This window comes from Mytilus californianus, unplaced genomic scaffold (assembly GCF_021869535.1).
Source record: "Mytilus californianus isolate M0D057914Y unplaced genomic scaffold, xbMytCali1.0.p SCAF_5, whole genome shotgun sequence".
NCBI lineage: Eukaryota > Metazoa > Mollusca > Bivalvia > Mytilida > Mytilidae > Mytilus > Mytilus californianus.
Genome location: NW_026262701.1, coordinates 83,499,504 through 83,560,815, shown reverse-complemented (window position 1 = coordinate 83,560,815; position 61,312 = coordinate 83,499,504). Strand labels below are relative to the sequence as shown.

The 61,312-nt window shown below is 33.2% G+C and overlaps 2 protein-coding genes and 2 long non-coding RNA genes across 10 annotated transcripts in view; 3 read left to right on the top strand and 1 right to left on the bottom strand.

Moving 5' to 3' along the window:
• Positions 1–568: 568 nt before the first annotated feature.
• LOC127702347 (uncharacterized) lies at positions 569–5,887 on the top strand. Its single transcript, XM_052206487.1, has 4 exons — positions 569–648; positions 1,282–1,308; positions 3,780–4,205; positions 5,338–5,887. Exons 1-4 carry the CDS (start codon positions 582–584, stop codon positions 5,805–5,807), a joined length of 990 nt encoding a protein of 329 aa, XP_052062447.1. The 5' UTR covers positions 569–581; the 3' UTR covers positions 5,808–5,887.
• A 21,308-nt stretch (positions 5,888–27,195) lies between these two features.
• On the bottom strand, positions 27,196–30,571 carry LOC127703208 (uncharacterized). Of its 6 annotated transcripts, none has more exons than XR_007982815.1 (6): positions 30,282–30,419; positions 29,749–30,104; positions 29,038–29,393; positions 27,974–28,328; positions 27,442–27,796; positions 27,196–27,263 (listed from the first exon to the last, which is right to left on the bottom strand). It is a non-coding gene; the product is annotated as an uncharacterized LOC127703208 (long non-coding RNA). The 6 variants fall into 6 exon arrangements; XR_007982816.1 differs by having other exon boundaries at positions 27,619–27,796; XR_007982818.1 differs by lacking the exon at positions 27,442–27,796.
• On the top strand, positions 27,270–30,535 carry LOC127703209 (uncharacterized). Of its 2 annotated transcripts, XR_007982820.1 has the most exons (4): positions 27,270–27,391; positions 27,747–27,923; positions 29,344–30,231; positions 30,408–30,535. It is a non-coding gene; the product is annotated as an uncharacterized LOC127703209 (long non-coding RNA). The 2 variants fall into 2 exon arrangements; XR_007982821.1 differs by lacking the exon at positions 27,747–27,923 and having other exon boundaries at positions 29,521–30,231.
• A 30,368-nt stretch (positions 30,572–60,939) lies between the features above and the next one.
• Positions 60,940–61,312, top strand: part of LOC127702790 (uncharacterized) — a 1,420-nt gene continuing 1,047 nt past the window's right edge. Inside the window, exon 1 of the mRNA XM_052207094.1 lies at positions 60,940–61,252. Coding sequence (XP_052063054.1) covers positions 60,940–61,252 — 313 coding nt within the window. The remainder of the gene's footprint in view (positions 61,253–61,312) is intronic.

Sequence of the window (61,312 nt, the reverse complement as noted above, 5' to 3'; positions counted from 1 at the left end):
ATTTCATTTGAAAAATAAAGATTGACATTTGTTTCTCGAGAAAAAAAATGTAATTTTTGCAATTTTCTTTATAAAAAAACAAGCACACTGAAATATCAATTACTTTTTCAATGGTCTTGGTGTATTATATATAGAAAACGACGTCATTGATGACAAACTTGCCATTTGAATTTCTCATCACAAATTATTATAAACAACATAACAAATACATTTGGAATTATTTTCCAAAAAACCAACATTCACAAATTTCCCTTACTTCATAATTAGTCCGGTCATGAAATAAACATTTCTGAACTGTTAAAGAAAACATGGCTAATCACTTAGAAGTGTTTTAAGAGGTCAAGGTCTCTCATTCCACATCCATTAAACTGACAACAGTAAATAGGATCCTAATTTATTTACTTGATTCTTTTTAAATCCGGAAAGGAAACATGAAATAAATACATTTCCTTAACGTGCATGTTTTTTAAGACCTCTGACACATGGTACGTAAAAGGTAACGTCAGGAAATAATATATAAGTGGAAGTCTGAGAATCTTGTTCTAAGCTTTGCATTTGCTTTATACGGACAATACGTGAAAATGAACACATGTATTTTAATATTTTACCTTTTACATTTAGTTTCATCTGATGTACCGAAAAGTAAAGGTAAGTGTATTAGATATTTCATAATTCTAGATTCTTAGGAATTATTGCATACAATGCATGACAAAAAAGATAAATGATTTAGTCATAAAATGAATGAGACATTAAAAACAAGAGTATTTATGTTTCCTAAATAACATTTTTATAATTGTGTTCCGCTCTATCCTTTTATCCTTTTCTTATCATCAGAGCATTCAGTTGAAACATAATAAATTTTCCTTGCCAAAAAATCAAAGTCTTACCTTCCGTTATTACTGCTTCAATGTTAATTACTGGTGATATGACCCCTCACAACCAGTACTGTAGATACACTGAGATACATGCCTTAGATACACTGAGATACGTGCCTTAGATACACTGAGATACATGCCTTACTATAATAGATACACTGAGATACATGCCTTAGTTGTTTTGGTTATTTGTGTCGTTGTGTTGCTGTCTGTGTGACATATAAGTCATATTCTTTTATTCATACTTGCATTTGCTAAAACATATGCATCTTACAAATGGTACGTTAAAGGAAATTGTAGCAAATGATACATACGTGGAAGTCCGATAAATTTGTTCTCATCTTTGTAATTGCTTTATAATACACACAATACATTTTTAATTTAATATTTTACCTTTTACATTTAGTTTCATCTGATGTATTGAGAAGAAAAGGTAAGTATAGTAACACAATGTTTTACAATTTTTAATTTTAAGGAAGGCATGTCAAAATAGATAAATTAATCAATCATTTAATGAATATCAGAGACATTTACAATTGGGTTATATAGAAATAAGAAGATGTGGTATGAGTGCCAATGAGACAACTCTCCATCCAAGTCACAATGTGTATAAAGTAAACAATTATAGGTCAAAGTACCTATGTTTTCTAAATTAAACTTTTTATTTTTATTTTTGCGCTCAGTCGTTTTATCCTTTTTCTTATCATCAGAGCATTCATTCGAAAAGGTTTATATGTTTCATGCTAAAACAATCGAAGTTAATCTTTCCGTTAATACTGTTAATAAAATTGTTGTGTGAAATTACCTTCCAGACCCAAAGCTGTAGAAATACACAGAGATACGGACCTTGCTTGGTCGTTTCGGTTATTTGCATCGTTGGGTTGCTGTCTCATTGACGTATGATTCATACTATTTTATTCATACTTGCATTAGCTAAAAAAAAACATGCAGCTTAGGTCAGCTTGCAGGAGACATTAATAGGCGATTGGGTATACAAATATGATCATCATGATCTTCTTCCGACCTGTAGTATATATAAACCTTGCCAAAGTGGGGCGTTCGTTTGGGTGTGCGGGATGTGTATATTCGTAGCAATGTTCGGTCAGAACGTTAAATCCAATGCCTCTTGCAGGGAGGGTGCCAAATTATCTGCACGTTAAGGATGTTCGTTACTCTTGTTTTTGACTTTCTGTCAGATATTCGGAATCCTCTAGTTTTATCCATGTTAGTGCCATTAAAAAATTTTGCCCGCTAACCCTCACTTTTCTTTTCATAATTTTATTATATATTGTTTAAAAAGCCATTTTTGAAAATCTTATATAATCCTTGTTATTTTTTCTTAGTATTTGAAAAAAAAAGATGCCAATGTTATATACATGAAAAATCTAAAGAGAAACATTTCCCGCCAAATTTTTAATGTCTTATATCTCGAAAACAAGCACACGGACCTTTTTTTTCTGCTATTTTAGTTCCTTTGTGTATATACTATCAATTTATATAACTCTTATAAAAAAGCTTGTTGTTTTGAAACAGAGCAGCGAACATCCTTAAATATCTTTTTGAATGGTCAGTAAGTGGCGTATTGCACGGCTAACGTTTTGTCCTCGTTAAACATACTAGAAGTGGCAGTCCAGATTTCGCGCCCTTCGCCCGTGCCGTCGAAACCTTTCAGAACCTACCTATTGTAAGAACTGTTAAAAGTTTCGTATCCTGAATATACATGAAATAATTGCCACAGGTGGTTAAGCAAGCAGCAAGTCGGCAATCAACTTACAAGGGGAATTTACAACCGTACTTTAAAACAATGATAGTTCCTATAGTTAATTTAAAATAAAATTAAAACAACAAGGAATAATTTTCAGTCATGTGACATTTTTCATACCGCAAATCAATATGCATATATTTAACACAAACGTTTCATTATACAGAGATGTTCAAAAATATAGTCGACAAATGCAAAAGCAAATTAAAAACCCATTTGTTAGAACATAGTCAAAAGGCCCCGCCACACACACACACAGACACACACATTGTCAAATGGACGATGGCGCTGAAAACAGTCCAGGCAGTGCTCCCACGATGTCACAAAAGCATGGACTCAAATTCCAAAGAGGAAAAACAAAAATTTGTTGATCTAAGTCATTATATATATATATTGATATCATGTAAATTGATCATTTATCCTCTGTACAGATTATAAGCGAATTTTAGTCGAATTGCAAACTTTATTCTGTACATTCACTTTTTGAACAAAGTATAATTTATAAAAATTCAAAATTCAAATTATAATGTGTGTAATTGTTTGGTTCAAAACTGATCATAGTTTGTGCAAACTGATAACTTATACACAACATAAACATATATATACAAAGACGCAATACTATGATAATACCAAATATCAAATACAAACTAGATTTGCCATTGCAAGCAATAGCGGATGTCACCCTTCCCCCATTGCCTCGACAGCCATTTCGATAATTTTATACATTGAATGTTCATATATGCATGGCTATACATCTTTCTGTAAATTTTCAGAACATTTGGAGCATTTTGAAATTTTTACACATTTTTGCTGTTTCCATGGCAACAGCGGCCATTTTTTAAATTTGAAAGTCAGAAGTCTCATTAATACTTGCCTGATATAATAATAATAATAATAATAATAATAATAATAATAATAATAATAATAATAATAGGGAAAAAGAAACAGAGGAAAAGCAATATGTCACCCGACATTGTCGATCGGGTGACATAATAAACCACTCAAAAAATGAAATTTGTCATTACAAAAATTTATTTTGCGTGAACTAATCGTGCTAAATTTAATACCCAATGACAAATGAATATTAATAATTATGGCAAATTTAGAATTCTATAAAAAATATCCAACTTAACAATTTACAGTTTCAGGTTTGAAAATATCCGGTGCCATAGGAGTTTCGAAGAAGTATTATATAAAGGGACTCCCAGATCACATCACACCCACTATAATAGTGGCAGAGCTCTCAAATATATTATGTAAAGGCTGTTCCGTAATTACTGACAAGGCAAAACAGCTGGAATGTAAAAAGAAACATTGTCTGCAACAAACTTCGCCATCTAAACTGTCAACTGCTGACAAAACGTTGATAGATCAACAAATAAAGAAATACATAATTGAGAATAAAGGGGATCCGAAAGTACCACCATCAATCGTGCCTATACTAACAGATGTGTTGTGTAAAACGTGTTATGAAATGAAGGATGGGAACAAACGAAAAGATTGTATTAAGAAATTTTGTGTGAAGACATTGGCGCTGAGTGGACCAACTCCACTTATGACAAAACAAGGTAAAATAGATATTTATGTTATGACTGTAATTTTACAGACAACAGGTATAACTCACTAAGCTTTCCTATTTACCAAATAAGCAATGGACTATTAAGTCAATATTTCCCACTTTCTTTCCTGTCGCCTTTCAGACATTGAACTTATTATAGTAAATCAGTAATATCCTGAATGATTCTGCTATATAATTGTTTCTATTGAAAAAATCATAGATATAGAATAACCATACATTGTCTCGAACTATAAATTTTATTTGTACAAGGCTTAGAAACAGATAGAAACCGAGGCTTTGCCGAGCATTTTTATCCTGTTTTGAGCCGAGTACAAACAAAATTTATAGTTCGAGACAATGTATGGTTATTTTTTACATACTGCAACTTAAAACTGTTCCAAATGAAATATTTAGGGTAAAAACCCTAATTTTTCAATTTGGAGCAAACGACGTCAAAATTACGCGAACCTCTACGGAAACGCATTGTCAACGTCATACAAAAGGCGATATACTGGTCAGTGACTATATATCACAAATGATTATACGGTCAATGAAATTTGACTGCGCAAATAGCACAGCTGCAGTATATTAGCCTTTAACGTGTAACCAAATTAGGATTTATCCGGTATGTGACATGTAATCGGTATCCATGATAGTGTCATATATAGGCGGAAATACCCGTTTGAAGCACATGGTGTTTTTTCTGAAAATTTTGTTGAAAGTATGTATTTAACTTAAAGATATGTCGACTTTCAGTGAAACAAATTATTAACTGCTTTATATCAGGTATTACATGACACACTAACACACATTGTTTGGTCGGTCAGATCTTTGGTATTCCGAGTTTATCTCCAACAACACATGTACGACACATGTTCTAGAAGGGCAAACGTTGGTGAGAACGTTATAATGAAATCCTTCATGTACTTTCTGAAACCATCTCATTATGTGCCTGATCTGGAGCATGTGTTGCTAGTTGTTGTTTGAATTTGTGTGTTGAAAGTTGTTGTCGGTATTTGTTTTTACGACTTAAAAATCTTTTTTGGAGTCACGTGTTAATGGTTTGTGTGGTCAGTTGTTTCTGAAATCCTTCTTTTGAACTATTTTTTCATGTTTTATAATAATTGATTTAACTATTTCAGGTTTAAATATTCCAGGTGCAAGAGTTTTAACCACTAAAAATATCAAGGATTTCCATATATACTTCCCAGGCATAGTTGTTGTGGCAGAACTTACAAATATTTTGTGTCAAACATGTTCAAAATTATCGGACGCTAAGAAAAAATTTAAATGTGAGGAGAAATTCTGCCTGCAAAAGTCTCTACCGACTGGACTACCAAGTGCCGACAAAGCTAAAATTGATGCAAATGTTAAGAAATACCTCATGGACAGAAAGGTTGATTTAGATAATGCGGGTCAAGTCATTCCTATACTGACAGATGCATTGTGTAAGGTATGCACAGAGTTACCGGAACCGAAAAAACGAAAAGAATGTGTTAACAAACACTGTTTGAGAACCTCAAAACTTAGTGTTCAGACACAAAAATTGCAAAAGGTAGACAAACCTGCTTCTCATACAGATAGTTTAAAGTCGACACACAATGAGATCTGATTGAGACCATAGATGCCATAGGTTTGACATTGACTACATAAGGATTAGTGTAAAGCCATAAAACAGAGTGAAATTATGTAATTGCGTTAAAAGAATTAAAATTTCGATTCATCTTTTGTTTTGCTTTTCTTTCTCTCCTTCCTGGGAAAGGAGGTGATGGAGTTGCAAAAAGTGTTTGAAAATTGGACTATCCGCTTTTGTTGACTGCTAGTCCAAGGGGGAAATGCGTATCATCAGCTCTGTAGTCAGTGCTTCGGTACTGACAAAATTTATATCATACCTTTCTTATTTTTTTTAGTTTTTCGGGTTTGAGTGTTCCGTATGAAGATTTATCCAGAAAAGCTCTTCGGACGTACTCAATCTTGAGTCATTTTATATATGTCAAATTCCCTTGAAATATGTACAGAAGATAAAGGATAAATCAATCAGGGTCGGTTTAGGACAAAACTTCACGACAAAAGAGATGATTTCAGCTTCCCAATTGTGAATTATCCATTTCCATGTAGTAACATTCCAGCAGCGCCTGCATATGGAGTTTATATCTCCTAGATACGATATTCCAGGGCTTGCGTTTCCTATCACGATTTCCTTAATAGAGGGTTGCTGCTGCTTACAAGGAAGCTATTAATCCAAGGGTTCCAGCTGGTGAAGTTAAAACCACCCCTTCGAACTTCACACGAGTTGGTGTACCGTTATGGAACATATGTTTCACAGATGACGACGGATATGTTCTAATCGCCGTTACCACAAAAATGTCCTCCTTTTCCCCGAATGTGATCTATCGAATTAGACTTATCACCAGGTTTGTACTAATATGAGCAGCACAAAGGGTGCCACATGTGGAGCAGGATCTGCTTACCCTTTCGGAGCACCCGAAATCACCCCCGGTCTTTATTTTTCTATGTTGTGTTGTGTATACTGTTGTTTGTCTTTCGGTCTTTTTCTCTTTATGCCATGGGGTTGTCAGTTTATTGTCGAATAATGAGTTTGGATGTCCCTGTGGTATCGTTCGCCTCTCTTTTTTAGCACTGTGTCGATAAATCTGGTGGTTGACTGGCAGATCCCGAGTGTATCATCAGCTCAGTATTCAGTGCTTTGGAACTAACATGATTAATAACATATTCTTCTTAAATTCTTTGTTGATAAATTTAGAAATAACTAAGATCTTGTTAAGTATTTATACATTCTTATGGTGAGCGCTCGCGTTAGCGTTCTCAATGAAGATAAATTCAGGAAAGTGCTTCAGACGCAACACATTTATAAAACGTTAATTTCATTGATTTATTTCATAGTAGGAAAAGTAAAATACGTATCGGGGGTGGTGTAGGTACTTTCTTTGGAGATTATAAAAAAAAAATAAGCGTTGTAACGTTGAATAACTGTCAACTGTTTTAAGATCTTTGGTTATAAATTGTTTTTGGAATTTGGTTTGTAATAACTTGAATAAAAATACGGTTTTTCATCGGGAACTTTTATGTTTTTTAGTTTATAACGATTTTATTTGCTCATAGATACAAAAAGGATCGGACACAAGTTTAACCAACTTATGAAGTCTTCTCCTTTACATAATATTACAATAACAATTATACAGAGCATGCACAGTTCAGTATATATATATATTAAAGGTAATAGTAAAATTAGGCATTTGCACAGTCAGAGAAGAAAAAGAAAGAAAGAAAAAAAAAAAAAAAAGCCTAACGCAATTAACAAGGAAAAGGATAGAGAATTGAGAAAAAGAAAAGAAAAGAAAAAATATAAATAAAAGAAAAAAAAAAAAAAAGGAAATAATACAAATATAAAGAAAAAATAAATAAATGAAATTCTGTGGACACGATGTTTTTTGTTCAGTCATATCTTATTTGATTATACTACAAGGAATCTTTTTGATTTTTTATATATCTAAAGACTTCTTTAAAGATTTCACAGTTTTCCTCGTATGTTAAAGTTTGGCTACCCTCAGTGAGCAACTGTAGATTTATTGTCACTTGTAGACGATGAATGTTGGTTAATAGATCGTTCCTTATATCGGCGTATTTATTGCAATTAAAGAAGAAATGAAATGAATCCTCACGCGGAGCGCCACAAGCACAATATGGACTTTGTATTATATTTGATTCAAATAGGTCGTTATTTAGAAATGAGGCTGAACATCGCAGCTGTGGTAAAATTACACTCAATTTCCGCGGACCATACATAAAATGCTTAGGTACAGTCTTTGCTTCGTATGTATTATTCAACAAATAGCGTTTGAACTTAGATAGGGTATCAAGTGTACGGATAGAATTATCAAGTTTGTTCCATTCTCTGATGGACGAGGGAATAAATGCAGAATTTGTTAAGGAGAGTCGACAAAAGGGGACTATTAAGTCATTGCCATTACGCAGTGGATAAACAGTTGTACTTTGTATAGTTGGGGGAATTAAATCACATAAATATTGTGGAGCGAGACCATTGTACATATTATAAAATAATTGGAGTTTTCTTCTGTGCCTCCTACTGTGAAGGGGTTCCCAGCCAGTCTCTAAATATAAATATTCGGTTTAAGTAAATATTGGCAGTCCTGTTACAATCCTCGCAGCTTGCAGTTGAAGTTTTTCTAATTTGTTTGAATAGCAAATACCACAATTGTCCCACACTTCGCAAGCATACTCAAATATAGGACGAATATATACCAGATACATTTTTTCTAAGTTCTGTCTTTTCATCTTAAATTTTAATTTTCTTAAGACTCCTAAATGCTTTGTTATATTTTTGGAAATATTTTCTACGTGCTCATTCCACTTTGCGTCCTGGGAGAGAGTTACACCTAAGTGTTTATGACTTGATGTGTTAGATATTGATCTTCCATTGAAAGAAAAATATAAATTACTTGGAATCTTAGTATTTGAGCAAATCATTATTTCCGTGTTATCTGGGTTAAAGGACATTAACCAATTTTTTGACCAATCATTGAGTTTGTTTAAATCATGATTAACTACTACCTCTAAGTCTGTAATGCTTGCGGTGGAATATCCCAGCGACGTATCATCAGCAAAAAGTCTAGTCAGTGAAATTAAATTTTCGCCAATATCATTTATATACAGCAAAAATAAAAGGGGACCGAGAACAGAGCCTTGGGGGACCCCCGCAGAAACAATGGACAATGACGAAGACGAATCTCTAATAACTACTTTTTGTTTTCTTTGAAAAAGATAATTTTTAGTCCATGCAAGTAAATTTCCCTTTATTCCATAAGAATTCATTTTATATATAAGTCCATTATGCCATACTTTATCGGCCAGCTGAAGGACGCCTCCGGGTGCGGGAATTTCTCGCTGCATTGAAGACCTGTTGGTGGCCTTCTGCTGTTGTCTGTTCTGTGGTCGGGTTGTTGTCTCTTTGACACATTCCCCATTTCCATTCTCAATTTTATTTATCAAATGCTTTGGAAAAATCACAGAAAACGAAGCAACTGAATTCTTTTTTTTCAAGAGAATTTAATATTGTGTTATAAAGTTCAATAAGTTGATGTACAGCTGAATGTTTAGGTAAAAATCCTGACTGATACATATAAATAAGTTTGTTCCTATGTAGATGGTTATAAATATGTTTGTAGACTACCCTCTCCATTACTTTTCCTACACAGCTAATTAGGGATATCGGTCGATAATTAGATGGTAGGGATGCATCTGCTTTCTTAAATATGGCAATTACATTGGCTATTTTCCATGAAGAAGGGTATTTACCTTGGGACAGGGATTTATTAAATATAATTTTAAGGGGTTTTGCAATTTTTTGGGGGAATATTTTAAGCATCCTGTGACTGATTTTGTCTGGCCCAGATGCTTTTTTAGGATCAAGAGTAAGAAGTATATCAACTATTTCACTCTCTGTTATTTGAATATCACTAATTATACTTTCCGTTCTATTCTCAAATGGGGGCATCTCAACATTTTGTTCCTCAAGTTTTGATATTGACGCGAAGTATTTATTCATTAGTTCACATTTGTCAGTATCGTCATATACAATATGGTCAAAATTTGGCTCATTATTTACATTTTGAATTGGTGGAATTGCGTTATTCCCCTTTGTAGATTTTATTAACATCTTCATTATTTTCCAGTAATTTTTAGGACTGGAATTATCCAGTAAAAAATTATCCAAATTTTTTTCAAAATTCTCTTTTATGTATTTGAAATTATGAGAAATAACATTTATGTTAAAGCGGCATAAAGTGTCAAATTCCTACCCCATCGAATTGACTCAACATTGATTGATAAGACACTACTTAAAAACGTTCATCAAAATTCTATAAAAAACAATACAAATGCATGAAATCGTTATAAAACATCACTGTTTGTGTGTCTTTTTTTGGACTTGACGCCATCTAATTCCGAAGATTGCCGATTAGCATGTGTACTCAATATAGATATAAGTAGGCAGACATAGAGGTAAGCACGTACATGCGTAAACTAGTATTATAACAAAATTACTGGTTGTATTTGATTTCATATAAAATTGTTTTTTTGTGGACCTAATTAATACAGGAAATCAGTCTTGTTGCTGTCTTTTTAGTTTCACTTTTCAGCTGACATTCTTTCCATTTACTGAAAATGTTAAGTAATGGCAAAGTCGACTTCCAACTGAGGGCATATATAGGTTACATGCATACTGATCTAAATGAGGTCAATTTAATGCTTTGCAAGACAATATTATATCAGCAAAGGTTTTCAGAAATTTTCAAATGTTGAATTAAAGGAAAATGAAAAAAAATATCTAACTCTTATTAATTATACAGTCAGAGTCGTATCTAATGTAAAAGAAAAAGTCATCATTTGTTTTTGATTTTATGGTTGTTTTTTTCATATATATATATTTTTATCATTTTTTTGTTTTGTTATTTAAATCAAAATGAAAACAATACTCTATACACTGAATGCGTCCGGAGCGCTTTTCTGGGTCAGGAACGCCTAAAGTCGAATTTTTGAAAGTCAAGGATGTATATGAACCGAAACAGATGAAGACCATATGAACAAAAGGACACAAAAATAATAATGAAATCCACCCAAGGTCAACTTTTCCTGAGGTATTTGAAACCTTAGTTTCCTAATAATTTATGAATTAATAAACGGAAAATGTAAAAAAAAAGGTTTGTTTTAAATCATGTCAGTATCAAAAAATTGACTACTGAACAGATAATACTATCGATGACTGATAGTCCATCAGCAGTGGTTTCGATCCAGTGTTGTAAATAATGAAAACAACGCTTTTATAAATTTCATGCGCTTGAAGCGATTTTCTTGATTTACATTCACCAGGAACGCCCAAAGACGAATAAGTGAGAGCCAAGGACGTTTAAAAACCGAAAAGTTGAAGAGCTACATGTATATGACCAAAAGAAAAGAAGACATACAATAGCTAAATCCTTCTCAATTTGCACAAATCATTTTTTTTTTATTGTTTACCCTCTCATTCAAATAAGCATTTCAACTTTGCTAGAATTCTCTCCTCAATATACGTATCAAATTTTGCAAACATGTTCAATCCCACCACATTCGTTATATACTTGTCCGATTTCAGGTGCCTGTAACTTAGTGCTCGTTAGTACTGTCTTTCTTATTGACTTTACGATTGTTGTTTTAGCATAAATCAGTCCTTTTTTACGTAACTTTACGGTATGGTATTTGTTCATTGTTGAAGGCCTTACAGTGGTCTCTTTTGTACTAGTTGTCTCATTGACATTTATACCACAGCTTCTTATTTTATAGCAAATGAAGAGGTAATGCGCTGGCATGATAGCTCATTAAATCCGTTAAAGTTATTCACATTACATCATTACGATCACTCCTTTTAATAGAAAAACAAAGAATATTGGGCATCCATCCATGATGCAAATCAGTACATGCACAGCAACAATCACATAAAGCAAAGGAACAACGCTTTTATTGCTGTTCTTCATCTCAAAGTCACAATGATGCCTTCAACATGAAGCCAAAAAAGAAAAAGAAAAAAGATAAAAAAAACTCCCACCTCACTGCAAGTTTAAGACGGCCCTAGCACCGGTTTGAGCGGAATTCTTTGAAAAATGATTCGGATAGACTTTGTAAGAAGTAACACCATCAAATCGGGCCCTCTCCAAAAAGAACATACTGGAAAGAAGTACATATTTAAAACAAAATAGTTCCTACGCATAGGTGTAAATATCAAACTATGTAGAATATATTTTAGTAATTAAGGTGTCAAATGAAAGGTGAGGTGAAGGATTGGTAACCGGTGATCCTGGCAGAACACATATTGACTGATAATTTTGAATAATACAAAAATGTATGAATGAATTCTAAAATTGAGGGCATTTTAATTTGTATTTGAAAGACAAATTTTCTAGAACTAGAGTTATCTCTCCTTCATTTGACTATGCTTGTACAAGCGAAAACCCATTTGAAATTAAACAAAAGAAATGGAACTCTTTGTTAGAGAAGGGAAAAAAGGCCAAGTTGGTAAATTTGGATTGTTTACATCTGTTTCTATGGGCTTTAAAAGTTTAATGAATACCACAACTTCAGGTGCCTGTAACTTAATAATTTAGGATTTTATGTATGTGTTTGTACCTGAATTATGGTATGGAGCTTCGGGATATTTGTAAACTTTTAAATTATAGACAAATTTTACAAAACAGTCGATTGTGGTAGGTGCAAATACATGTGGATCTTTTTTGTGCATAAGCATAAATTCGTCCGAAAAAAATTTACAAAGAAAGATAATAGATTGATCTTTTTAAAGCATTGATTTGCATATCTGCCCCTGGCGACAATTTTTTGGGAAAAAATCACAAAGAAAGATAATAGATTGATCTTTTTAAAGCATTGATTTGCATCTCTGCCCCTGGCGACAATTTTTTGGGAAAAAATCACAAAGAAAGATAATAGATTGATCTTTTTAAAGCATTGATTTGCATCTCTGCCCCTTGCGACAATTTTTTGGGAAAAAATCCCCAAAATGGGCAATAGTTTCATCGAAAAGAGAAAGTCGAGTACACCTTTTTATGTTCAGGCGTGTTTGAGTTGACTATTCTGTCTTGAAAACGCATATTTAGGCTCTAGATTGATATAATAACATTAAAAATTTACAGTACTAAATAGATATTTTTGAACTTTCGAAAATCCCCCCTGACAACCGATCTGACAATAGTTTTAAGTTGACCAAATGCATAAAAGTACATTAAATGATGCTAAATAGTTAGTAGATTCATTTGTCTTTTTAAATAAATCTGGCATATAAGGATCGTAAACGATGCTATGTGAATAAATTTATCGGTTTTCAAGAGCTAAAATGACAACGCGTCATCACTACAATGGCTTCCATTTATTAGGTGGCGTAATGAGAAGATAATTTTGACGAAGTAGAATCCTGACTGTGTAGATTGATCTCTCTATTGACTTCTTGGTATCGCATTTTATTTTAATATATTAATATTTGACGTCAGAGTGTAAAATTAACATTTATTTTTAACCTTTTTAAACAAAAGTCTAGATATTGAATAAACCAAGTATATGTAATAAAATATGTCAAGTGTTTACAATAGTTAATAGCAAGAAAATTAACCTTAAGCGTTCAGCCCACGTAACCATATTCCTGGTAAAACGGGTTAATGTGAAATGTATATGAACTTTGTCAGTACTGTATTCATCTTCTGGTAGGGGTTTTTAATGTATCACATGTTTCCATCCTCGGCTTGTAAATATTCGGTTTTGATCGTTCCTGATGAAGGTAAATCCAGAAAAGTGCTTCGGACGCATGAACGTGTTGTTTTCCTTTTTTTCTCACAATATGCATGTAAACAACGACATTGCAACAAAACCCGAGGCTGGTCGCGTCCTGTTGTATGCTACTTGTATATTTTCAAGTCTTCTCGATTTTCATCTTGACTGTAACAAAGATGACGATGATGGTTGTTTTGTATATAATCTGTGTGATAGAAAACAAACAAAAAACTACAGGTCGCTAAACGAACACAAGTCATGTATTCAACACAATAATAGATAAAAATATACGGAATCAATTATGCTAAAAGAGGGATCGCAATCCGAAGGACAATTTTGAACGAGGGAAAATCTAAATCGACGATGCATGGTGTTCCTAATACTCAGTTATTCTGGCCTAATGCGTTTTTCCTTCTTACTCAGAGAACAGTTTTATTCATAGAGCTTATAAATGAAGTTATAGTTTTAAATTGTGGGAATGTACACAAATATTTTATACTTGGAATGGTAGAAATATCTTTGCCATTGTAATGGGATATTCACATTAATGGCAATTATCTTAATGGTGTTCATTGTTCACTAAATAAGACTTATAACTGAAATTGTCAAAAGAATTTAATTTTCGAGATTAATACTATCAAGTGTTGTAACAGTTTTACAATTTGATGCACATTTGTCTATATAAAGGCAACAGTAGTATACCGCTGTTCGAAACTCATAAATCGATAGAGATAAAAACAAATCCGGGTTACAAACTAAAACTGAGGGAAACGCATCAAATATAAGAGGAGAACAACGGCACAACAAAAACACAACATTAAAATGTAACACACACAGAAACGAACTATTATAATATAACAATGGCCAGTTTCCTGACTTGGTACAGGACATTTTAAGAAAAAAATGGTGGGTTGAACCTGGTTTTGTGGCATGCCAAACCTCCCGCTTTTATGGCAACGTCAAACACTACACCAAAATGACAATATCACATGACAGGACCACAATACAAATAAATGGGAGAACATATAGGACAAAGAAACACACGAATAATAGCTAACAAAAGGTACTAGGCTTAAAATTCAATACGCCAGACGTGTGCGTCTCGTCCACACAAGACCAACCAGTGACGCTCAGATGAAAAAAGTTTGAAAGTTCTCTATATACCAGAGAAGGTCTTCATCATGTACCAGCACTAATTATTTGAAGGTCATATAGTGTTATACCTCTTGTGTTAGTGAAAGATTGTTAAATAGCACTGAGGAGATGATTGTGACCTATTCTCTTTATCACATGTTGATCTCTATGTATACTGAAGGTTAATATAATTATCACAAACACAATTTTTTTTCGCTAGGTCATTAACATTCTGTTTGTATTCTCACTGATTTTACCTTGATATATTTAATGATTTAACAAAACTGACCCTTTTAGAGTATCTTAACAATAAATGATCTTTTAAATACATGTTCATGTATTATATTGACCTCGTCGTAATGATACCCTATATAGGTGTCCAGCTGGTTACAATAAGTCTGCTATAATTGTGCTAATAAATGCTGTGATAATGTCACACATATTTTGTTTTTGATACAGTCAAATTTGATACAAGCAACAGTCTTTCCTTAAAATGAGATATAGTTTAATACTTTATTAGAAAAAAACACTCAGCCGTGAGCCTTCTTTGAGTAGAGATGTCTAATATTATAGGTACGGAGATATAAACTTAACCCTTAGTCTTCTACTGTAATATATTTAAAAGCTTTAAATTAGTAATTTGTTATGCAGTTCCCGCGAGGAAACCTTTCAAGCCTCACATTGTATTTCAATATAATTTCAATATTTCCAAGAGAGGAACATCCACACGTTATAATCGTTGCAATCATTCGTTTTAGGAAAAGCAGTGTAAATCCTCCTTTAAATACTGGTCTTAGAAACCGATAGACGGATAAGTATGTCAAAATGGTTTCAAAGGGTACACGTGCAAATATAAACATTGTTTTAGGGAGATTAGTTGTAAAGTAGGTTAATGATTTGGGTTTTGTATGTCGCTGCTTACGTGCGAACATTTGAACAATCATCTTCTCAAATCGGACCTTTTGTTTCTCGTATGAATTGTTTCACATTTGGTCATACCGGAGACTTGTATAGCTGACAATACTGTATGGCGTTCATTCATTGTTGAAGGCCGGGTAGTGCCTGTAATTGTTTACATCCTCGTTCTTTGGTATTTGGTGGATAGTTGTCTTATTGGCAATCATACCACATCACCTTAATCTATAAGACCTGCACACAAGACTTAAATGTGACTATCTTGTTAAAGGTGGACATTATCAATAGTATAAGAATTATCACTTTAAAGTAGGTGTGTTGTGATTATCAAAGAGAAATGTATTACTAAATGATTAAAGACCAAATGACAGTTAAACTTTAGAAATGATCCGAAGTAGAACATCATCCTGTTATTGCTGTCATGATTTTAAAAGGTTTTTAACCTTTTAAAATATCAAACCGTTTAAAGTATCGATTTTTTTTGCCATACTCAACATATTTTAACAAAAAGGTTGTTTTGGACAAAATTTAAACACGTGCAACAGTAATACTAACTAAAACTGGCTTAAATCTTAATCCAGAAGAAAAAACTAAGGTATCTATCATGATTCACTTTTGCCCTCAGGCAAAGTTGACTTTAGATGGATTTGGCTATTATTTTTAGGTTCTTTTTGGTCATACAGCTCTTCAACTTTTTCGGTTCTAACCTCCCTTGGCTTTCAAATATTCGTCTTTGATCGTTCCCGATTAAGGTAAATCCAGAAAAGCGATTCGAACGAGTGCAATTTATAAAGTGTTGTAACACAGTTTTCATTTTTTTCACGATGATACCGAAACATACGAAAGCCTATTGGGGTCACAAAAAAGAAATAAGTATTTATCTCGTAAAAAAGGATTATCTCGTAATACACGATAGTTTTCTCGTAATTACGCGATAATTATCTCGTAATTACGCGATAGTTTTCTCGTAATTACGAGATATTTATCTCGTAATTACGCGATAAATAATTTTCTTGTGACCCTAATAGGCTTTCGTAGAAACATATTATGTAAAGTAAAAAACTAAACTGACTGATCATGCTTGACTTATGTGGGTTTGAACGATGAGACATAAGTACTACCATAAATAAAGCTTGAAAACAGTAGCTGGTGTTAAAAGTTTTTTTTTAATTGGTATGCTATTTGCGATTTCTTTGTTGTGTTTTTATTGGGTTTTAGCCTTTTTTTTCGTTTAGTATAATTATTGGAATTTTGGAATGATGATGAAAGTGTTTTGATTGATTCTGATAATGATGTTAAGGGGTTTTTTATGTGTGCTTTAGTTTACAAAATTGAAACATTATAGAACAAAGTCATATAAGTACATGTATCAATGTACCAAAAAAAAAAAGACAAAGCCATCATTCAAACGCATCACCCTCGAATTTGCAGTCAAAAGCAGTGACAATATTTTGAGAATGAATTCCTTCAAAACAGTTTTATATAATTGTACTTTTGAATTAATTGTCGTAGTTTGTTTTTATGTTTAGCAAAATTCGAATTTGCCCTTCACGAAATGTGTAATTGATTTTTATTAAATGTTGTTTGAGCTGTCTAGAACTTACCCCATCCACATATTGTAAAATATTTTCAATGTACAAAAACAACATTAGTTTTGTCTTTCAACATGTTCAAAGCTTTATATGAAGGATAATAATGACAGAAGTATATTTATGCCAGACTTGTTTCCACTTCTACCGTTTTCTAGACTACAAAATATAAATAGGTTATAAGGAATCAACTTTGGTTCAATAAAAGAATACCTTTGTTTTTGACCAAACATGTGGCATTATTAGTTTCGCATTATTACAACTCACAAGAATTGTATACATTGTCGCCGCCACAATGTTGTCATGTCGGGCTCTCACGAAATGTCATTGTCCTAATGTTACTAAAGCCAGATATAATGTCAAACATGTCATATATGACATATTTGACCAAGACATTGTTTTCGTCAGCTACCTAATAACCGAAGCATATTTGAAATTTTTTTATTCACATAGCCAACCACACTGTATTATTCTTCCTATTGTTGTATCGACAAAGACCAGTAATAATATCAGACATATCTACCCAGCAATTGTCGTATGTCAAAATTATATCATATACTTTATTTGGAGAATTAACATTGTTAATGGCATATCTTTCATTGTTTTGTCTCAGTTCAATTACAACTTTTCGAAACTGATTTCATCAGCCCAGTAGCAGGTGTTTTGGTATTGACATGATTTGTAGTATATTTTGTAAAATTCTCCGTTGAAAAATCATGAAATTATTATGAAACTAAGGTTCCTCCTCCTTCAGGCAAAGTTGAATTTGGCTATTACTTGTTGGTCCTTCTAACGTTTCCACATATTCATACATCACGGGCTCTTATATGTTTCGGTCTGAGCGTTCCTGATGATGGTAAATCAAGAAAAGCACTCCAGACAAATAAAATTTGGAAGATTTATTTATGCCCTTTATTATATTATGCTATTTGGTCAGTGGTGTCGTATTCCCAATATTTCATTTCATGACTTTCTGTTCGTCAGCTACAGTGTCGCTAAAACATATTTGAATAGCATTAATAAATTAAGCAATTTTCTGGTAGCAAATTGTTTGTCGACTAAACCAATTATACCTTAGGCTACAAGAGGTAATGTGGCATTAAAAAAAATAAATAGAAAAGCAACACATATTTATTAAACAATCGTATTTATATTAATTGATATTTATATATATCCAACTGAAATTTTCTGTTCTATAGATTGGTAAAACAAAATGTCTGAGACGCTAGTTAAGTTTTTCTATTACTCTAACACCTTTTTGTGTGCAACTTTTATTTTATCTTTTTAAAAATTTTTATTTTGGATGTAACACGTTTTCTGATTGGCTGAAAGTTTTTTGTCTATCAGCTCATAGACAGAATTTTGTCATGTGACCGTGACGTCATCAACGTTTTTTCACGATTTACTCCTTAAAAATGGAATTTAAAATTAAATTATAAGGACTGACTGTAATATTTTTTCTGTCTATTCGAAATAACCTCAAAAATGTGGTGCACATTTTTAAATAACTCGCTACGCGGGTTATTCAGTGTGCACCACATTTTTGATGTTATTTTTTCATAGACTAAAAATATATTACAGTCATTCCTTAAATAACTTGACTCAAGTGATGATTCCCTTCGTCAAAAATATTGCAGACATATAACCAATAAAACTAAAACGTATCCGTCTATTAAAATCTAAGGACAGAAGTAAAAAAAGGGGTGGTTACACGACTTGATATGGGTGATTGAAACATGGATGGATATGTTACGTCAAGCATGCTTTGTTTGTTTGAAAAAAAGGAGAAAAATGGAAGACTGAGATAATCAAGCCTTTTGAACGAAACAAAATCCTGGTTTCAACTCTTCATAAGGAGTCATTTATGATCCACTTTAAAGCTATTAAGGTATTGAATTGAAATATAATAGTTTATTACTTATTTTTGGCATATTTATACATTGTTTATTAACCTTAATATTACAGGAACATAATCATTTGGTAACTACATTTTTTAAAAAATGAAACAATCATTAGTTTTTAACAGACGCAAGTTTAATTGCATGTGTGACCATAGTTTTTGGGTATAAACTCATCGAAGACACTAGACTTATAATTTGGTACACCAAACTCGCGTTTCGTCTACATAAGACTCATCAGTGGCGCTCGATTTAAAAAAAGTTTCAAAGCGATCGACACATTTGTTTATGAAGGGCCATTTGATAGCTTACTATAATGTATATGTTGAAGGTCGTACATTGCCCTATAGATGTTAACATCCTCGTCCTTTGGTCTCTTGTGAATAGTTGTCTCAGTATTTCGAAAAATTCAAAGTTTTATAAACAGATACTATATATGTATTTTTTTTAATTCGTAATATTCAGTGTCAGTTTTTTTTTTTATATCTCATTGAGTTTCTTATCAAAATAAATGTGCCATTTTATGAAAATGGCTTAAACACAGTTTTGACTAGAACAGCTTCCAATGCATTATTACATACACAATAATGTACATGTAATATACTTAGTATAAAGGTTATAACATTAAAGGAGGTGTGGGTTTATTGCCAAAGAAAATTGTAAATGATTAGAGACCAAATGACAGTTGAACTTTATAAATATACCGCAGGAGAAAATATTCCAGTTATTCGGGTCATGGTTACATGTAAGTGTTTCAAATATCACACCAACTAAAGAATCAAACTGATACATAAATTAATTACCACATACATGTGTTAAGATTGTCCTATCTGGATATCAAACTTCTATTTGCTTTACATCTGTTATATTTGTCAAAACATGCCATACTCAACATGTTTTGACAAAAAAAAAAACAACGTTATATTTGATCAAATTAAACACGAGCAAAAGTCATACTTAAAACCCGTTATAAATCTAATTTGAGGCTGAAAACTGAATTATCTAACTTGATTCACATTGCCATGATACTGCAACGTAAGACGTTCGTACGACCACCAATTAAAGCTGCTTATATTCAGGTGATTAGGACACTGTTGGAAAATTGTCTCATTGGCAATCACAACTCTACAATAACAAGTCAAAAACATCGTTCTGGTGCATCCCCTTCAAAGCTCAGTCTAAAACCTTGACAACATATCTTGAAAATGAATTCCTTCAAACATCTTCCAATATTTTTACTTAATTTGTTGTTATTTGTTTCCATATTATGCCTAATTCTAATTTGTCCTTTGTTATTTTTCATCAATTTTTATACGTATAAAAACCAATGTGAGTCCGTCAACACTTCGAGCGATAAGTCAAATTTTAACACCTCTTTACGAATTTTTTTGTTGGTTTTGTCGTTCCAGAGTTACGTACGGGACTCTAACAGTTAGAGTTTAGACAATCCTTCACAAATCTTGCACTAACTCCAGTATTCCTGGATTCAATTCCACCAAACATTACATTGTTGAAATTAATTGATAGATGTAAGCACCCTTTCGATTGTTATCTTTTTATTTTCCCGGTTTGTCGTTCAAGAGTTACGGAACTTTAATTGTATTATTTAAGTAAATAATTCATATATTGTACCATAACTCGAGTTTGCTTGGATTAATTTACTGGAAACTTTACCGAATTATTGAAATCAGTGAATTAACACAACATACCCTGAGATTTATAAAAAAAAAGTGAAAAGATGCCACTCCAGAGTAATAGGACTTGGACCGTCAGATTAATAAAAGTCATTTTTTTTAATATCATGCACTAGCTGATCAAATTACTGCTCACTTGATACTGTTGTTAGCATTTATGAATGTAGATTTGCTTTTGATGTTTAACATTTTCTGGTTTGTCATTCCAGAGTTATGGGACTTTTAACAATCATATTTGAAGCGAGTTTTATACGCCTAAAGGTATCCTGAGTCATATATTTTCTACAGAGCCATTTTATTTGCTTCTAATTAAATGCCTCTTTAATATACAATTTTATTCTTGCAACAATCTCAATATACACAGTAAGGACGTATCATGAGCACTTGGCGCAGCTGTTTATTATGAATATTTTTGAGCTTTCTAAAACATATCCTATCAACAAATTAGATAATAATTTTAAAGTAAAAATGCATCAATGTCTTTCCAACTGCTACTTTAAATTAGGGAATATGATAACAAAAAGTACATTGATGGTAAGCCTGTCCTTTTCTCTACCATTTTCTTGGAACACTTGACACAGTCATTTTTAAATTAGAAATGATTATTTTGTCGTTAACCTTCACTAGCTATAGAATTCACATACATTGTCGCCACTTGCCACCACATGCATTGTCGCCACTTGACATCACATACATTGTCGCCACTTGATATCACATACATTGTCGCCACTTGATATCACATACATTGTCGCCACTTGACATCACACAGGGTATCCCAATTTGAAATCCGCGGAGGGATCCGAATCCCGAGAAGCAATTACACTTTGTGTAGTGCAATTCGTAAGTAAAATCTGGATACGATTCCCACGGAGGATTATGCTCCATAGGAAGTATATCCAGATTTCTAACCCACCGTGTTGTGGGATCGTGTAATTGCTCCTTGGATTCGGATTCCTCCGCGGATTTCGGATCAGGTTAGCCGTTTTTTGCATTATCGCCACTAGACATCACATACATAATCGCCACTAGACATCACTTACATTGTCAGCAATAAAATGTTTGCATTTGTCAGCTACTTTCTTCGTAAAACACCACCGCCTCGGTGTTCTCGTGGTAGCGTCTTCGCCTCGAGTGCAGGAGGTCGTGTGTTCGAACCCCGGCCGGCTTAAACCAAAGACTTTAAAATTGGTATTTGCTGCTTCTCCGCTAAGCACGCGGCATTTAGGGGTAAGAGCAAAAACTGGTCGGCTCCAGGTTCCTGCGGACTGTTACCTTGTGAACTAGCACGTGAAAAATCCGGCTCAGCATGTCGGTCTAGTACTCGCCATGCTCGTCCGAATTTAAAACATTTATTTACTAAAATTCTTGGTATAACAAATAAAACAAAACTCTATGTATAGGTTTAGTTGCTCGCAGTAATTGTCTACTAAAGCTGTTGTATCTATAACTGAGGATGGAACACCTCTATAAGAGGTCATGAAGATGGTAAATGAATTCACAGTAATTGATTATTGAATCTGAGATATTGATAAAGCATTTTTATTTTTAATATAAAGATCTACGCAAACAGAGACACAATTAAGCAAACTTGCATTGAACTGTTGAAGACATTTAAACATATTACAAAGCGATATTGTTTTAAGTCCACACCTGATTTAACGCATAGAATATTTCCAAGGTATGATTTATCAATGGTCTTTTATAAATACTAACGTAGGTCGTTTAACTTATTGATTGACTGTTGCTTGCTTAGTGTAAACATATTTTTATTAAAGAATTCGTTAGATATAGCTACAAGAGTGAACAAATACGAAATATACTAGTAAAACAAAAATTTTGATAAGGAAACAAGAGCATTGCTCTTATATTTATAAATCCATCTCACTGCTTGCTAACGTCAAGTTAGAAATATTGCACGCACGCACGACAATAAATTAACAATTAACATGACCCCTCCGAACTCCTCTGATAGTTGCAATGGTTCTTTAACATACAGAGAGCGGAGCGTAGCAATCACTCTACAAAAGGCTTCGGATATAACATCTCCATCCAGACCGACGTTAATGCGTATTTATACATCCCGAACACCAAAACGACGCCCCACTTAAGCAATGGTTTTACTGAAGACTGGGTGAACATGTAGTCCTGTGATGACCATATTTTGATACCCAAGCCGATCATTGCAATGTGAACCATGATCATATTTAATATACTGGTGAATATATTCAAATCAAGATTACGAAAAAAAATAAAGGATGAATCATGATCGTATATTATTTGTTTTGTCATAATGTGAATGGACATGATTTGTTTTTATTTATAGTTTCACATTTTCTGAAGCAAAGACGTCAATGACTTCAAGTTTGTTTGTATTATTTTTTTCTCGTTTTTTCCCTTAATATTAAAAGGCTATTGTGTTTTTTCATCGTCATTATCATCATTTGTTTTGACAATATTATTATCATTTTGGAAAATGACGTGTTGTTGGTTAACACGTTCATTTTATGTACGATAAATATCTTCTCTTCTTTTAATGCCAAGACTATATTTGTTTTCTTTTGTGTTAATATATTATGACAAAAATAAATAAAAAAATTGAAATAGATAAACAATAATATAACAGTGTTTTAAATAATAGGTTATTTTAGCTCGATACTGGATAAAGGTTGTGATTGAAATATCGCTGAGAAATCACTATGTACTTTTAATTATTGGCAATTTTGGTCTCGTGTCATTTGCGTCAACACGTCATTTACACACCAGCATATACTTTGATACTCAACTGCAGCCTCTAAACCATTTTTTAGAATTTATTTAACCATAAATTTGTGTATCCTTATTTAATATCTTTTTCTGAAGTCTAATCGTCTTCCAATTTAAGATGCAGCCTGTTAACTAAGTTGTTCAACTTAATACCAGTTCATGCATCATTCAGTAGGGTTTTTTTTATCTTTCATTATACAATGTTATATCAAACAGCATACAACTTTTATTTGTTGTTTCTTGGAAAGGAAATTGTTGGAAATAAGTTCTTCAAATGACAATCCTGACAAGTTATAATAGTATATTCAAATGATTTTATAATTAAAACAAGCACACACGACCAACTGCTTTTGCATGTCCTATGTATCTTTAACCACTAGATCTATCATTAACAAAACTTACTTCAGTAACTTCGATTTGTTTAACGATACATAATATTTGAGTTTTTAGTGTATGAACAAATGTTTTTTTTCTTGTAAAATTATTTTGTTCTTATAAGTAGTGCATTAATTTTTCTATAATCCTTCTATAATATGAACAACCCGTGCCTAATATTCACTAAAGAACAAATATAATGTGTTATTAATTAATACCCTTCGCTTTCCAGAAGACAAGGATGACGACATTCATCTCATTAAACATCAGTGGGGAATTTCCACCTGGAATATGCCATTAGATCTGATATTTTCAACATGTATAACAGATAATGCGGATATCCCTCAATTTGTCAGCAACATAACGACAGAAAAACCAAAAGACTGTCACACCTGGAGGTAAACGAACGGCCTTTATTACCAATAGACATGCACGTGTCTACACAGATTGATTGCACGATGTGCGTGTTTATCTAAGCAATTGTAATCAGATTGAATTACAAGCAATACAACATTCATCTTTCTGTTACATAAATGTCAAATATTCTCGATTGTCATTTAGATATATTTTTCATCTATCAAACATGTACCTTGTACGTTTAATTATGAAATTTGCCCTTAATTCTTAAGAATATTAAATTTGAACGAGTGCTCAAATTAAATCAAAAGTCTCGAAAATTCTAATGCCATTACATAGACAAGACAAGACAATATTTTATTTAAGTCTCACCTCTTCATTTTATAAAACATACAAATAGTTAATAAAACAATATTATAAAACATACAAGAGCCACTCTAAAAAGAGTTATGAGAGACTATCTAAAATGTTACAGTATATACATTATTTACACTAAAATTAGCTATATAAAATACATATTCGTTTCAATAAAATGTCATTGCAGATTTTGGCAGTATAAAAGTACATATTTTCATCTCTGAATAAAAATATAAATTTATCGTCATCAGACAAATGCATAAAGTTAACATTAAATAGAGATGCTTGATAAAACAAATAACAACGCAAATCTTCATACACTGGACAATTCATTAATACATGTTTTTCGTCTTCAATTAAAAGATTTTCATTACAAATGCTGTTATAACAAATTCTATTTTCAACTAAAAGACCTTCATACCTTCCAGTCTCAATTTTCAAAGGAGCAGTACCACTTCTAAATTTGGCATAGGCACTCCTATATTTACCAGACCTGTATGTTTTTTAATAAATAATTTTCTTCACCAAATTCTTTTTTGGACAGTCTGTAAGTACGTAGTTTGCTACGCTCGTTTGACATTAAATCATTATACCATTGCTCTTTAAATCTATTAAAACGGATATTCTCAATATTTTTATAACATTTTTATCAATAATTAAATCAGTATTACAAAAATGTTCCATATCAACTTCTTTAAACTTTGTGTGTACTCTGAAATTCCAATTTTTCAGTCTATTATATCTTATATTATTTGCCCATATAAACACCTTTTTGTTTATTCTACTAAGTATTACACATTTTCGTAAATCTACTATATGTTCTAAAAATACATGTCCATTGTTTTACAATACATGGCATCCAACCCATATCACCATATAGGGCTAAATTAGGCGTGTACTTTCCAACACCCATAAAAAACCGCATTGCCCTATTTTTAACAGCATAAATGCAAGAGTATTCTTTACTTCCCTATATTGCAGCACCATATTCAATAACAGACATAACAAGAGTGTCGAAAAGCTTAGTAAAAGTAGAATATTCAAAACCAACATTTGCTTTGCATTTAGCAATTAGTAAACCTAATGATCTGCTGGCTGATTTTGCTACAATTTTCGCCATCTCATTATAATCCAAAAACTCAATTTAATAATAAACCAAGATAACCAGACTCAAGCTAGCGACCAATTCTAGCGACCAATCAAGCTAGCGACCAATTCTAGCGACCACTAAAGAACACAATGAGAATCAACTTGTTTAAGAATCATTATGTGGTATATGAGAAAACCACAAAACCACATTACGAAACAACGTTCTGTTAAAAAGAAAATCTATCTACCAGTACGGTATATATATTGTTTTTTAACGTTAAATGACCAGAAATGTCCATCAAATTAAGGGAGAAGGGACACTACAATACGAATGACGTCTGTAGCTGAATGCACTAACTAGTTTGGTTGCTAAATGTCTGCATCAATATCAATGAGTAAAATATAACGTGCCAGAAAATCGTAAAAGTCAAAACAATTTAATACAATAGAAAAACAAAGGATATGGGGTATCCCTCCATGACACAAAATCAGTAAATGCACAGCGAAAAACACACAAAAAGCTAAGGAACATTCTTTGTTAACGAACTATTTTTATTCCCTTACATTCGAACACATACTATATGTTATCATATATGTATTTATATAAATAAAGGTGCGCCTCTCTCCGGAGTTTATTCTATCGGGAGAGGGACTAGTTGGGAAATAAAGTAATCCATATTTTGACGTCTTCTTTACGTTTTCTCTGTTTTCCAAACTCTAAACCGAGATCGCAAAGATAAATTAATTATTGTAAACAAAATATTAAAAACGGAGCGTATATCCTCCAAGCACATAATGGCTATACAATAGTACTTTGCGGTTTAGAAATCAGAATAAAAAGCTAAAGAGTTTTAAGAATTTGAATAATAATAAAAAAAAAAACAAGAGTGTTTGTTTATGATGATTTGCTCGCACAATCGTTTTCAATATTCAGTGAACCGTAAATAATTTAAAAAGTACATATTTTAATGAACATGTGTACCTAGTTTCAAGTTGATCTGACTACAACGTCATCTTAGACTAGATTCAACACGAACGTCATTCTAATGCAGTATGAATGGACGGACAAACGGACAAACGAATTAACGAACGAACACAAAAACCAGATAATATTATGGGTTTTACTGTCGTAGGCGGAGCATAGAATAACTATTCACTTAAACTTGTTCCTTTGTTCAAATAAACGAAATAAGAAAAATATTATGTGCGAAAGAATAACTATATACTGGCTTTCCATACACTCGGCATCCTCAAATATCCTTTAGTTTCTAGAAAAGAAACTTTTAATGTCTATTCCCTATACTGAAAATGAAAACATACAAAATAACAAACTGTAAGAGTACATTTCATGCCCACATTCAATATTTTGAATTGAAAGTTTACGTGCACTATTTTGTACGGCATGCATCCTTACTTAAAAGAAATGTAAAGATGTTTTTGTTTAAAAAAAACCGTACACTTTGAATTTCAACTTTACCCCCTTCAATTCCCAGAAGGTCCTAACCCCCAAAAAATCATTTCAGTGGGTCCTGCTCTGATTCATTACCTTTCACTTGAGCTATGTCCGGTGTCGAACTTTGCCGTATGGAGCTGGCGAGACTTGCCGAAAGAATGTACGGTGGACACGTAAAAAAAAAAATAATACCAACTTTGAACCCCTTCAATTCCCAGAAGGTCCTAACCCCCAAAAAATCATTTCAGTTGGTCCTGCTCTGATTCATTACCTTTCATTTGAGCTATGTCCAGTGTCGAACTTTGCCGTACGGAGCTGGCGAGACTTGCCGAAAGAATGTACGGTGGTCACGTAAAAAAAAAATAATACCAACTTTGAACCCCTTCAATTCCCAGAAGGTCCTAACCCCCAAAAAATCATTTCAGTTGGTCCTGCTCTGATTCATTACCTTTCATTTGAGCTATGTCCGGTGTCGAACTTTGCCGTACGGAGCTGGCGAGACTTGCCGAAAGAATGTACGGTGGTCACGTAAAAAAAAAAATAATACCAACTTTGAACCCCTTCAATTCCCAGAAGGTCCTAACCCCCAAAAAATCATTTCAGTGGGTCCTGCTCTGATTCATTACCTTTCACTTGAGCTATGTCCGGTGTCGAACTTTGCCGTATGGAGCTGGCGAGACTTGCCGAAAGAATGTACGGTGGACACGTAAAAAAAAAATAATACCAACTTTGAACCCCTTCAATTCCCAGAAGGTCCTAACCCCCAAAAAATCATTTCAGTTGGTCCTGCTCTGATGCATTACCTTTCATTTGAGCTATGTCCAGTGTCGATTTTTGCCGTACGGAGCTGGCGAGACTTGCCGAAAGAATGTACGGTGGTCACGTAAAAAAAAAATAATACCAACTTTGAACCCCTTCAATTCCCAGAAGGTCCTAACCCCCAAAAAATCATTTCAGTTGGTCCTGCTCTGATTCATTACCTTTCATTTGAGCTATGTCCAGTGTCGAACTTTGCCGTACGGAGCTGGCGAGACTTGCCGAAAGAATGTACGGTGGTCACGTAAAAAAAAAAATAATACCAACTTTGAACCCCTTCAATTCCCAGAAGGTCCTAACCCCCAAAAAATCATTTCAGTGGGTCCTGCTCTGATTCATTACCTTTCACTTGAGCTATGTCCGGTGTCGAACTTTGCCGTATGGAGCTGGCGAGACTTGCCGAAAGAATGTACGGTGGACACGTAAAAAAAAAAATAATACCAACTTTGAACCCCTTCAATTCCCAGAAGGTCCTAACCCCCAAAAAATCATTTCAGTGGGTCCTGCTCTGATTCATTACCTTTCATTTGAGCTATGTCCGGTGTCGAACTTTGCCGTACGGAGCTGGCGAGACTTGCCGAAAGAATGTACGGTGGACACGTAAAAAAAAAAATAATACCAACTTTGAACCCCTTCAATTCCCAGAAGGTCCTAACCCCCAAAAAATCATTTCAGTGGGTCCTGCTCTGATTCATTACCTTTCATTTGAGCAATGTCTGGTGTCGAACTTTGCCGTACGGAGCTGGCGAGACTTGCCGAAAGAATGTACGGTGGACACGTAAAAAAAAATAATACCAACTTTGAACCCCTTCAATTCCCAGAAGGTCCTAACCCCCAAAAAATCATTTCAGTGGGTCCTGCTCTGATTCATTACCTTTCATTTGAGCAATGTCCGGTGTCGAATTTTGACGTACGGAGCTGGCGAGACTTGCCGAAAGAATGTACGGTGGACACGTAAAAAAAAAATAATACCAACTTTGAACCCGTTCAATTCCCAGAAGGTCCTAACCCCCAAAAAATCATTTCAGTGGGTCCTGCTCTGATTCATTACCTTTCATTTGAGCTATGTCCGGTGTCGAACTTTGCCGTACGGAGCTGGCGAGACTTGCCGAAAGAATGTACGGTGGACACGTAAAAAAAAAAATAATACCAACTTTGAACCCCTTCAATTCCCAGAAGGTCCTAACCCCCAAAAAATCATTTCAGTGGGTCCTGCTCTGATTCATTACCTTTCATTTGAGCTATGTCCGGTGTCGAACTTTGCCGTACGGAGCTGGCGAGACTTGCCAAAAGAATGTACGGTGGACACGTAAAAAAAAAAATAATACCAACTTTGAACCCCTTCAATTCCCAGAAGGTCCTAACCCCCAAAAAATCATTTCAGTGGGTCCTGCTCTGATTCATTACCTTTCATTTGAGCAATGTCTGGTGTCGAACTTTGCCGTACGGAGCTGGCGAGACTTGCCGAAAGAATGTACGGTGGACACGTAAAAAAAAAATAATACCAACTTTGAACCCCTTCAATTCCCAGAAGGTCCTAACCCCCAAAAAATCATTTCAGTGGGTCCTGCTCTGATTCATTACCTTTCATTTGAGCAATGTCCGGTGTCGAACTTTGCCGTACGGAGCTGGCGAGACTTGCCGAAAGAATGTACGGTGGACACGTAAAAAAAAAAATAATACCAACTTTGAACCCCTTCAATTCCCAGAAGGTCCTAACCCCCAAAAAATCATTTCAGTAGGTCCTGCTCTGATTCATTACCTTTCATTTGAGCTATGTCCGGTGTCGAACTTTGCCGTTCGGAGCTGGCGAGACTTGCCGAAAGAATGTACGGTGGACACGTAAAAAAAAAAATAATACCAACTTTGAACCCCTTCAATTCCCAGAAGGTCCTAACCCCCAAAAAATCATTTCAGTGGGTCCTGCTCTGATTCATTACCTTTCATTTGAGCTATGTCCGGTGTCGAACTTTGCCGTACGGAGCTGGCGAGACTTGCCGAAAGAATGTACGGTGGACACGTAAAAAAAAAAATAATACCAACTTTGAACCCCTTCAATTCCCAGAAGGTCCTAACCCCCAAAAAATCATTTCAGTGGGTCCTGCTCTGATTCATTACCTTTCATTTGAGCAATGTCTGGTGTCGAACTTTGCCGTACGGAGCTGGCGAGACTTGCCGAAAGAATGTACGGTGGACACGTAAAAAAAAAATAATACCAACTTTGAACCCCTTCAATTCCCAGAAGGTCCTAACCCCCAAAATATCATTTCAGTGGGTCCTGCTCTGATTCATTACCTTTCATTTGAGCAATGTCCGGTGTCGAACTTTGCCGTACGGAGCTGGCGAGACTTGCCGAAAGAATGTACGGTGGACACGTAAAAAAAAATAATACCAACTTTGAACCCCTTCAATTCCCAGAAGGTCCTAACCCCCAAAAAATCATTTCAGTGGGTCCTGCTCTGATTCATTACCTTTCATTTGAGCAATGTCCGGTGTCGAACTTTGCCGTACGGAGCTGGCGAGACTTGCCGAAAGAATGTACGGTGGACACGTAAAAAAAAAAAATAATACCAACTTTGAACCCCTTCAATTCCCAGAAGGTCCTAACCCCCAAAAAATCATTTCAGTGGGTCCTGCTCTGATTCATTACCTTTCATTTGAGCTATGTCCGGTGTCGAACTTTGCCGTACGGAGCTGGCGAGACTTGCCGAAAGAATGTACGGTGGACACGTAAAAAAAAAAATAATACCAACTTTGAACCCCTTCAATTCCCAGAAGGTCCTAACCCCCAAAAAATCATTTCAGTGGGTCCTGCTCTGATTCATTACCTTTCATTTGAGCAATGTCTGGTGTCGAACTTTGCCGTACGGAGCTGGCGAGACTTGCCGAAAGAATGTACGGTGGACACGTAAAAAAAATAATAATACCAACTTTGAACACCTTCAATTCCCAGAAGGTCCTAACCTTCAAAAAATCATTTCAGGAGGCTCTGGTCTGATAAAAATCAATTGATAGAAATCGTTTGTATGTTTTTTGGTAGATTTTAAGTCCCTGTCTATGATTTTCGCAAGAGTGTCCGTAGATAAAATTCATTTCGCCTTGTTATTTTGTCGCCATCCTGAGTTTTTTTTGTCTTAAATGTACATTGTACATTATATGAATAACTTAATGAGAAAAAGCCAAATGAAATTTTTAAAGGGCACTGAATGAAAAAAAATCGTAAGCTTAAAATTATTTATTCAGCAACACTACAGATGTCACATGTCAAGCAGGATCTTCCTACCTTGCCACAGATCCAATATATTTAGGGTCAGCTCATCCATGTAGACGGTTTCGATAATTTTACAACCCAATTCAAGTTTTTTTTACATGTTGACATGATTTAGTGTGAATCAATATTTCTATTGATATGTACTATCTAAGGCCATCCTGTTTTTTCCTAAAACTTTCATAACACAAATCTATTTTATTAAAGAAATATGTAATTTTAGGGGATTAAAAAGATGACTTAGTCAGAGTACGAAGGTTCGAATCCTTCCCTAGGCTTTAACCATATTAGCTGGTCGCAAAGAGGACAGATTGCCAATGGCCTCGCCCTGCTAAAGTTATCTTTTTTCAGATTATAGTAATGCACATGTATAAAAAAATATGCTAAGTGTTTCATTTAATTCGGGGAGGGTGAGGGGGTGCAAATTAACACGACTACTGGTAAATTTTCTCAATTTACCAGTAAAGCACAAGCTGTGAACAGAATATAAGTCATTATTTAATATCCCAGGTTCATGTATCAATCTGCAATTTACACATTGCAAATTTCTTAATGGTCTAAATCAAATAAGTGAAAACAGACTGTTTTACTCTACACATCTGACATCCAAAAAAGAACGAATTTCACTGTTAAGTAAAAAAACATGTACTTTAAATGTAGTTCATTTCAAAACTTTATAGCAAGATATTTTTCTAATTAAACAGACAACAAATCAATAAAAAGAATTAAAGAAAAATAATACCATACTTCTTTTTTTTCAATTTGAATACTTAGAATTCCAAGAATATGAATCTTCAACCAGGCCTTGGAACGCAGAAATCGTTTTCTTTTAAAAAAAGGTCAAGATTACACATTGGCGGAAATATACTCTGTTATACTAACAGACATAAAATAGTTCTCAGCACAAGGATTAATTGATTGAGGGTTGTTTTCATTTTCATCTAGTGACAAACAGTTCGTGCAGGTTTAAAGCGAATTAGTACAACCGATAAAATGTGACATGGCTTTAAAGCAGTTTGTACGAAAACTTTAAATGTGTAAATATGCATTTTTTTTCAATGAGATAAACAACATGTAAAATATAATTGATTTGTATTATATCTTGAAAACCAACAAAAAAAAAAAACAAATCTAACCGTCATTAGAATAATAATTTAATCCTTGTTCAACTTGCTGGAATCCGACATTTATGTTTACTTTCTGATGGCATAATGAAATTACCTGCGAATACGATCATACACGGGGCGCAAAACTTACTTGCGCGAGCTTCCATCTCATTGGATAAAACGGTAACGTGATCAATTTTTAATATTAATTTAGTTCAAGCTATCAATCATTTTATTTATATTACGAATTATATATACCTCGTGTCTAACTCATTAAAATATTTAAACAAACTCATCATTCGGATTCGTATGTTTAAATATGTTTAGTCGTTAGAACCATGTTATATATATTACATGTACGAGAGGTTCAAGTATATAATGATTTGCATTTCATAAGTCTCTCAGCTTTCCCGAAATATTCTTCATTTTCTAAACTTTTATATATATAATGTTTCATACACTTTATACTGTAAATTCCATCCAGACCCTCAGAGCAGTTGCTGGGTGCTTCTGAGAGGTCCGCGTTTGAACAATATATATTACTGCGTCTCAGTTCAATGTTTCCCGCCTAAAGAAATGAAAACTTAAAAGGAGTTGCTACAATGTATTAAATTCGATGCGTTTTCCATACTATGATTACTGTTTGGAATGGACACTTTGTGAAGTTTTTTTTATGTGTGGTTCTATCGGATGTTCAATTTATATGGATATTTCTAATGTAGTCGTGTGAAAAGAACAACGTGGTAAGTTTTATCTTTTTATCATACTTTATTCTTTGTCTGCAATAAGTTAGTTTATATTTTGTTGTTTATATGTCCGTTCGTCTATTCGCTTAGCAGTCCGTTACACTTTGTCTTACTTTAATATTTGCCCATGCTTTTGTCTTAAAATGGTAATGAATGTTCCTGTTGCTATCTTATACCAGTCATTAAGATTAAATCCCTTAATTCAATTTTTAATTCAAGAACGTGTTGGCTAATGTGAAAAGCTGACAGTGTCAATTTTAACAAGATTTCTGAAGCCAAATATGGGCTACAGATTAGGTGATGTATTGTTGCGCCCAATATTTAAAACATATCTCTAACGGTATATTTAAAAGATAAATTTACTTCTTTTCATTGCAATCAATAAACATATAATAAACCAAAAGGTGAAATATTCACTAAATTATAAGTAAAAAATAGAAATATAATTAAACGTTAATTCTTCAACTTTTCTTCTTTTATTGTCAAAATGTATGTTGCTTAATGTTTTTTACACCGTACAAATATGTAAATCTTGTTTTACGCGTGTGTAGGCACAATCAATAGTTGCGAACAAATTGAACGCAATAAAAGTTCAGAACGTTCCATATCAGATCAGGGGCAGGTTGTCTGATGTATCTGAAAATTTCAGGAAATATGTAGGGAATTTTTGCAGATTTAGGAAATGATCTTGAATAATATAAAAGATAGAGATAACTGTAAACAGCAAAAGTGTTAAGCAATGTAAGCTCTACAAATAAGTCAACATGATCAAAATTTTCTATTGAACTCTTTAGGAGTTATTTTAAAAAAGAAGATGTTGCCCCTTAAAGTAAATTTTACAATTTTACTCAATTTTTCGTAAATTATTGTAATCTTTTACAAAAATCTTTTCCTTTGAAACTATTAATCCAAGTTAAACCAAACGTAGCCTTAATCATTCTTAGGGTATTTAATTCAAAATATGTATCTGATGACCCTGCCTATTACATGTAACCAAGATTACTGCTATGGCTAGCAAAAAAAAAAACCATAGGAGTAACATGCAGTTTATGGCTTTGATCTCTGAAACAAGCATTTTTAGAAAATCTGACACGGTATAAAAAAAAAGCTCATTAAGACCTCATGTGTATTAAAATTTAAGCACCTGCTTGAGTTATATGTGCATCAATCAATTTCGTATTGATTATTGTTGAATAGTTTCATTTCAATAAATTTCTGACCATATGCTTTTCATATACTTGTTACGTTGGTTATGTTCTTATGCTTTAAAATCAATGTTTTTTTTAAATGTTAACCAAATTTTTTTTCAGGATTTATTGGATAGATATTTCGAAGACGAAAGAATAGAAGCAACCTGCTGTAATGGTGTAAAGAGATGGCGACATATTCGTTCAATAAATGTGCCATCAGATCAGTCAATCTGTCTGGTGCGCCACACGTCAATGAACAACATAACAAGAAAGAACAGGAAACCAATATCAATTGACAGAATTTTGAATATGGGAAAATACATGTCTACACAAACGGATCTTTTATACAGGCTTACTGGTGTTGTAATTCACCATGGAACTAGTCCAAGAAATGGACATTATACATATGTCAAGACAGATGGAGGTCCTCAAATACAGATTAATGATTGCTCATTTAAAGTTTACGTTGATTCTAATCTTTTGAAAGATTCATACCTTCTGCAGTACGAACAAATTCCGGATGATGAAGCCATATGCCATCATTACCCCTCAGATGTAATAATGTCCATTATTGAGTGTGAAGACTTGAAGAAATTAGAAAACACCATTCAATTCTCTGTAGCTCTGAGCGTGAGGAAACATATGCTTTTCCAACTGATGCAACAAATTACGATTACGGAGGAAATACAGATACACTCTTAGAAGGCCTATAAAATTCTCCAAGAGGTTATTGGTTCGGTGGTTGATACTTCCATTGCAGACATTACAAAAACAGTTTTAACTTATTTTTCCAACAACTGTCCCGCAGCACTGTATGAAAACTTTGGAATTACTAGCATAAGATCCTATCATTGCAGTAACTGTCACAATAAAGGTACAGATTGTGAGCAGCACTTGTTACAAGATTGTCAAATGTTCAATAATCCAATAAATTCATCCGTTACTTCCCGCAAACTATCGACCTGCAATATGTGTGGAGAACAATCTTTAACTGAAGGAGAGTACGTGATAAATCGGGCCAGGACTATGATTGTGAAGGACTGTCTCGACATTTTAAAACTTGAGCAGCTGGAATCACTTATGTCGATATGTAATCCAAGGGCAATCGTCTCAAACTCAGGAACAGTTCTTTTTAAATACGCATCGGAAGCAGTACACATATTGTTGGTAGAAAGACATGGAACAGTTTGCCAAATAAACGTAGGTCAGGTTTACGAAGCAACTCGTAACACCAATGAATGTGTTATGTTTCTAGAAAAGAACACGAAACAGTCTAGATATGAAGCAGAGGCTAGCAAGTTTGCACTAGTAAAGGAACAATATATATGTAAAAATGATAAATATCCATTATCACTTTTTCTCTGTGAAGAAGAGAAAAACCTTATCAAAAATTTCAAAGCGCCGGTTTGTGTTGGATCACTTCATTTGAGTAAAGAGGAGGTCAACAGATTTTTGTTGGACGACGACCTTCTGGGAATTGAAGGGGTTCAAAGTTGGTATTATTTTTTTTTTACGTGTCCACCGTACATTCTTTCGGCAAGTCTGGCCAGCTCCGTACGGCAAAGTTCGACACCGGACATTGCTCAAATGAAAGGTAATGAATCAGAGCAGGACCCACTGAAATGATTTTTTGGGGGTTAGGACCTTCTGGGAATTGAAGGGGTTCAAAGTTGGTATTATTTTTTTTTTTACGTGTCCACCGTACATTCTTTCGGCAAGTCTCGCCAGCTCCGTACGGCAAAGTTCGACACCGGACATTGCTCAAATGAAAGGTAATGAATCAGAGCAGGACCCACTGAAATGATTTTTTGGGGGTTAGGACCTTCTGGGAATTGAAGGGGTTCAAAGTTGGTATTATTTTTTTTTTACGTGTCCACCGTACATTCTTTCGGCAAGTCTCGCCAGCTCCGTACGGCAAAGTTTGACACCGGACATAGCTCAAATGAAAGGTAATGAATCAGAGCAGGACCCACTGAAATGATTTTTTGGGGGTTAGGACCTTCTGGGAATTGAAGGGGTTCAAAGTTGGTATTATTTTTTTTTTTACGTGTCCACCGTACATTCTTTCGGCAAGTCTCGCCAGCTCCGTACGGCAAAGTTCGACACCGGACATTGCTCAAATGAAAGGTAATGAATCAGAGCAGGACCCACTGAAATGATTTTTTGGGGGTTAGGACCTTCTGGGAATTGAAGGGGTTCAAAGTTGAAATTCAAAGTGTACTGTTTTTTTTAAACAAAAAAATCTTTACATTTCTTTTAAGTAAGGATGCATGCCGTACAAAATAGTGCACGTAAACTTTCAATTCAAAATAGTGTTTGTGGGCATGAAATGTACTCTTACAGTTTGTTATTTTGTATGTTTTCATTTTCATTATAGGGAATAGACATTAAAAGTTCCTTTTCTAGAAAATAAAGGATATTTGAGGATGCCGAGTGTATGGAAAGCCAGTAAATAGTTATTCTTTCGCACATAATATTTTTCTTATTTCGTTTATTTGAACAAAGGAACAAGTTTAAGTGAATAGTTATTCTATGCTCCGCCTACGACAGTAAAACCCATAATATTATCTGGTTTTTGTGTTCGTTCGTTAATTCGTTTGTCCGTTTGTTCGTCCATTCATACTGCATTAGAATGACGTTTGTGTTGAATCTAGTCTAAGATGACGTTGTAGTCAGATCAACTTGAAACTAGGTACACATGTTCATCAAAATATGTACTTTTTAAATTATTTACGGTTCACTGAATATTGAAAACGATTGTGCGAGCAAATCATCATAAACAAACACTCTTGTTTTTTTTTATTATTATTCAAATTCTTAAAACTCTTAAGCTTTTTATTCTGATTTCTAAACCGCAAAGTACTATTGTATAGCCATTATGTGCTTGGAGGATATACGCTCCGTTTTTAATATTTTGTTTACAATAATTAATTTATCTTTGCGATCTCGGTTTAGAGTTTGGAAAACAGAGAAAACGTAAAGAAGACGTCAAAATATGGATTGCTTTATTTCCCAACTAGTCCCTCTCCCGTGAGAATAAACTCCGGAGAAGGGCGCACCTTTATTTATATAAATACATATATGATAACATATAGTATGTGTTCGAATGTAGGGGAATAAAAATAGTTCGTTAACAAAGAATGTTCCTTAGCTTTTGTGTGTTTTTCGCTGTGCAATTACTGATTTTGTGTCATAGAGGGATACCCCATATCCTTTGTTTTTCTATTGTATTAAATTGTTTTGACTTTTACGATTTTCTGGCACGTTATATTTTACTCATTGATATTGATGCAGACATTTAGCAACCAAACTAGTTAGTGCATTCAGCTACAGACGTCATTCGTATTGTAGTATCCCTTCTCCCTTAATTTGATGGACATTTCTCTGGTCATTTAAACGTTAAAAAACAATATATATACCGTACTGGTAGATAGATTTTCTTTTTAACAGAACGTTGTTTCATAATGTGGTTTTGTGGTTTTCTCATATACCAGATAATGATTCTTAGACAAGTTGATTCTCATTGTGTTCTTTAGTGGTCGCTAGAATTGGTCGCTAGCTTGATTGGTCGCTAGAATTGGTCGCTAGCTTGAGTCTGGTACTAAGATACATATATTTTGATACAATATCTAACTGGTTTCCGTTCAACATAAATTCATTTGTTTGTGTCACAGATAGTGTTCTAAAATGAACAATTTTTGACTTGTCCATATTTACAACTAAGTCATTACATTACACCATATACTTAAAACATCTAATATTCTTTGAAGGTCATTTTCATTTTCGGCTAATAATACCACATCATCTGCATATAATAATATACAAATCTTTTAACCATTTACATTTATACCAATATCTAATCTCTTAATGTCATCCACTAAGTTATTTATGAAAACATTAAATAATAACGGCGATAATATGCAGCCTTGTTTTAGGCCAGAATTTACTCCAAACCAACCAGTCAAATTGCCATTTATCTTGACACAAGATTGAACATTATAATATAAAGAATGTAAAGCATTTAACATTTTGGTACTTAAACCTAAAGATTCTAATTTACAAAAAAACAAATTACGATTAACCCAGTCATATGCTTTTTTAAAATCTATAAATGCACAGAATGTTGAAAGTTTACAAAGTTTTCTTGTTTCAATAATACTTGTTAAAGTTGATAGATGGTCTATGGTACTGCGACTCTTTCTGAAACCATTCTGCTCGTCGTTGATCACGTTAAGATCGGTAAATTTTAGGACGCCACAGTATAGTTTATACGCCACTGGTGCTAGACTTATCCCTCTATAGGACATCGGATCTCTGGGATCTGACGTGGATGACTTGGGGATTGGTGTAATGATACATTTATTCCACATAGATGGCACTTTACCGGAATTATAACATATATTGAAAACACGGATAAGCGCATTCAATGCTGTAGGATTTTTATATAATTCAATTGGAATATCATCAACGTCCGGAGATTTGCCACATTTTGATATTTTCGCTACAGTATACGCTTCGCTACTGGTAATTTCACCATCTAAAATTTCATCACAAATTATATCACTATTACAATTTTCTATTTCATTACTAATTTTAGTATCGCTATTTTTATTTAACATTTCTTCAAAATCACATTTCCATTTATTAATAACTATATCTTTATCATCACATATTGATCCATTATTTAATTTAATCTCCATTGGAATAGTATTTTTACGCTCGCTCCCTACTCCGATCCTGCCAATTTTCCGCCAAAATTCCTTTGGGTTTCCTTGCAAATTAATCAATTCCTCTTGCATTGAATGCCAATATTGACGTTTTGATCTTTGAACACCTCGGTCAAATAGTTTTCGTTTTTGGACAAAGATATGACGAAGTTCCCTTTTCTTACTATTAAGACGACATTTATTCCAGATTTTCTCCGCTTTACAAACATCATTCCACAACATAGTAAGCTCGGAATTCCACCACGGTTTTTTACATTTTCTAGCTTTGTTGTTAAACGCATTACTAATTCGAATTTCTTTACTTGGTGACTTTTTGGACATTTCTGTTTGAGAAGTATCCAATCTGAATTTTGACCAATGAAGAACTGAAAACAAGAGCCAAAATATATAGCTATGATTAAAACGTGATCTTTGAATTCACACTTGCGTTATAAAAGTACACATGTCTTAAATGTATATTCTATTATAACGCAAGTGTGAAAGAAAAAATTATTTTGATAAAATGTCACCAGTCTCAAGCTGTAATAAAAAAAACAAACAGGTGTTTTATGTTTTTAATATCATTTTGATGCTCCGTAGCATTTTGTGTGAATTTGTTTGATTTAAAACTAAAAATATTTTCCTTTTGGACGTATAAATAGTATTTCACATGTGCACGTGCGTTATAAAAACGTTTATTTCAAGTTTTCAAAATCGTTTATTTATGTATATATAACTTACGCTCTAACGTTGCTTCCTTACCAGCCGATAACAGACCAAAACCCTGCTTTTCACCTTACAATTACAACGAGACACCGGACTTCAAGTCTCAAACTTGGGCGACGCTATTATCAATGACGTCATCAATGGACAGAAAAAAATTCTGAATAACGTTTTAAATGTCAGATAGTTTCTGGGACGGAATGTTAACCCGGCTTTGTAGTAGATCGTTCTATACTTACCCGGATGTTTTAATATGGTAACAAATCCACAGTATGATATGTCAAAATACCCGAAACCATTATACTAGTCTCCAGGCCGATCATCTGTTTTAAACATTTCTATCCTATCGAACTTAAAATAAGTTATACCACAGATAAATTTAAATCTGCCTTTTAAATAGATTTGCATCTAGAAATTGACCATGAAGGTCTGTGAGCACTAAACATATGTTTAATGATAAAAGCATGGTTCTTCTGATATATTGGTTGTTTTATAGAAAATTTCAAAAATTGTGGATCTAAACTATTTGGTTTTCTTATACTAAATGAATAAAGAAATAAAAGGGTTATAAATGATTGCTATAATGGACAGTAGTGGGTGTACAATGTTAAATTTAATTTATCACTATTGATACTACGTTTTGCGTTGGAGTATGTTCCTAGGTCTTATACTATTTTCGTCCTTAGAAGACAATTTTCTGACATTTGAAATAACATCTATTCACCAAGCTCCCTCAACAACATTTATTTGCTAATAACCTGCTATAAATTGGTCTCTACTTTTAAAAGTACAATTTTACAAATGATCCTGTCGTATGGCTTTTGTATTATAAACTCGAAAAGTTCTTCTGTCAAGACAAATTATATATCAATCAGTCATTCGCTTTTTTTGTATCAGAGATTTGTAAGATATCTTGTTCAGTTTACGTTCGTCGTTATTTGTCCGGATATAATTTTGAATTGACTCAATATGTGAAGCGATGCATTTTTGCACCTTATCTTCATTTAGTGTTGTTACTGGTTCACTGATTCTTTCAGCCAGTACTGTATAGAGAACATCTGGAGTGCCACAATGATGTTGTTGATATTGAGCATGTAAACCCATTATTGAAAGAGGTCATCGAACTTTCAAAATCCCTTAATTTACAAGGTGTATATTCTTGGTATACATATGCAAAAAATGTCTTATAAGAGTGACAATAACATAAAAGACAACAGGCCAACTGTTAGAATATTACAGATGTTAAGCATTAAAAATCAGAAATTAAAAATAAAATAAATGACTATTATAAAGATTTATATAAAAGTAAAATAGGAAAAATCGACGAGAGTGGCAAACTTTTTCTGTATAAAAAAATAAAACCTTAACTTGAAGCTAACTTTTACCTATTGTTTAATGATTTTTCTATGAGGAATATTTTTTTTAAAAATATCGAATAAGTGACCTTGATCTTGAAATAGAAAATGGTTGTTACATTAAAATTCCCCGAGAACAAAGACTGTGCAAAACCTGCAAAGTCATCGAAGATGAATCTCATTTTATTCTGAATTGGTAAACCAGAATATCGGAAAAAAAATCTATTTAATGATATACAATTAGATGATGAACATTTCATTCATTTCATTCATTTCCCTGATAACCAAAAAATAGTTTGTATATTAAACTCCGCTTCCTTTAGACATGTTAGAATTATTGGCTTCTTTTTTAAAAGGTCATTAGAACTGAGGGCCAGAGGTCTCATTGTAACATGGCTATGGAATATTGTAATATTGTAAATCTCACTTACGTTTTTTTTTGTATTCAGTTTTGTTATTATTTTGTTGTTTATTGTTTGTTTAAATTTGTATTGCCACAAACATACTGTAAATGCTTAATGACAATAAAATTAATGTGATAATTTAACATTTGTATTATCTTGTTGTTTTGCTGGTGTCTTTTTTTCAATATCTCGTAGGTCACCCATGGAGTTGCATCTGTCGTGTATTAGTATTTGGTTGCAGGATGGTGGTCCTGACAATCTGGGTTGGAACTTTTACTGGTAGTTAAAGATGAAGGTGTATTATAAGGTTGCGAATTTAATTGGCAGAACTGTGTTCATAATCTGGGAACATGGAGTTCACCATTGTTAAAAAAAAGTTCTCAAATGTTTTTTTTTATTTATACAATATAGGAAGTGTTAATATTACACATATATTCTGTTAGCTACGTTACAAGTTTTGACATCTACCTTATACGTTATCCATCAAACAGAACGATTTTTAGACTGTAACTGTTAAGCGCATGCCCGTTTGTTGAGTTAGAACTTACCAACATATTTCGTGGTAAAGTTTTGCGGTTGAAGGAATTTTAGATATTGTTATTCGAGGTTTTCTATAGACATTTGTTGAATATTGTCTTTCTTTTTGTGTTTATTAAAAAACAAAGCTTTGCTGCATATAATCAGAAATGTTGGTCTCATATACAGATGTTGAGTTTATTTTGTAAATAATTTATGCACGTCTAAATTTATTAATTAGAACCTTGGTGATCTACATAGTAATTGGTTTTTCGGTTTTTAAGCAAACGGTAAGGCAGAAAGTGTCCCTTTTGGTTGAACGTTGTAGCATGTGATAGCTCATACTTGTTGCTTTATATGTATGTACTTTTATAAACTAGAAGGGCATTTCTGAAACAAGAAGTATCTTTTTATATAACAAAAATATTATGTGATAATTTATGCTGTACTGAACGCAAAATATATGGTTGTTATAAAGTATAATTGTCGACCGAAAAAAACTTAGAAACTGGAATTGCCTTTTATGGTGCAACATTTTAACCATTGATAGCATACGGCTACCTGCATCTCAAAGTAGTTGGTTTCTCAGTACTTTGTTTAAAAAGAACATGTATGTAGTCTACCTGTTTGACAGAGGTAACCTTGACCTTTGATTTATTTTTATCTTTATTTAGTTCACATAAATTATGTCAAGGAGTCAAAAACTAGGTCCCTCGACCTTTCGAGTAAGGTATGGACACCTACGACATTTTAATGGGATTATCTTTGTTGTAGCTTTTCCGCCAAAACATAATGAATTTGTTTCGTGATGTCCCATTTTTCACCTTTAAATTCATTTGTATTTTACTGTTTCCGATATATTATATACATGAGAAGGCCTTATGTTGATAAGTCATGGTGACCTTGCTCTTTAACATTATCAGGTCATATTTTAAGGAGTCCAACTGTGCAGATCTTATGTTCCTACAACTAATAGTTTCAGATTCATGGCTACTGACGATATTTCTGGAAGATTCGATAGGGATTATCTCCCTTACGGCTGCTCTGTTGTATATAATACATGTATATACCAAGTATTTTCCGCCATAATCTTTTTCTTTTGCCATTTCCAGTTGCGATTTCTGAGCTTAACCAAATACAATCAAACGGTTTTCAGGGGAGATAAATAGCTCGGTTTCCAGGGTAGATTACGAATAATTAATTTATGCAAAACTGAATTCTTGATACTGAAGATCATTTTGATATGTCGGGTATTTATTGTAAAAGAGAATTAGAAAAATAGCGGAAAATAAAAAAAATCATAAGAAATACGAATATAATAAGTAGAGAAGTCAACTACCTCTAGGAGAAAACAACAGGAGATAACAAACCTGCTAAGATTCCTAACCTTAATCTGATTGGCGTTAGGTAACGTAACAGGTTATTGACAAATTGTTGTTTAGGAAGACAATATGTGCAATGAGAACACTTGAATGTTTAAAAGTCACATAATTATAATGATAATTATATTTGGTGCAAAATGTTCAAGAATTTTATAGTAACATTGAAAATAATGGCCGTAGTGTGTCATTAGTTTACACTGGTACGTAAGACAAATATAATTTGCAAAAATTGCCTAATACTGCCTGAACCTTTATGAACCGTTCAACTGTATATCAAAATCTACTTATTAAAACAAATAAAATAAGTGTTGATTGCATAACAAACCTAATCTGTCTTCAAAATCGGAAATAGTCCTTACCTTTATGGCGATAGTTTGTATTGTATTTCTGCAGTTTAAAGATAGACGAAAACTTTGAAAGGGATATTCAAAATCTAAGTCGAAATCAAACTGACAATGCCAAGAAAAAAAACGAAAAACGACCAAAAGACAAACAACAGTAAACGAAACACCACATAGAAAACTAAAGACTGATCAACACGAACCCCATCAAAACCCGCGGAGTTGATCTCAGATGTCAGATGTGACGGAAGGGTAAGCAGATCTTGCTCCACATGTGGCACCCGTCATGTTGCTCATTTAATTACAAACCCGTTGATAAGTCTTATTCGATTGGTCACATTCGAGGAAAAGTAGACGTGATTGTGGTTACGACAATTGGAACAAATTCGTCATCTGTAAAACATTTTTAGATCATGAAAACTGGAAAATAAAGTAACCATGTTTTAAAAAATATAAAACATTCAAGAGTAAATGTGTTGTAAAATATCAGTTGCAATTCAAATATGAAGCTTTTTTCAGGTAGATATTTGAATAAACATACAGAAATAAAATACCTAACAGCCAATTTATAGCAACAACGGTTAATTCCCTTTGTATATAAGTTTCTTTTTTTTAGAAGAGTTATCCTTTTGTCTTTTATCCGTAACATAAATCAATCGCGTGTATCATTCAATTTTATAAAATTCTACATTTTTTACTACTTCATATTAAATTCATATCTTTAACATATGCGTGTAGAAGATCAACTTCTGTGTCATTTGGTCTCTTGTGGAGAGTTGTCTCATTGGCACGCTTATATATTGGTGAGTTTTGAAAGTGTCTATGGGCCTCTCGATATCCTCGGAATTAAGATTCTCGGAACGTCTCGAAAATTTTCGATCATTTATACAGGTAGTTATTTTTGTCTTTGATACGGTCCCTCTATGGATAGGATACCACGTGACATTGTATATTTCAACAATCAAAGTTCATTTGTAGCTTTGAAAGTAAAACAATAAAGCCTAGGTTACAGTCAAAAAATCATTTATACGTTAGAACCTATTTGCCTTTTGACAAAACATATGTGTTTTTAATAATGTGAACGTTTATTAAATATCAAGTAAAATGATAATGCAATTATATAATTTATGCTTTGAGACAGCCCATGCACGCGTTGTGTGTGTAGTATTTAATACAAGGTGCTGTTGTGCATTGTGACAAACCTGGGAATAGTTTATTGATATATGTTGTTCCAGAATTAGCTGATTATTTCTGAACGTTTATCATTTGATATTTTGTATTTCAATCATAGCATGGGAAAATGTCGGAAAGTATAAAGAAAACTAAGAAAACGATATTTATTTAAAAAATATTTATCTTGGTTGGAAACACAGTGGTCGGAAAGCAGAAAGTTAATCAAACAAAAGGACTTTTCTGTCAAAAATATCGAATTTCATTTATAGATACTACCAGACTAAGAGAATATTCATTATTAAGTTTAAACTGAGACTGAAATTATTTTTAATAGACTTAATATAATTAAAATTGTCATATATACGTGCATTATGTCTCACAGGTTTGAACAGTCATTACATTTATGAAAATTATATGCAACGTATGAGCACCAATGATCAGGAATGCGTATCCAAAGTTGGCTAAATATCTAAATTTTAAACGGTCGTGAATGAAAAAAAAACTTGCATGGTTTCAATTCACAATGACTTTAAATCCTTGCATGTCACAAAAAACGAAATTAATATTTTACAATAATCATAACAAAATTTAATTACTATCATAATGTTAATTATTTTATACTGTTTTAGAATGGATTTATAAGTCTCTGCTTATATTTGTATAGCAATATATTCATATAGTGGAATGTTAGACTTTAAAAAGAGATTGATTTGATAAATAAAATGCCCATTCGTAAATACTTGACGTTTGTGTTTATTGATATTATAAAATAATATTCTGCATGTTAACTATCAAATTTCAATTCTTCTTTTGCTTGTTTGTTTTAATAGTTCTACCTTATAGCATCTAAATATTTGTACTATGGTACAAATGCGTATTCTCATCCAGAGTATCAGTGCGTATGCTTTCTATTTACTATTTCTTGCGCAAAAATATCATGTGCATGCATAAATATTAATTGCACTCGTGAATGCAAATTTTCGCTTTTCTTATCTAAATTCAGGACACGGCAGTAATACAAGAGCTTGACATGTGACTTTAAAGCACGATTATCATTACTTACGTACGGTATACTGACCAGTAGCTGTTTTTCTTTCTTTCTTTTTTTTTTGAGTCACTGTCCTATTATAAACTTTGACATTTTCGAAATGCTAAGGATTTTCTAACTAAGGAATAGATTACTTAACTTCGTGCTTTATTTGGCCTTTTTAACTTTTTTTATTCGAGCGTCACTGTTGATTTTTTGTAGACTGAACTCGCGTCTGGCGTACAACATTTTAATCCTGGTATCTTTTTATATCTACATATCTTTGTATATAAATTGGTTCTTTTGAGAGTATGTTCAGGTATTCATAAAACTTCTGAAAATTAGATATTCTTCAAAACCAAATTTTACTGTAGAATATATGGATTGTTTTAAGTAAAATCAGGAAGTCCTTAAAATTTGAGATGTTTTATGAGACCAAAATAAGTCTCTATATAAGAGGCCACAATGAAGTTGGTGTGTTACTCTCAAGAAAAATATACGAAACCTTCTTATATAAGTTGCATGCCACAGGGTTTCACTTCACATGGAAATTTGACTTTAAATTTATCTATACAACATCTACCATGAGTACTGACAGCTTCAATAACGAGTTGAGAATAATTGAAGGCATCCATGCAGGAAACAAAATATGAAGATTAATCGATAAAATAAATGCATCCAGATTATTAAGCAAACTGAGTGCTTAAATTTATATTGCGATTGGTTTGTGCAATTTGAATTAGACATCCGGTTTATAGAAACTAGGATTTGCAAAACGGTTATGAAAAAATGATGTACATTCCCAAGTAATAAATAAAATAGTCGAGCTTTAAAATGAATATTCAAATAGAAGCTGTATATATACACTTTTCTATTCACAGCTATCCAACATTGCTTTCAACTGACTTGTGCAAGAATCTACACACAATTGCATATTTTTAATAAAGGTGTTTTAACATCATCATTATCTTATTCTATTCACAGTCAATTATTTCATTTCAAAAGCAAACAAAAATTCAGCAACAATTTTTTGAGTTCACGTATTACTTTTCTTTTTTTAAAGAAAGCAACTTGTATTTATCACCTAACAGACACATTTCCATTCGTATTTCAGAAATATTTTTAATTGATAGGGCTACAATAAGGTCTGCCCATTGGTAACTGGAAAGACTAAAATAAAATCACTGTATATGCATGATAAATGTCAAATTTTTAAATAGGATTAAATGACGATTTTTGGAGTATTTGATTACTTGATTCTGCGAGGGTCAGCCATCTTTTCTTCAAGAGGTTTCGAAAAATTGCGGAACTATAAACAGTCATCAGAATGATATACAATAATGTCTTGTCATTTATAATAGGATCGACTTTATGAATTCACTGACCGTTTATTTTAATAAATGTCAAAATTTTCACGACCATTATATGACGGTATTCGAACTTAAGTCAATTATCATCTATAAAGTGAAAGAACTAATTCTTTAAGACTTGATCAAGAAATTTTATTCCAGGTTTTTAGCAGGGCTCATCTTAAAAAGTTTATTTTTCTGTGTGATGCACCAGCTGCTGTGCCGATGTATATATAAAAATAATACGACAGAGTTTCCGAGCGTTCAAATAACTTTCGTCTGGTACGCTCCAGGCGAAAGTTGAAAACCACAAATACTAGTATGTGAGCGAACATCTCCTTTATTCTAGAAAAAAGGGCCTTACAGAGAAACAAAAACTTTGACTGAAACAGTTGCAACATTTGATAACACAATAAAATAGTTTTGTGAACTGGAAATATAGTTGGACTCAAACTTGTATTTAATTTTAGTTTACATGTAGTATGAGAAATCCTAGTGTAAACGGTAAAGAAGTCAAATTGTCTTCAATAATACACGAGGAGAGGAACTTTGATTTTAAATACTCTAACAGATCTTTGGATTGTTTTCGGTAACCATATCTGATTCACATTGCCTTTAGTGTGAGTAATTCTGAAGCCCGCTATCAATATTAATTACGCTATTTGATAAGGGTTTTCCTGGAGCAATTAGAATGGCCAGCAATATAAGATCATATAACATTTTTTAAATGACATTTATATAATTCGGGTGTCCAGGAGAGTTAAGGGAGATCAATTCTTCATTTTAAATTGAAATATCTATGTTAAATGGGAAACAACACTATGCTTTTTCGGGGTTTCCTCTGACATAAGTGCCTTTGGATTATTTCATAACCAAATATATGATCAAACAAATTCACTTATCAAGCATTTGTTATAATACGATTTACATATAAAAAAAACTATAGTGTTTGAGGCTTTGTTGTAGGCGATAGGCACACATTTGTCATGGAATTAAGACAGGAGTTTAGCTACATTTCGAGAAAGTACGTTGGAATATTGAATGGTACAGCTTATTAATGAATACATTTAACGGTAACGGCATTTGAAGTAAAATTCAAAGGTAAATGAAGAAATACAAACCCTGAAGTCGTGGAAATACGTGAAATGTTTACTCCTCAGTAATATAATTTACTTCCAGTTCTAGGCGATCGCTTCCATGTGCAAGCAACCTCTGACTTGACCTTACTTAAGGGAAACTTAATATATGTACGAAATTTTATTCACGAGTCCACCGCAGAAACTTACAGTTTGTTGAAAAAGTTCATGCCACAACTGCGATAGATGGTTGCATGATTAACAAATTTTAATGTTTCTGTAAATGATCGCGGCAGAAACTCGTTGTTTGTTGAAAAAGTTCACGTAAAAACTGCGATACAATGTTGCATGATTTATACATTTTATTGTAGCTGTGAATAATTGTTATGTATAATAGAGAATCATTTTTAATGTAATAATCGACGTATTGGAATTTGGCAGCTAATGCCCCTTTATGCCTTTACAAACTATTTCCTCTAAGAATTCCAGGAAAATAACGCTAGTTGACATTAAATTTTCAACGGTCTAAAAAAAGGGTGAGAAGATATCAAAAGTCAAAGAAAATCAGACAAAACTATGGTAAAAAAACACTATGCAATAAACTAATGATTATAATAAGCAACACGAACACCATCAAGAAAGCAGTGAGCTCAAGCAACACGAACACCATCAAGAAAGGAGTGAGCTCACGCAACACAAACACCATCGAGAAAGGAAAGAGCACACGCAACACGAACCCCATCAAGAAAGGAATGAGCACACGCAACACGTACACCATCGAGAAAGGAGTGAGCTCAAGCAACACTAACACCATCGAGAAAGGAAAGAACACACGCAACACGAACATCACCAAGAAAGCAGTGAGCTCACGCAACACGAACGCCATCACGAAAGGAGCGAGCTCAAGCAACACGAACCCATCAAGAAACGAGTGAGCTCAAGCAACACGAACACAACTTAGCAATGGGCGAGCTCTAGCAACACGAACATCATCAAGAAAGGAGTTAGCTCACGCTACACAAACCCCATCAAGAAAAGAGTGAGCTCACGCAGCACGAATACCATCAAGAAAGGAGTGAGTTCATGCAACACGAACCACATCAAGGAAAAAGTGAGTCCAAGCAACACGAACACCATTAAGAAAGGAGTGAGCCCAATCTCATGCAACACGAACCCATCAAGAATCATCAAGAACGCAGTGAGCTCAAGCAACACGAACCCCATCAAGAAAGGAGTAAGCTCAGGTTCTTCGTATTAATTATTTATTACGTAAATTCGTATTGATCCAAAATTTGAAGATTGTCTTTTTTTATTCTCATCTCCAAAGCTTGAAATACATGTTCACTCGAAAATAGTCTTACAAATTTCAGGTTTGTTGCCGTTACATCTGGACTAAAATGATATTTGATATTAAATGAGTTTGCTAGTGAATTATAATTTTAATCAAACATGTACATCTGTCCAGGTTTTCGCTTTTTATGTTCATCATTCCTGTATAATTAACCTACGGTTGCTTCTCGTTATAAATTTTGTAAAGACTTTTATGATTTAATAATGGTTATTTATACATTATGTTGTACTTTTAGTTGTAAATAATTGAAATAAAACGGAATGAAATGGATATATCTCGAATTTTTAGATTATAATGAGTAAGACAAAAATGATTGTCTGCGAAGAATTGTTAGAAGTGGAATTATAGCATGTCATAGTTAACCTTTTAGTAAAAATAATTGAATAGATAAGAACAATGGAGATATCTGATTGGATTATTAAGTCAAAAGCTGTGGATTAAGGAAAGACGAGATTCGATTTGTTTAAGATTAAAGATAAAGTGATGTTCATTTTATAGACATTCAGTCGAAATGTGATTTAACCTCAAGAACTTATCAATGATCATATTTTTCACACTATATTTTCAACTATTTTCTGCAAATAGTTTATTGTGTTGTATTTATTTATTTTTGAATATTAACTGTTTCGAGTTGTTGTCTTTTTTGCTTGCTGTTCCTATTTCATTGATTTGGTTTTCATTTTGTTTTTCCTGTTATCAATATAACATGTCGTTTTGTCTGTTTCAAGGATTTTAGTGTTCTAAGTAGTCCATCTATTGCGTTTGACTCCAATCTTGATTGAATATGACTATCAGTTTTCCTGCCGAAGGTCGGTGGTTCTCTCCGGCCAATCCGTCTTCCTCCAACAATAAAACTGATGCCGCGATATAGCCAATAGTGCTTAAAGTGGCGTTAAAGACAGAAAACCAATCAATCAATCAATCAATCAAATAATCAATCAATTATGAATTAATGCATGTACTCTGTAAACAAATTATACAAATTAAATACACGCATCTTTAACACTGAATGGAGTGCATTGGACGAAGTACTTACTTATCATATGTATTCATTTACACAAACTAACTTAAATCAACATTGACATTGATAGAATCCCTCAAACGGCAATCAACCTGACAATTATATTCATACATACTAGATGGTACAGAACTGTTCAATTATATTTAGGGAAGAACATCAGTCGCAAACTTTAAGGCCGTCTCGTTCAAAGCCAGTAGTTGTCGGTGGTTGCTGTCTGTCCTAATTGTTCATTGTTTATTATTTTTAGCATAAATTATGCAGTTGGTTTTCTCATAGGACTTTTTATAGCTTACTATACTGTATGGATTTTGCTCATTGTTAAAGGTGACCTGTTAGTGTTCACATTTTTGTCCTATGGTCTTTCATTAAAATTTGTATCGTTGACAATCATAGTTAAATCTCTTTATATTTATATCAATATGCCTTGTCAAATAAAACGTTTGAAGCGAAGAGAATTTTGCCGTTGTTAAAGACAGTGTAGCTCAATAACCTTAATTGAGAGAACGGAATGATCCGTCGTCGTATATTATGAAAAATTATCTGGCGAACAGTTCAAGAATGCAATCATGAAAAGTTAATAAACAGGCAATTATATATAATTTTGAATTATCCTTTTAGTAGTAATTTATAATCTTATCACAAAGAATATCGACTCTTTGTCTTTCTTTAGTTATATGTTAATCTTACAGGGGCATTAGCTACGATATGTATAAAAATAATTTAAAAGTATAATTATTGTTATGTTTCAAACATACATACAAGTGAAATATTAAAAGGAATAAGTCGCTTTCAGAAGCCAGACTGGCTCAATGTTGTAAAAATAAATAAAACAAAACTGATATATTATTGTTTGAAAGACAATAGTTCGACTTCAATTGGGTCCATATGCAAGTAACCTTAGATTTGTCCCTTAGTAGGAGATGGATTGCGCATGTGTTGAGCATGTTCAGTGCTAAAAAAAAAGACAGTCAACATTGAAAGGTAAAACAAGGAAGCCACTAGGAAGAACCTATTCGAACATATCATTTTGACTCAAAGTAACCAGTCTTTGCATATTACATTTTAGGCGACATAAGTAGTGTATTAAAAGCTGCAACTACCAATTTACCTCTCGTTGGTTTCACTATGCCGGAGATTGGGCCAAAAATCTCGAAATTCCTGAAACGGCGACCGAACCTACTCTTATTGAGCCAGTTAAAACAAAAGTTAGTTCTGATTGGTTTTCTAGTGATGTAGATTACTTTTTATTGTTGGGAACGCTTAACGGTAGGACAAGAAATTAACAACGGAAGATCAAAAACCGGATTTAAGAAAATAACAATATAGGTATTCGATATCTATGATTATATTGCTATAGGATCGCATCGGATACACATGGTTGGATAATCGCTGCTAGTCTAAATTAATACTTTTATTATTTACCCATTCCATTTGATTCGTCTGCATTGTATACACGATTCGGTTTATTTACATTATTTCCTATAAACGATTTTTTAATAACATAGCACCAGTAATTATCAAATAATATTCGAAATAAGATATAAATAGCCCTGTTTACTGATGCATTTTCTCAACCCTGACCGATATATTATTAGATATGCATATGTTTAACCTAATTTGTAAGCCAACATAGTATACAATTTAGAAAGCATCGGTTTAGAACGTGCACTTAAGAAATTAGTACAAGAAAACCACACGCAAGACTATATAACGTCAACAATTAATTTGAAACTTTCTTAACACATTTAGCTAAAAGCATCAATTTATGTGAAACTCTCACGGTGTTCCTAAACTCACTTTCACGTGAAACATTGATTCATGAGACAGAGTAAAATATTTCATAATTAACGGTGGCTCGTGTTAGTCTCCTCGTTGAAGCCGTAGGGTGACCTTTTTTGCTAAATGCTACGTCATTTGGAAAGTTGTCTCATTGGCAATCCTACCACATCTTTTTTATTTTTTAGTCAAGGATATCCGAATATAACATCCAAGGTCTGATGGATATTTTTTTTGTTGTTTTTATTGTTTACTAGTGTATATTTCTTTTCTTTCACAGCTTAGTTTGAACGAATATTATCAAAGAAAGGTTACTAGTGGGGTTTCATGTAATAAAAAAATATTCTTATAAATCATGGTTTGATATTGTCAATAAATATGTTATCGTTATTTTTTATTTTTTTTTTTCATTTAATAATCAATGTTAACAAATATAGGGTTTAGAATGGGGTGTAAGTTGGTTATACACCTCGGGATCCAGACACACCTATCCCTCGGTGTATAACTATTACTGAATTACAAAAAAAATTATAACTGTTTTATTCGTCCCATATCATACACTCAGTGCTTTTATATTTCTGTTTGATGACACTGATAGATGATTAGAAATCAGTAATAATGATTATAACGGCAATCATCCTCATCACACACATCTTCAAATAGACTTTCCTTATGCAAATTAAAAGGCAAACTCCGCCCAATCAGTTGAAAAAAACTAACTGATAATATTTTAGGCATTAAGTAGTTCAGCGTTTGACTCGATCATCCCCACTCTCCCATTTGTCTTACGGAATTTTGGGACCTTAATGCTCTTCAACTTCGTACTTCCACGATCCGCAGTTGGCCTGATGCCAGGCAAAATTGTTGTCTTTATCCAATATACACTCATTTTCAAATGGCTGTCCAAACTGAACATGTATGAAATATCTGCCACTGGATGTTTAGCAACCAACAATAAATCAATCAACCATTTCCAAAATCCTTTTTCGCTTATTGTTTTGTTGCTTTAGCCTGCATAACCGTTGCATCTTTAGAACTCTCAAAGTTCTTCAGATCAATTTTACGATTTTCCTAAGATATCGACCATTTATCTTCGCGGGACAAACCATTTTTGTATTACATAAAAAACAAAACAAAAAAAAAACCATTTTTTTTTTTTCAAAAACCTATAGTTTGTTTGTAATAAGAATACACGAAACAAGTGATTATATTTTACAAATGTCGAGTTGTTTTGCATATTCCCGTTAAATCCATGTGCTAATATGGATCAGCAGGTCAAGGTTGACTGTTTCGTGTATTCTTATTACAAACAAAAAATACATCATGCTCCTTGTATACAGTTGTCAATATGGACGGGTATAAGACGGACGACATTTTGTGGCAATCGTTGGATTTGGTAGAAGAGACTAAAGATAAAGTCAATAGTATAACCCAAAGTGATTACCTGTATCAGTTTAATAAAGGTAATCATAACTGTATTTTATATCTTACGATTTTATCAAAAACAAAAGCCCCCCCCCCCCCCTCTTCTCGAGAATAAACAAACATTCATATTCGAACATACTAAGGGATAGGTGTGTCTGCATTAGAAACCCGACTACCAGACACGCTCAACATACAATATTTAATATAGTGGAACTCCCTTTTTTGGGGGCAATCAGGGGGCTGGGGTTCCCAACTCAAGAGAAAAAGGGGGGTCCAACCATTCAAATGCATTGATCTTTTAAATAAAAGTCGGGTCCAACCCGCGGAACCCCCAACCCCGTATCGGATACTGGGTAACCCGGGGGGGGGGGGGGGTCCGGGAGTTAGAATCCCCATTTTTTTTAAAGATCAATGCATTAGAATAGATACATATGACTGGGATAAAAAAAATTACCTTCAAGCAAAAGAGTATTTGAAGGATTATTTTTGTATTCCATATAGATGCTTATTGGAATTTCCTAAAATGGGTTTTTTTAATATCATGAAACAATTGTTATTCGTAACAATAGTTACACCCCAGTTCTATTGTTATACTTCATAGTTTCTATTTCTGAAACAAGTGTAAATTGAATAGATCTATTGTTACGAACAACAATGGATTTTGACCACAGGGTGTGGCGAGCGGGGTTTCTGGAAACCCCTGCTTCTCACATCCCGAAAACACAGTCCATTGTTATTCATAACAATAGATAAATATTTTTTAAATAGCATGAACATAAGAAATTACTAATAGTGTTCACTATAAGTTGTTTCAATATATTAAAAAATAACACATTTTTAAAATAGGAAATTCCAATAGCGAAAAAATATTAAGCATCTATTTTGAATAAAAAAAATCTTTTAAGTTCATCATAACAAATGGACAAAAATGACTGTGTTTAGACCTCAAAACCACTCCGAGTACAGACTAACCTGTGCATTTTGAAAAGTTTTAAGGCCTGGCATCCACTAGATATGTAAAAGATAAATGCATTTTGTGTTTCAGAAAGATAAAATATTTTTTGGATTTTGATGGGCATTTGTTTTCGTACCTGCAGAAGGATTAAAAATAAACTAAGTTGGGATACAACTTTGAGATGCTCCGTAATAGTTATACACCGAGGGATAGGTGTGTCTGGATAAGAAACCCCGTCGGCCGGAGGCCGGAGGGGTTTCTTATACAGACACGCCGTATCCCGAGGTGTATAACTAACTTGCACCCCATTCTATATATTATAAAGGGACATAACTCAAGAATGGTAAAAGTGTCACCACCAATTTTCGTACTTAATCTGTATTATGTAGTAATAAGCATTGTGTATAAGTTTCATAATATTTGGTTGAGGCAAACTAAAATTAGAAAGCGGAAACAAAAAATTCGTACTTGATCTTAGTTTTGTGGTAATTAATATTGTGTATAGGTTTTATAATGTTTGGTTGAGGCAAACTTAAGTTACAGAATGGAAACTAAAAAATTTGCAATCTTTCGATTTATAAAGGGGCATAACTCAATAATGGTTAAAGTGACACTACCCAAATTCAACTTGATCTATGTTTTATCAGTGGAAGTCAAAATTAAACATTGCATTGTATAAAGCAATGGATTGTAGTTGATTCAACTATAATCATAGACAAAGGAAGAATTTTAAAAATAACTTGATATTTGGAAGAAAATAAAAATTTTGCAATTTTTCCATGTATAAAGGGGCATAACTCTAGAACGGTTAAAGTGACGCCACCAAAATTCAAACTTGATCTGTTTTTTGTTGTAATAAGCATTGTGTATAAGTTTCATAACATTTTGTTGAGGCAAACTTAAGTAAGAGAACGGAAACTAAAAATTTTGCATTTTTTCCATTTATAAAGGGGCATAACTCTAGAACGATCAAAGTGACGCCACCAAAATTCAAACTTGATCTGTGTTTTGTGGTAATAAGCACTGTGTATAAGTTTAATAACATTTGGTTGAGACAAACTCAAGTTAGAGAACGAAAACCAATTATGGGACGAACGGACGGACGTACGTACAAACGAACAAGGGTAAAACTTAATGCCCCCACCGCTACGGCGGCGGCATAAAAATGCCCATCAAATTCCAAAAAAGATTTTAACGTTTTGAAACACAAAATGCATTTAACTTTTATATATCTAGTGGATGCCAGGCCTTAAAACTTTTCCAACGTCACTGATAAGTCTTTTGTAGACGAAACGCGCGTCTGACATAAATACAAAATTTCAATCCTGGTATCTATGATGAGTTTATTTTCTTTTATTACTGTCTATTAAATTTCAAATTCAATGTAATAAACTATGACGTCTTGTACATACCAACCATCAGTATTTATTCAAGCGCACACTTGAGCAAGCGTCTCCGTGAAGGGTAATAGAGTACTAGTATTTGCCATGGAATAGAGTAAAATGTCTCTCTCGTATTAACTCTATATAAATCTGGCATTTTGACATGAAGTATAATAATAACGTTTATATATGCTAAAGCTTGCGTGTTTAAGTTTCCATTAATACATTATTCTGTTTAACACCTTTCCAATTGTGACATAAATATTGAACGTTATTCATAAAAAAAAATACTTATGAAGACTAAAATGTTAACACCCTATCTATCCTTCTTCAAATACGATTATTATGTACTGTTTTCAAAAACAAAATTCTCGATATCAATATTATCGAAATATTATTTGCAAATTACCCCCCCCCCCCCCCCCCCCCCCCTCTCCCACCACCACCACCACCAAAGAAAAAAATGCATTCAGGAATAAATTAAAAAAAAAATTATCAATATAAAATGTTCTTGAATACCGATATATTTTGCAACTAATGTCGTCATAGTTATACTTACTCAGTTTCATACTTCCACAAAGTTACAATGATTTTTGCATGTTTTAAACGTTTTATAAGAAAAAAGTAAAATCACAAAAATACTGAACTCCGAGGAAAATTCAAAAAGGAAAACCCCTATTCAAATGGCAAAATCAAAAGCTCAAACACATCGAACGAATGGATTACAACTGTAAAACGACTTTGATACACCATTTACTTTGCGAATGCACAGTCAGTGTACATATTTTAACCGGATGAATGACATGACTGGACACTTCGTTGAGGAGTTTATCCCAAAACACCTGTTTATAGATTGCTTTATGGAATGATCTATGATTAGCGAACTGATCAGGTCCCGACAAGTCAATTAAAATAAATCAAGAAAAACAACGTTATATTCACTAGAAAACTGAACCAAATATAGAAGAAAAGTAAACGAGGAAATATATGAGAGGACGCGACTAGAAAAGGAAATTGGACCTTTTGGGTGTTGTATTTGAACCAATGCTTGCCGATCAGATCCGCAAAAGCTTCCCGGGAATCTTAAGTAAATTCAAATTTTGAAAAGACCTTTTAATCATACTTATTTTGCTTGAATCCGTTAAACTACAAACACAATTTATTCGAAATAGAATTACAGAAATTGATAAGTGTTGCATCACTTTATTGAGGGTACTGCCAAGAATAAATGAAGAACTAAAAGGAATAAACTATGGTAAAGTGGACCTACATTGTAATTTCAGGAAGAAATACTGACCAATATGGATCGTTAACAATATACCGTCCAGCGTTTTACAACGACGTAGAAGACATTGACAAAATAAAAATCAAGATAATTGATCAAATAAAGTGTATATGAAATATCATCGATATCGACATGCACAGATTTTATAGAATATGAATGCGCGTTACCGCATTTGTTACGAGTTGGGGACAATCTGCAAAGCAACGGAACCTAATGTTTTAAATTGCTGAAAAGGAAAATGCAAACTTCTAATGGATAAGATATAGACAACGCAGCATATTTTGAGAAGAAGAAATATAGACAATCGAGAAATTATAGCACTTGTACGACAATTTAAGCGTTGTGAAGCTGAAAATAAAAACTTTCAATCTTGTGAACTCCAAACATACTACACGACAACTACGAAACCAACAATGGAGTGGCTTGCATATTTGACAATAAACAGTGTTAATAACCCGAGCATACACAGAATTCAAGAACTCCAGCTTATAGACAGCAAACGTTTGGGATTCCAAGATAAAGGCATTGCATAACAATTGTAGTGACTAAAGATGTCATATACAGAAAGGTAATTAGCACTTTAGCCCGCACAAGAATTCCACCATTACCGAAAAAGATAGTTCAAGATGCAACACCTTTTAGCACGAATGGTGGACACTTTAAATGATCGCTAACTTTACGGCGTAACTAGGAATGGAAGCTTAAGCCTATTTACTTTTGCAGTCGTTACGTGAGTCGAACATTTGGAATTAGTATACGATCTCGGCTAAGAATTATTTTTTTATATCTCTGGAGGTTTTGAAGTCAACGCTCAGAGCCCAAAATTATGATGTCAGACAATATTCCTACCTCATCAAAGACACCAGTTTTATTATTTTTTACACAGATGTATTTGGCAAACGATGAAACTGGTAGGACTGTGTTAACATATTTTCCTACATATTTCCAAGATCTGGATTAACACTTACCTCTCCATATAAGTAGCAATGAACTATACTGTTATTCTTCTACGAGCAAAATCTACTGATTAAAACTGTTTTAACGGAGAATGTACCCTGTCACAAGTAAAACTATTATACAATTATTGTCTTTTACTTCAGTAAATGTGGTTTTATTCAAATTTTTAAAAGCAGTTAATCAACATATTTATCGAAACAAAAGACAGTTATTGTTGTATTCCATACAAAGAGAAAACAGTGTATTTTATACCATGATATACAACTTGTACATCTAATATTTAACCATATTTATACAAATTAAAACGCACATGACGTTGGGGAAAATCAAGTGCTAACCTTTTCTTTAGGTTGCACGTTGAGTTCACATTTTGCCTATTTTCAGAGTGCATTTGACGTTTTGTAAAATTTATCAATTTTCAACATTTTCTTTAAGTGAATATGCTGTTTTATTCAAATTCCAATTCGTACATAAAAACCTGCTTGAATAAAACTGATATGGAATACATTTATTTCATTCAATATCCGCCATATTTATTTTTTTATGTAAGATTGTGCATATATTTGAATAACTCAACGTATTTTTCATGGAAAAGAGAAGCATATATTTAACAAAGATAGTTATTTTTCCTTTCCTCAAAAGATCAGAAGCTAAGTGTGAAAGAATAAGCAAATCAGTTGTTTTTTTAGTTATGAGTAATATTTACAAAATAGAAGTCCTTTTATTGACATTTGATTGCGGTAAGCTCCTCCTCTCTCCACTTTGTTTAATTATCACGTGCAAAAGTATTATTTAAGAACAAGTAAAAACTTATTTTATCATAGACCATCGAACCAACAAACACCAAATATGTATAGTGAGTATTAAGTCTATAATAGTAAATCTTAGAATGTCTTCGACAACATTATGATATATATCTTTGTAAAGACCGTTGAAGCCTTAATTATGTAACTTTCTTATTTTATGCTATCCTAAGTTTTAATCAATCCTTTTATTTTAGCTTTTTTTCTGCTCCCGTTTTTTGTTAGTTATTGTTCTTGCTTTTTTACACTTATAAAGCATTTTGTTTTGTATTTGTACGGTTTACTCAATGTTCTTCAGATTCGTTTTTTAATTTGGCTTTCCAACTGGTTTGATTCGAGCCCCTCGAATGAGTCGTTTGGAGACAAACGCGCGTCTGGCGTACCAAATCAAAAGTCTGGTATATTTACTTATCGTTTATTATAAACAGTATTTGTTATCCAGAAAAGATACTATTTGCAGCTCTAACATGTATAATAAAACTGCACTCATCACAACACTATCCTGAATAATGTGCTACTAAACAGTAGCAAGAAACTAAGACGCATTTATTTTATGCAGATTTAATTTATTTGAAATAACGAAAGTTACATTAGAATTTAAACTGACTTTTTGTTTCCATAATGCAAAATTCAATAGCTAAAACAACAAATAATATATATTGAACTGAATACGTTTAAATTGATGACAATGTAAAGATTCGTGCTGAGATGGATAATATTCGACAATTGCAACTTAAAAAACTAATGAACACAATTTAAGGTAAAATTTTTCTGACAAAGTGTGTGGTTCAAGTTTTTTGAAATTTTTATATTTTTGTCAAAAGGTCAAAGTAAATATTTTGTCAAAATTTTTATGAAAATTAAACGCGCAAAATTAATTTAGACTAGGTGTTTGGTACCACCTTAAATATTCATACCGATATGCACAAATTTAATCAGCAAATAACTCGGGAACGCTTGGCAACACAATGATAATAACAAACTAACATCCACTTCATTTGAACTTTGGTGGATAGTTGTCTCATTGACAATCATAACACATCTCCTTATTCTTATAAGAATGTTCTACGAGGTGTTCATGAAAGGCAAGCAAACCTACATATTGCACTAAAAAGTTATCTTGAATTAACTGTGTCAGAGATGTTACACATAGACGGTTCGAAATTCTAGTCAGTGGACAGTATGAATGGCATGAAACCAACGAAACATGTGAAGATACACCAAAAGTCTGTCATTCTAACGACCGAATTAGTCAAATGGCGAAAAATCTTAAGTACAGAACATATTTAAGCATCAACACTACACTGTTATAACATAATTTGTTACGTTCCTTTCTAAACTTGCATTTGTTCTATTATTTGATAACCAGCGACCTATATACCTTTCTTTGGCATCATACACGCCTTCGTCAGCTTTATTACTTGCTGCGATACGAAAGCAAATTGCATGTCTATTACATTTGAACCAACTAAGCCAAATACCGCTAATTTCGTGACGAAATATAGCATTATTTCAAAAGCTTAGTTTTATTAGTTTAATATGAAATACTTTATTTTTTTCAGATTTGACTAGCAATTCGTCTTTTCCGACTGATGATATCTTCGAATATGAATTTTTAGCAGGTATCTTACGATCGATGAACTTGTCACAGTTTGGTAACGAGAGTGATCATGAATTGTTATACAATTTGATCAAACAAATTCAACAAAAAGTTGATTCAGAACAACAAGCATCTGTTCTTATTTACAACCTACTAACATTTTTACCTCCACTCATCTTAGCGTTTGGAATTGTTGGAAATATTTTATCGTTTATTGTTCTCACTAAATTTTCTAAAAAGTTTCCTAGTTACCATTACTTGTATGTCCTGGCATCATTAGACATGGTGGTGTTATTTACAGGACTGTTAAGATTATGGATAAAACAAATAACTGGGAAGGATGTCGCGAGTGAATCTAATATTCTGTGCCCGCTATTCACATTTTTGGGTTTTTTCAGTAGTGTTGCTA

What these genes read in the sequence shown, in the direction of transcription:
- LOC127702347 (XM_052206487.1), top strand. Translation starts at nt 582, where the DNA reads ATGAACACATGTATTTTAATATTTTACCTTTTACATTTAGTTTCATCT. An exon ending in TGATGTATTGAGAAGAAAAG is followed by an intron (nt 1,309 to 3,779) that starts GTAAGTATAGTA and finishes AACAATTTACAG; the next exon opens with TTTCAGGTTTGAAAATATCC. An exon ending in TCCACTTATGACAAAACAAG is followed by an intron (nt 4,206 to 5,337) that starts GTAAAATAGATA and finishes TAACTATTTCAG; the next exon opens with GTTTAAATATTCCAGGTGCA.